At 40.2% G+C, this 54168-nt stretch overlaps 2 protein-coding genes across 4 annotated transcripts; both read right to left on the reverse strand.

Moving 5' to 3' along the window:
* Window positions 1–2493: 2493 nt before the first annotated feature.
* Window positions 2494–19319, reverse strand: LOC124155389. Of its 3 annotated transcripts, none has more exons than XM_046529167.1 (3): window positions 19067–19319; window positions 13717–13884; window positions 2494–2827 (listed from the first exon to the last, which is right to left on the reverse strand). In XM_046529167.1, the coding sequence occupies exons 1-3, from the start codon at window positions 19302–19304 to the stop codon at window positions 2769–2771; spliced, it is 465 nt and encodes a 154-aa protein (XP_046385123.1). In that variant the 5' UTR covers window positions 19305–19319; the 3' UTR covers window positions 2494–2768. The 3 variants fall into 3 exon arrangements, with proteins under 3 accessions (XP_046385123.1, XP_046385122.1, XP_046385121.1); XM_046529166.1 differs by having other exon boundaries at window positions 13717–13887; XM_046529165.1 differs by having other exon boundaries at window positions 13717–13890.
* Window positions 19320–22505: 3186 nt separating this feature from the next.
* LOC124154945 (extracellular protease inhibitor 10-like) lies at window positions 22506–34322 on the reverse strand. The gene is made up of 3 exons (XM_046528709.1): window positions 34207–34322; window positions 29871–30041; window positions 22506–22631 (listed from the first exon to the last, which is right to left on the reverse strand). The coding sequence occupies exons 1-3, from the start codon at window positions 34268–34270 to the stop codon at window positions 22588–22590; spliced, it is 279 nt and encodes a 92-aa protein (XP_046384665.1). The 5' UTR covers window positions 34271–34322; the 3' UTR covers window positions 22506–22587.
* Between the last annotated feature and the right edge of the window lie 19846 nt (window positions 34323–54168).

The raw sequence follows: 54168 nt of genomic DNA on the forward strand, positions 1-54168 counted from the left end.
TTTCATTTAATCGCGAAAAATAGATATCGTCATTTAAAAAACTAAATGCGTGAAATACGTACTCCAGGAGTAATAATCTTTCGATTTAGGCAATAAAAAAATAATAGGAAACCACCCTATTGTTGGCTATCGGTATTGGCCGTGTTACAGTCAGCAAATGGATCAAATTGATTTCATTTCCTCGGATTTTTGCAACTTCGTTTCATCAACAAAGTGTTCCCGAACATGATTGATAACAACAAAAATAGCAAATGGTAAAATTACGTGAGGGGGCAATTTTGGCGGATTAGAACGAGGATGCGAATCTCTTTAACTCAATGACTAAATTGATTTTTTTCGTTGCCTCTATATTTAAATTCACTGCCGTAAGTAGATCTTTATTTTGGTGGAATGCTCTTTTTGCCTGGGCAATTCAGCTGATAATAATTTCTTTCCTGCTTCCCCCATCGCTAGTTATCCTGCTTCTCAAAATAATAGAATTCATTCACCTCTTCCATTTTTTGTTTAAATATTTGCCCTCACTTCTTATCTTCTACCTCATGCTAATATCTTAGCTTTCTTTGTACGTATTTTCTGCTGATATACTTCTCATCATTACCAGAATCTTCTCCAAATCCTTCTTAGATTCTGCTATAACAGCCATACGTCGAATTTTTTTCCATGGGAGTTCACTCTCTTTCATTTCATTAAAGACCTTCTCGATGTAAACACTGAAAATTACGGGTGGTAAAGCACAGCCTTGTCTCACTCCTCTCCTAATTCTTGCTTCCTCACAACTGTGTCCTGATTTTATAGCCGTTACTTGATTTTTATATTAAAACTGCATAATTCTATTTAAATACTACATAATTGTATTTAATACTTACTGCATAGTGATAGATATAAAATACTGCATTGTTTATGATAGACCTCCTGAAGGCGCTAAGGGTCGGAACGCGTTGTGATATGCCAGTAACATATAATCTGTCACGGAACGCATTGGCTCCCTCCAGGGGCGCCACTAACAGTTAAGGCTCGGGGAGTTTTAGCCGTATGGGGTGTATTGCATACCCACCAGGATACGCGGGAGTTGCAAATGGCACTCCTCCAGAATTATTTTAAGATCAATGGTTCAAAATGGCGAGTTTTACGGCTTTCTGAGGGACATTTAATTAATCCTGACACTATTCTATAAGTAATACTAATTCGTTAAATAAAATGGATCAAGTTTAAAAGTTCTCTGAGCTCGGGGGGGGGGGGGGGTTATCCCCCAAAACCCCCCACGCTACGCCACTGTCCATGGTCTCCTGGACGTAGTACATGATTTCCCCCGTAATAGTATTTGCCGCGAATAGCGTCAAATGCCCCCCACAGCTGCGGGCCCCTTTCGACCGGATGCGGTCTCGTCGTGGTCGCCGCAGCGTGTCGCTCCCTCGTTTGTTTCCTCTCCGGATATTGGGCGCCATTCTCTCCCGACTGCGCACTTCCGGCCTTCAAGACGCACTTGCGACAGTCATGAGGTATTGGTTGGACGCGGAAATTCTGTGAAATGATAAAGTTTCGATATGGGGTAAACTTAGTGATGGGTGGTAAATGGAGATGCCTCATGTATTCTAATCTAAAGTGACATTTAGTCACCAATTATGACTTTCTTTTACGGAAAAAACTTATGAAAGCTCATGTAATTCAATGCTTTTTTCTTAGTGAGTGCGAGTGTACATAGAGTGTATTTTAAGTAACGATAATAAATTAATAACGCTAGGGCGTATTGCAAAAAGACAAGGATGAAAAGAAGTCAGAAGACTTCAACATCTATTAAAATGAAGACCACACGCCGATAATAAATTAAATTAAAGAAAATATTGAAAATATAGTAAGAGGACTTCAGTAGTTTCCAGAGTCTGCTCCTTCACCGCCAACATACACAATCCCTCAATCGATTGTTCCTCGCGCTCCCTGCAACTGAAAGACCGAGACATCCCCCAGAGCATGACTTCATCACCTTTCGAAATAAATAAACGGGGATTGCCCAGCCTCCCATAGGCCTCTTGCCCCAGCAGACTCATAATATCACCAATAAAACCCCTATTCCATTTTCAATCAACCCGTTATTCGCGACTTAATGCGACTTTTTTGTGGATCTAAAGGCCGTTGTACTCGGGGTACGGAATTGTGCAGGTTACTGCTGTGGCGGAGCGAGCTCAGATAAATTTTTATGTTTAATTCGTTTTACTTAATTGGGTTGATATTGCTAATAGAATGGTCAAAGGATTAATAAACTATCCCCCAGAAAGCAGTAAAATTCACCATTTTCATCCATTTATCTTAAAATTCAGCTGCAATTTATTAATCTCGCATATACCGATTTCCTACCATGTCTCAATATAATATCTTTATAAAATTTCTCCCTAATGACGTCGTAGTTGCTGATTGCAGCGCGCAACCGATCGCCAACCAACTTGCAATCCACTCCCACTGCCGAATACCTCACGGATAATGAACTTTATTCAGATATTCCTTTTCTAAGGTGTTAATAAATCATATTTAATGGGAAAAATATTCATTACATTTAAGAATTTGATACAAACAAGATGTGAGAAAGGCGTAAATCATACAATTTCCTTTACGTCAATTCTCCGTGGAGATTCTCATGGACAACAATTGCAGACGGGCGTCCGCGACGTGATTGGTTGTCCCGGAGTGACGTGGTCGTTGCCATGGCGACGGATTTTCCTCCGCGTCCGTCCACCATCCCGCGCAGTTGGCTGCTTTGGCGGCAAGGGGTCATTTCACCGTCCGCCTGACCGGCCGCTCTGCTCGCATTGTCCCTTGTGCACCACGACGTATTCTGGAAAGAGAGCGAGAGAGGTAGAGAGACTACTGGAGTGAGAAAAGAGAGAGGTCGCTTCAAGCAACTTCATTTCTCATTTTCTCCATGGCAACTCGCATGCCGTGACATGAAGCAAAAAAAACAAGCCTTGGATAGTAGTAAAGATAGTAGCGAGTCTTGGCTTTAGCAAATATGCATTGATACTTTTGAGAGCGACACGGAGAAAAATTATCTTAGAGCCTCACTAAGTATGTTTCTGAGTCGGACACAAGCGGTGAAATAAGAGAGATGTTTTGGCAAACGGATGGATCAAATCAACTCCAACGCGTACTTCATTTTTTTAACGGCTGGCGACTTTACAACCCACGCCTGATTTATGAGTTCCCCAATACGAGTTTGATGCTGTCGAAAATTCCAGATATCTGATTTTTCGTGGTGCCCTCATGTTGACTCATCATCCACTCAAAGAGTCTATTGAGTGAAACAGTCATTGGAGTGAAATTAAATAAAGTTCTAGCCCTGTGTCCACGAATAAACTTCGGTCCGATGACAGGATTTCAAAGCCGCAACCTACATATCGATGGCTAAGTCACGTAAGCAACACGTATCTCAAAATAGCACATTTTCAGGAGAGCAAGAGAAATGATTTATATTTTTAATTGTACATTGAAATTAAAAACCAAAAGTTCATAAAACTGAAATAGAAGCATTCATTTTCAAACAGAGAAATGTATTTGGCTTGTATTTTATTTTTTAATGTTATTACACTTTTTTTTAAGATACCTGTCTCAAACCGGCCGAATTTTAGATACGTGTTGTTAGAACTTAGCCATCGATATACATAATGCCCTGTAAGTCCCCTCCAGGGTGTTTAGCAGGGATTTAATCAATCACCTGAATGCAGCATGAAAGACGACCCCCTCATACACACCACACGGTCATAAAAATATTACGCATAATAGCAAAGAATACGTGCACATTCCTGCAAAGGTAAAACTTGCAAACGGTAGGTAATTTCTGGAGTAAATCCATGTAAGGATAGAACAATATGAGAATGAAAACTTGCGATGAGTCGACCTAGTGACTGAACAAAGAATCGTAGCGATTGCTGAAACATGATGCGTGTGCCTACAAATTCATTTTTTAGCTCAATGAGAATTTAACATAAAATTATCAATAAATATATGCAAAGCTAAGGTATTTCAAATTTTTTTGTGTGCCTATTCTGTTCTTATATATTTAAAAAAATTATATTATTGTGAAAAAACTCCATCGTAACATTTACTTATGTAAAAATATTGTATATCATTTTTTTTTATATTGCTCTCATGTTTTTATTCATAGCCCTCATGATAGTTTAAAATAAAGTGAAACGTTGGCCAACAACTTTTTTGCAACACATACATACATTTGACATATACTCCAAGAATTATTTTATCGTAACTTAAATGAGGTCAATATGAGAGGAAAAATGAGAATTTAACTACATTCGTTGCTTTTTATTAGCCATGAAGTGAATGCACGTACGGAACGTAATGGTGTTCCTACTTTCACTATAATGTTCTGCGATGCACTCATTGCGATAAACTGACTTAACCTTACTGAGATTTTAATTTACTTTGATAAATTTTTTCTCGAACTTACGGCAGTTCATTCTCCGATATCATGCGTGACACTTCAGAAAGCAATTTTTCTCGGAAGGTACTATATTCCACCACACCACGGCCGCTTGATATTGTGGAGATGTAGATTTTAATCGGATGCAACTAACTAACTAGTGTTCTGTGCTTGGCATCACGTTCGCCGTTGGATTTTCCGTAGAATAAATATATTCGTGGAGTGAGTGTGACATCCGTTGCCGGAAAACCCGAGCCACGGGAAACCATTATCAACCTGCATTGCCTATCGTGTTTGCTATTTGCAACTGACTCACTCGTAAAACGTTTTGCTGAATCCCTTGTTATCTCGAATTTCAATCCTATCTATTTCTAATGGACAGAGCTAGTCATTGGAATTCCCAGCCTTTGCGTTAATGATTCGTCATCACTAAAGCCTGAATCACACGATCATTTTTTTTCGTCGCGAAAGTTATCAGTGAGTATCAATAACTATCGCGATCACTAGGCGAAATGATCGTCGCCGGCAATTGTTTTTCGCGTTCGCGATCGCGATGAGGATTCCCATCGCTATTTTTCATCACTCGTACGGTCGCTTTTTCCGTCGCCAAAACCGTCCCTAAAACCCCTATCAGCCAATCTGAACGCATGACCGTATGGTGTGATTGCAGCGCAGCGTTTGACAATTGTGGGAACGGCATAAATAAACAAACACGCTATATAATTTCGTGACGTGGGTCCTATGACAACGAGCTGTGATATTGGAAATGATGCGAAAAGCGACGGCGGGAGTGACCGTGTGATTCAGAAAAATGATCACTGGAGCGATCGCTTTTCGCGACGGGAAAAGTGATCGCTCTAGTGATCACTTTTCACGACGAAAGAAAATGATCGTGTGATTCAGGCTTAACTGTGGCGAAACTATTGGGTGAAGGGTGGGAGCCTTAGTAATGTTAAAAATATTCTTATCACAGCTATCCTATTCCTTCTCGTTTGTATCTTTCCATTCCGTTGGGTAACGGAAAGACGATACGTATTTGGCGATGGAAGGATATTTGGTGAATTCGTGGATACGTGCTGGTACATTGGGGGCAGTCGCAATAATTTAGTGGTTTCTAAACAGCGTGGTCAATTTTTTCCGATTTCCAAATTTTCAGGGTAGCTCCGGAAGCACCAGCGTAAAATAATTGCGCATTCCAGCCTTCGCCGTAATTATGGCAGCCCGATTGTCCCAACAAAAGACGTCATTTCGGACCGATTTTGAACTAACGGGAAAGTCATTGTGAAATTTTGATTCGCGCGTTTTCGTAGTCATTTTTTTCGTGCGCTTTTAATCTGTGTTTTGCTAGCTAGCTACCGTGAGACATAAAATACACGGTATGCAAAATAACGGGGATATATATATATATATATATTCAATGTTTTGCAGAAATGCGATGCACCGTAGCACATAATATGAATGTTCAAAAACACAGTCACTAAACATAGACACACAAAAAAAGGAAAACACTCACACGAAAAATAAAACCGAAAGACTTTCGCGGTTGTAGCCGCTTCATCAGTCAAGGAGAGAATGAGAGGGGAGGAGTGTGTTGGAAAAAGGAGTGTGTTGGAAAAAGGGGAAAAGGTGGGGGGAAGAGGGGAGGGGTGTATTGGGGCGGGGCTACCTCAACAAGATACATTCAAACCAGGGTGCTTGTTGGCTTGGAAACGCCAAATGCATGCCAATTCGAGGGTGTGGAGATTGAGGGGCGAGTCAGTGGGTGACAGGGAGGCAATGATAGAAACTTTGAAACATAGATTGAAGATGGAATCATGCGATAAACAATGTGTGGGGACCGGGAGAGATGCGTGTGGAGACGACGGACAACAAGAGGCGCGGTGATTATTTATTCTGAGGTTGAGGGGGGTGGAGCATTGGCCTATATAAAAAGCGGGGCAGAAGTTGCATTGAAGGAGGTATATGATGTTGATGGAGGTACAGGTGGTGGAAGGAGATATCGGGAGGAATTTAAGTTTGGAGAGGAAAGAGGCTGGGGGTGGAGAGAAAATTTTACATGTTTTACATCTAGGACGGTTGCACGGCGAGGGTGGGGTAGTGGGGACTGAGTTCAATTTTTGAAGGGGGCGGGTGGGTTTGAAGATGGTGCTGAGGTTAGGTGGTCTCTTATACGTGATCCGTGGAAGAGAGGGGAAAATTTGTGAGGTGGATTTGTGGTTGGAGAGAATGGGGTACAAGTCCTTCAGGATGTCTTGTAAGGCATGAGCACCGGGGAAGTAAGTGGTGAGAAGGGATGGAGAGCAATTCTTTTCGGCACGGGGTTTATTGGACCTGTAGGGGTTTTTTCTAATTTTGTTAATTAACAGTTGTCTCTTCACTTAACTCTTCCGCCTCAGTTTCTTTCACTTCTTCCATCTCTAACACCAACATCACTTTCCTAGATGTGGACATTCTTCTTTCCGAAAATAACAAATTCAAGACATCTGTCCATATCAAAGCCACCAACAGACAACAATACCTCCACTATGACAGTTGCCACCCACCACATACCAAACGTTCTATCCCTTTTTCTCTCTCCGTCCGTGGTCACAAAATCTGCAACAACCCCGAAGACCTTGAGAAGTTCCTTTCCAATCTACACACTTCTCTTCTACGCCGCGGGTATCCCGATAAACTGACTCATTCCCATTTATAACTCGAGAACAGCTGTACCAATTTTATTAATATTTGTTTTTTTGGATTCGTCTCAGCCAAGCATAACAGAATAAGCATTGAAAAATAATAAAAGTTCCCTAAAAATAAATCTTACTCTTAGGGGTATTTTTTAGGAGTTTTTAAAATTGCAAAAGCTGTCAAGTCCGTGAAAATTAGATGATTTGTTTTGTCTTCGCCAATTTTATGACTGAGCTTCGTAAGAATTTTTTTTAATTATAGTTAAAAAGAATTGAATATAATATTAAAATCTTTCAGTTCGAGGTGAGTTTCGCCCGAGTGGAGTCGTCAACAAACACGTCACTACCGTGTGCGTAAACAAATCTGCAAACAATCGATGACAATCGGCCGTGTTCCTGTCGACAAATCGAGAAGATTCATTTTATTTTCTCGGAATATTTGGAATTTCGTTTCATCGAAAGATGAGCTCATCAACAAAGCGTTCCCGAACGTGAATGATAACCACAAAAATCATGAATAACCATTGAGCTAGCATTGCTAAGCCGCCATAAGAGCTGGAATGAGAACTTTTGGGCGGCTAAGACCGGAGATTTGGATACTTCATTATTCAGAATCAAATCATAGGTACTCCGCATTCACTCGAATCTATTGAAAGTCTAACAAAAGAAGTCACCAACTATTCGCCTGAATTTTTAAACTTCAAGAATGTGCCCGGCTTACCACCGTAAAATTTACTGCTATAGGTCGGCTCGGTGGTCATGATGCTTCGAAAGCTAAACCAACCAAAAATATGCAATGGAACGTGATTAAAAAAACTGATAATCAACGCGATTCACGAAACTATAATCAAAGAAAAATCCAAGGATGAGAATGTTCTCATTCAGAGGACTTCCATAATCCCAAAAGATATGCCATTTGAGTTCAAACGAATTAAATTTCCAATTCGTGTTGGATTCGCGGTGATGACAAACAAATCACGATGGGTGCTTTCCATTCATCGACTTACGTCGGCACAAGTCGACTTGCGTCGCGGTTTTCGTGTTCCATTCCGTGTGTGTCGCCGACTGTTGTGACACAAGTCAACAAACGATTACGCGCAGGAATTGGAGAGTTATATATTGCAGTTTCCGTGAGTTGACACTAGTCGACGCGTGAGTCGCATGAGTGGAAAGCACCCAATGGGAGTGTTCAGGAAACCCATGTTTTTCTCATGGGAACTGAGTCAAACCAATCTAAGGACTGCTGCCTTATGATGATTATAATGAAATAAATGCATGTAATATATTATTTAATAATGACAGCGCTGCATTTTTCAGGCACCAGGATTAATCAAGTGATAAAGATATTTGATTATATTGAATATAATTTTCCGTGTAGCTCTCAGTGTAGATGTCAGTCGCTTTGATTTTCATTGCCAATGGCAGAGTTAAACAATTCCCTCAGCAGGTTGTCGAAGAAAATATTTTGATTTAGTGATATTATATTTATTTAATCAGGGTAATTCGCTCAAGAGAAAGAGAATTCGCTATTCATTTGCGAGAGAAAACTTCTTTTTAGCTTTCGCGATTTCAAAAGTGACGTAAATACGAAGAAAGACATTGAACGAGACACTGAGTATTAGAAACAAAATAGCAACTGGATAAAAAAGTAAACAATAAATACGTTGACGAACGGAAGAGGAAAAATCTTGTTCGTGCATAGAATGTTGCGATAAACTGCAAGATCATGGATTCGAACAATGTAAGAACCGTACGACATTTTAGAACTATATCCTGCATGTTACTAAACTGTATTTTTCTCGAGCAGGTATGTGTGAAGAGCCGATTTAAATGTCTGCCTATCCTTACTCCTCGTTAGATTTGCAGGGAGGGTTTTTCTATTGCGGTGTAGTTTTGGAAAATGAGGAGAGATCGAGGGGCAAGTGTGTTGGCGCACTCCTATAGTTGAAGTGTTAGTGATTCGTGAGTGTGGTCATGTAAAGACCTTTGGGTTGGGAGAGGAATTCGCGTGTTTCAGCGGCGAGGGGCAGGCGTGATTATGGTGCGCACAAGTTGCTTCGGACGTTGAAAAGAGTCGACCCCGAGGGTCATCTCATCCATTCCGAGATAGGTTCCCTCCACACCTTCTCCTTATCTCTCCCTGCCCGCATTCTATGTAAATAAACACATGGAGAGCGAAGGCTTAGTCCGACGACACACTCATCGTCCTACATTTGCGTCTGCAAGTTCAATCCATGATGGAAGAATGTCCATTCCCATTAAATGGGCCATTCTCCAAAAAACACGTATGTTTGCCACTGGAAAAATAAAAAATTGTTTATATAAGGACCAAATTGTGTAATAACAGTTTGTCAATCATACGAGCTAGTGGCTTAAGTGGCAGAGGTCGTTTGTAATATTTACACTGTTATTTTTATTTTTACTGTAGTTTTTTCTACGGACATGATGTATGTATCCACGGACATGGCTAATGGGGATTATTATGTGTTTACTCACGAGAATTATCACGAGAAAAAGTTTGTTTTACTAGCCATTGGACAATCTGTAACAAGTAATAGTGTATCATGATGTCCGTTACCAAATGTCACGTCCGTAGACTGCAGAGTTCAGAGACATTATGTCCACGAATTTAATATTTACTTCCGTTTTGTCCTCGAACATGACGATTTCCTGTAAATTAAGTTATGGTTGGGACTGGCAATAGGTTAGGACGCTGTCCTTATTACAATGAACTTGTATCTTGTAGCCGTAAAAGACATCTCAATCGTAATTAATGAAAGGTGCAGAGTTGCTTCTTTTCACTTGTCGACGGACATGACGGATGATCTTGGCTCTTTCGACAAACCGACGATGACGACGACCTTTCCCAAATGACGATTTGCGTCTTTTAGGTAAAGTTCAAGTAAGAGAAACAATATTAATACTTCTTTACATTAAAAGTATAGAAATATTTTTACTTCTAAGATACGTAACTGCAGTATTCATTTTCTTTTCTACAACTCGGAAATTGAAATCTACCTTTCGCCCATTTGGAAAATCAAAGAATGGATAAAATTTAATTTTAAGAAGCTATTTGTAATGCAAAGATTTTGTTTTCTCTATAAAAAAAATTCAACGAAATGTGCCAATTAAATATTTTGCCATTTATGAGAAGAAGAACACCACCGTTTACATTATTTTTTTGCGTATTCTTCTTCAATGTTTCGACCCTAGAAGCTAAACGTTAACGTTTAATCAATGCTCATTATTGATTGTTGCAGTCGAATAAACAATGGGTGAAACAATATATGGTACGACCCTATGGAGCTTCGGTAGAATTTTATGCAAATGTTTGTATTTTCAGCATTCTAACTTTTTTGCACCGATAGTAGTCTTAGTTTACCCTTTTCCGTGTACAAAAGTCGATTTTTCAAATTCGCTCAAATTGTTCCAATACAATTTATTAGTAATTCCAACGAAATGCATTATAACCTCATGCATGACTTTAAATCCATGCAAATGAAATCTTTTGTATTCCTTCAATGCCCAATTTTTCAAGCACAGGTTTAATGGTTTATAGCGGATGTTATCTGTGTGAAATGTCTTCTATCGGTATTTTTTAAATTAATCTGCGTGTTTTATCATTTATATATACGCTTTTTGGTATTTTGAGCAACTTCACTTGTCAATGATCCATTTGTATTTTGGTCCATTTATATCAGCTCTTATGGTAATCGGCCGTATTGGCTCTTAGCTAAACGAGTTAAATAACATAATAGGACAAATTTTTGAAAGCTTCAAGGTCACATGGCACGTAGTGATAGATGACAGGGAGTGGAGAATTCAAAGCCGGCTGGTTTCCCTAATTACTTCATTTTCACTCAAACGAGAAATGAACAGAAGGTCGTGAAATGCATTTTTTCTCAATAACACTCGGAGGCTTGAATCAGATATTGATATTCTGTCGGATGTCCGAAATCGAACCCCATAAAAACGAACAAGCAAAGTCCTCTCCCTCGGGTAAGTCCCATATTAATTATCAATGGTATGACTCATTGAACGTTCGAATAAGGGAATGTTAACAACTATACGCATGATTTCATTTATTCGTGCAATAATTGTAATAAAGTAATGAGACATGGTTTAAGCGATCACAGCGGAGGTGAACCACATTCAATCGGACTCGAATCATCTGGAGATCTGTTCGATGAGTAGTATTATGTCTAGTCATCAGAGCAATGATTAGGCAATATATAGACAGTATCACCAGCAAAGATAAAACCATCCCATCTGCATGTAGATTCCTTAAGCATTCTGGAAATGGGGAGCTAGAATAGAACCGCGAAAAGAATTTGACGATATCAGCACATTTGAAATTTATATTCGATACCTCCACTGCAAACGTATTATGTCTCAATATTTTTTTACTGCATACCGTCCTTTAAGCAAGTAATGCTGCCGCAAATCCTCCCCCTTGTCAGCAAAATTACACAAGTGCCATTATCCCCACCCCACCCTCCCCAAGGTGTATTTACTATAAATGTAACAAGAGCACGTGCAGTCTATCCGGGCACTGTTAAACCAAACCGTAGAAGGAGACATCGATACCTCCATTGCATAAACGCTCAACAATCCGATACCTGCACTGCAAAAACGCTCGACAATCGCCCACCGAATCAAATCCGCTTACCTAGTAGCTCAGCAATACGAATCCGCTCAGCTGGCAGTAGCCGGAGCATAAAGGCTCACCTCCTATGCCAGCTGAGCGGATTCGTATTGCTGAGCTACTAGGTGAGCGGATTTGATTCGGTGGGCGATTGTCGAGCGTTTTTGCAGGCTAGTTACCTATTGAAATTGTTCCCCTGAAACAGCGCATACACAACATATATTACTGAGGCACTGGATAGGCCTTCATAGACAACATGTATTACTGAGGCATTTATTGTCAACTTTTTCAATACACAATTATTCCGTTTCTATGGACAAATACCTATGCGTTTTCTTTTTATCTCAAGTAAGCATTACTGTCCACCTTCGAAAACGGAAATTCTCAATTCGCAAAACTTGTACGAAGGGGATTAAAATTGTTGATTCCATGGACGTGTTACACGTCAGTGGTATTTCGTTCAGCACGGTTTGCAATTGACCGCGATGTGTAATTTTATGACAAGAATAAGCAGAATCGAACATCATTGGTGGTAAACCAGTGGATACTGACGAAGTCCAAGGCAAAATTCCTGAGAAATCAATTACAGTGCGTTCGAAAAAGTAATTTCTACACTTCACACAGATATAAGGAATTTTTGAATTTTTCTCCGAGAAGTTATGAATTAGATATTGAGGAATGAAATCAGGAATGAATCATTTGTGATAGGAATACAAACTTCCAGAGTTAGCTGAATTGTAAGAAATGTTGGGTAAGTAATTGATTCCTTTCATATATGTACAGAGGCATGATTAAGTGATAATCAATAAGTTATTTATTCTATGTCATATTTTCTGTGAAATTTACCTTCTTTCAAAATAATAAGTATAATGTAATATCTTTGAGCAATGGAGCCGTTTATTCTTACGAACGCGGATCTGTCGACCTGTCGATGGAAAGAAGAATTCTCAATACCGCTACTTGGACTCAATAATTGTATCAATATTCAAAAATATCTAGAATATATGTTTACTTTTTTGAAATATAAAGCATATAAAGATACCGCAAATAAGTGAGCCATCCGCGTGTACATCCATGTGCGAGGAAAATGACCTTTATCCGAAATAAAAAAGACTCCCACCGTGTGACGTCGACAGGTCGGGAAATAATCAACCCGGCTGGACACCCTAGAAAGTGTTATCCTTATCAGTGGCTTTGCTTTATTGTTGGATTACGCTCTCATGGAGGCCATCCCGCATAAGTGCCTCTTTGAACGCATTTTAATCTGCTTTCAAGACTGCCCGCAGAGCAGCGCTGAGTATAGAGCGATCCGTTTCTTCCCAATTTTTGCAATATATTGTTCCCAATCTCTCCCGAATTGCCTTAAAAATGCATGAATACGATTTATTTGGGCCGTTTTACACGTTGCACGTACTTGCACAATCTGACGTGTGTACGAAGGCGCAGTCAAAATTGCGTCGTGTGAAGCGGTGAATTGCTGGAACACATGCGAGAATGCGTGGACGTGAGATGGCAAAATAGCCCCTGTTCTAATTTCGTTCATGCATTCGCGCAATTCCACGCCGTTTTAGAAATTAACGCACTTCTGACCCGCGCAATTCCGTTCCCAGTGTAAAACGACCTTCACACTTATGACTGATAATACCGTCCTCAGTGGCGGCGGGTTAAAGTTCTCGTCTGCCAAACGGAAGGTCGACAGGGCATGGGTGCCTATGATCGTCCTATGTTGCTATTCGTTAGATTCTCTCGTCGCGAAGGCCTCAAATGCGCTGTTTTCGGGGCGGTGGGTACTAATAAATATTATTTCCTGATAATATAGCTAGTTATAGCTTTCTTCCCCGTGAGATTCGGGTCGCTATGCCATCAACGACGTCACATGTAAACGCGCTTCAAATGCGCGAAGGATGACAGCACGTCGAACGGATTGTTGTCGAATCCATGACTGTTGGGTGATTGTTGGCACGCACACTTACGTTTGTTGTCGGTGCAGTTGTAGCACTCGAGATGGCACTTGGAGGGGAAGGTCTCCCGGGGCCCGCGACCCTCCTGCGCGCACACTTGGTCTCCTTGGTTGGCGCATGCGCAGTTGCAGCGGCCGGAGCTGCCCACGCGCGTCGCTGGCGCGGCCAAGCACGTCGACACTGCTGCCACCAATCGGGAGGAACCAAAAACCAACATAAATCAACAATGGAACTCGACCTCTTGAACAGCGGAAAAATTAAGATCATTAATCACAGTTTCGAACTAACAAATGCGTTTTTTTATAAAAAAAAGTTTTGCATACTTAGATGCTTATCAAATCAAACCCTATTCAAGATTTCAAAAACACTTTCAATATCCTCCATAAATCACATTGACAATATGATCATAGAATAATTATATACTCCCCAATTAAATCGATCATGGAACAACAAGAAAATAAGATGACTCCGCAATAGTAGCGAGAGTTGCTCACTTAGATTGGCGGTAACTACCTACTTTAATCCTAGGTAAAATAATGACGAAAAACAGTGATATTTTTAACAATTCATGAAGTAAATAAATAACAATTGCATAAAACAAACGCTTGCTGTTACTTCACTAAAAAAAGTGGTACTATCAATAAAAATCCACAAAAACTCCGAATTATTAACTGTATTCCATAGCATGGAGAACAAACGTTGAACTTTTTCGTATAAATCGCGCACTCACTGTTTCATAGATTTTTATTGATTTTTGGCGAGCAATAAAAATTAAACAAAAAATTAAGACAGAAAATTAACTTCAGTTTTACATGCCCTGGACATTCTAAAATGATAATATAGTATTCCCGGTTCGAGATGAAAAAGTCGATAATTTGATTTTTGGCCAGATTTTTTCCATTTCAGCCCTAATTGCGAAATATGTGGAAATATAAATTCCAATTCAAATTTAAATATGCTCATAGTTTTTATTCCTGAAACATTTGGTAGCCTTTGTTTCCAATTATTACTCAAACTTTTCGATGGCTGAGTTCGAGCGCCGATCGAGAATAACAATTACAATGAGATATGGGGCTCTATTGTTAGACCATTGTAGTTTCAATAAAATTTTGAGAATCAGTGATGAATTTGTATCTTGCTGTATTTTACAACGTTTTTATAAACTTGATTTGTTGTTTGCCTTATTTTCTTGGTTAAATCTTTCAATTTTAACCCACTTTCCGATTAGCTATCAAGCTGAAATTTTCAGAGTAACTCAGAAATAGTTGACAGCGCAACATGCTAACAATTTTGTTATGATTGGAACACTCTGTCGATTTTTATTCAGAATTTAAAATTAAATATGGGGATTACTTTTAAAATAAATGGCCACCAAAATACAATGGCGGCAATGCGATCATTAAAGGAGATAGGTAGAAATGCCATAGCAACAAATTTGTGTATATCAATGTTTATTGAATAATTGATTGAAATAAAACTGAAAAACAAAAGAATTAGAAGTGAAATGGGAAAAGTAGAAAAGAAGGATGAGGTAAAACGAAAAAGGAAGAAAGATAAGTAACGAAATTTACATCGTAGTTTTTGAAAAGTCAAATTCTTCATGGCTCGTTTACATATGTACGAAGAATTTCAAGCAAAAATTGGTTTTGTACTTGTCTAATGTTTGTGTTTGTTCATATTTGTTGTTCATATCTATGTTCCCATCAGAGAAACACGCGATTATACTTACTTTCACTTTGCCCACTTCTCGAGCCTCCTTGAGAAAGAAATTTTGTAATTTTCATTATTTTTTTAAGCTTTTTAAAGAAACTTCGTGGTGGAGAATGGATGGGAATAAATTTAATCACTGCTAGTACTCTACAATTTATTATGAATGTTATTTAATTATACCACCACTATAAATCAGGCAATATAGTAGGTACCTATTTGATAATTTTTACTCAGTCACTTTTCTATCATTATTCACGCAATATGGCTAATTAATGAATAAGCTATGATTTTCCGCATGTTTGATGTTTCATTTTAACCTCCCATGGCTCCGATAATTGTGCTAATAGTTCAAATCCATGTTTGCATACTGGCTTGTGACTGCATGTATTCGGTTTATAGCGATTGGTATTGGCGTGGTCTGCGGAAAATCGTGCGTAAGCCGTTCGCACTCCTTTGTTTTGGTTGTGTAGCAACCGACCGGGTAAACAAGTTCTCGCCACGAGTGCGCGCCAAGCTAATAAATATGGACGTGTTATTATACAAGGGATATCCTCCTCCAACTTGCATAAAATGACGATTTCTTTACACTTTCCACGTGGTTATTTTCACATATACACAGCCTCGGCTTGGAGGACACTGTTTAAATGTCAAGGATGGCTGAGTTCGGGACGGTGCGGATTCAAATTAATTCCTTACCCAAAAATAGATACATTTTAAAAAAATTATAGAATGATTATGTCCGTTAAGAACGTGCTATTGTAGCTCTAACCTTAGAGTCCAAAAATTTATGCCGTTACAGGAATGAAAAAATAGTTAAACAACAGATGAGCGACGTTGGCTTCGCTTGAGCCATTACTTTTGAAAAACTGAGATTAAAAAAATTGTCCCGGTTAATGAGGGGCTTATTTCGTAACTCATTTACTTTAAATTACTAGCAGTTTTTGCGATAACTTCATAGGGAGTTAGCAATATTAGTGTCGCATAATTACCTTGGGAGATGATATCGAAATATTGAGAATATAGGCATTATTTAAATTGTCACTACATAAATAAAAGCAAAATCAAGAAAGTCGTTCTTGGTGCAAAAGTAGACTTTCGTCTCATAGTCTGTGTAGATGGGTTGAATATACTATTAGATTGAAAAAAGTCTTGGTTTTGCATCTGAAAGGTGGCATAAAAAAATGAAATATCTGGGAAACCGCTGAACCTGCATGATTGAATGATGTCTTTGAGATGCATTCAACCATAGCTAACAGTTGACGATTTTCGTAATTCCTAAAGCCAAATAACATGGGAATTATTATCTCCGAATGTGGTTTTTCGGTTGGCGAGGCAACCATCGCTAGGGGAGGAGGATGTGTTTCGACCGGTCCGAAGGCATGGTAAGTATTTAAGTAAGTCATAAAATAAAAATACTTTGTTCTATTCCACACTTTATTTTAAATAATACGATCCGTGTTTCTGCATATCATGCTATCATATCAGTTTGATGATATGCATGATAGCAGTTTTATGATAACATGAGATGCAGAAACCCGGGTCGTACTATTTAAAATAAAGTATTTTATTTTATGATGAAGCAGTTCCAACAAAGTAACGCCGGAGACCGTGTATAATGTATTTAAGTCGGATCTTGCCGAGTCATCTCTCTGCATTCGGCCGGCGTTTCGGAAGCCGAGTGATTATTATCATCGGAGCTGATGAATGAAGTAGGCCTGCTTCTATACTGTTTACGTTTAAGTCACGCGATTGGCCCGGAGTCAGCCAACCGAATTCTCCTTGTGGCCATTACTGAGTGAACACTTGAGGATGTTCCATGAAAGCCGGATCTCGATGGATTCCTTTTTTCAGTCTCTCCAGAATAACGCCTCACGGCGGAGAATCTTTACTCCGAAACGTCGACGGACGGATGGAGGGAGATAATCCGGCTCGGAGAGTATTATTTGATGGTTGAGCATTGGTCTATGATGAGACATAATTTAATCGCTGCTAGTTTACTACACATTTATTATGAATGCTATTTAATTACAACTCAACTATAAATCAGGCGATATAGTACGTATTTGATAATTTTAACTTAGTCAGTTTTCTATCATTACTCACGTAATATGGCTAATTAATGAATAAGCTGTAATTTGTTTAGCTTATTCATTTATATATAATTTCTATAGGCAAAATGATTTTCCAGAATGGACATAAACCGTAAGACATTAGCCGTAGGAAAATGGTCAGTGTTCGTTCTCATGTCTCACATCTAGCGAATCAGAGCGATTTAATCAGGGTGGAAAAACATCGGAACATGGCTCTCGGAACTTTAATCGCTATTTTAAGAATTTTCGAGTCTGATCTTAATCAGAGTCATTCAAACGAACTTGATCCGAATGCCCTTTAAAGTCGATTCATTCATTCATTCCCGGGATCGGTTGCGGAACACTTGTTTCGCATCTCGGTCGGGTCTGGCCTTTGAGATTAAAGTACGCCCTTACTCCACAAATATTTTAAAGGAGAGGATTCTCTATTCGGCCACTATGTGTTCCGCCCACTCAAATGGATTTACTAAAGTCGCCACTCGCGGCGCCAACGGCGGAGCGATTCGAATTTCGCGAAGAAATCATTTGAAAACAGGGATCTTAACCTGAGTAAAAATTCTTGATGCATACATTCTCGATACATACGACATAACTTCCAGATACTTAACTTCATCTGTTGCCTTCATGTTGACACAAATTATTATTATTATTATTTTTATTATTGAAACAGTTTTTGCCTAATTATAGGTCAAACTAAATATATTGTTTTCGCTAATTTTTCACTAAAAATTCGACTCTGCGTTGTGTCTCCACTAATAACAAACAGACCTATAATTAGGCCAAAACTGCTTTTTTAGGCCAAATTAGGCCAAAGGTCCGTTTGGTATCAGTGGAGACACAACGCAGAGTCGAGTTTTTTCAGTGATATAGTTTTCGACATTTATTTTCATTCTGAGCAACTGTATTTATCGGCAAAGTGTTCACGTAACAATAATAAAAGATTCTGTCACTAATGTCTTTTAGGCCACCAGACGACAAATGATGACCTTTTTATCTCTGTTATTTATCTCTGCTTCTGGAATACTATGTATCTCTGGCACGCTGAGTCACTCCTTTGAGTTTGTAAACAGTGGATTCGTTGCTATGGCAAAATACAGGTCCCACATATTGGTGAGGAGCGTGTGGTGGGTCATTGCGTCACACCACTCGTGAGTCGAAACGCGCATGCGCAACTGCAGACAATAAACTGATATATATTACGAATGGATGATGTAAATATATAGAATGTGACGTCAGTGTGTGGGGTTGGTGTTGAGGCCTCGGTGGTGAGCTATTTAAACGGCGTGTTTCTGTTAGCGTTCTGCATGGCGCTCCCGTCAACAGAGTGAAACATGTCGCAAGGAGGGCGTCGAGAGCAAAGGCGCACGAATATTTTAAGAGGTAAAATCTTGTACGAATAATAATACGAATAATAAAATAAGAACGAATTTCGCAGGGAACCGTTACACCGGATACGGAAACGGATTTATTTGTGAGTGCCTATTGTTGTCCCCAAAGATTTTTTGATTATCTGTTTCCATAACAATGCAACAAGCGTGAAGAAAAGACTGCGACTCACTCACCCATCAATACCAGCACGAAGAGGAGAAGCGGCGACGCAGTGGTTGCCATGACGACGGAGGCGGTGCGCTCGGAGCACGATCTAAGGACTCTGTGCTTCTGCAATTGTTGCGTCTCGCGTGTGTTGCGTCTCTGCTCTGGCGCTGCTGCCTCCCCTATTTCCCTGTCCTCACTGACACTCTGTCCTCGTGCTGCTCGTGCCGTTCGCAGCTCTGACCTTCCCACCTCGCCTCTTGCCATAAATCGGTGTTAAAGGTCAAAGCACGAAACATACGTCCGTTTGCTGCGCATGCGCAGCGACGATATCTGACGATTACTTCCCCTTTCAATTACATCCTCCCACAAAACGAAACTGAAGCAGCCCACAAACAAATGAATGCATCGATTTGGTGTTTATTTCCCTGACTCCAGAGAAAGTAATTCGCAATTTTCTTTCGCGTTCGTTTTCAACGGTTCCCACGAGTTGTCTTAAAGCCAATAATAATCAATTTTGAATGATATGTTAATTGAATATTGCTTCGAATTCACGATAAAGTGTTTTGGAAGAAGGGGAAATGCCTTTATGCCTATTTTAGTTTTCGGAAGATTGGTCAACAAGCACCAATTATAGAGAAATGTTGCTTATCTTGGGTTGTCAATGTCCCACCACACGGTATGTTTACTCCGCTGTGTGGTAGCCTAGTGCTTTAAGGTTGAGAGAGTGCTTGGCTAGTGATTGAGGGGAGGCGAGGGAGACTCATCGATTCAAATTTAAACTCGATCAAATTACATCTTCACCCCTTACGGATAGAATTTCAAATTTGTAAGAAATGAGTTTAAAAAGAAACCGCGATGTTTCGACCATGACCCAGAAGTTATTTTATGATCAATACATTAATTTGAATATTACGTACTCCTTTTATTACTTAAATAAGGCATTGCAACGTGGCCATTGACTGCATGGAAAATGTGGAGAGTGAATTCAGTTGAAATATTGCAGTGCCGTATTTAACTAATGTTGATAACTTCCACCACATCGCAACACATATCAAACGAGATATTCCTCGTATGTTCTTTGCTTATAATTTGCGACCAAGGGTGGCTCCATACCAGTGCTGTAGTTGGGGCGGTACGGCCCGGTACGGCGTACCCCCTAAAATCCAAACTCGTAATAAGCGTACCGGTTAAAATACCTTCGTGGCCGGATGTATAATACACGTTCAGCTATTGGAATTTTTGGTGAGTATCGCCGAAACTTTTTTTCCAACTACAGCACTGCTCTAAACCTTTACATGTTCTCGTTATGATAGAGTCGAATGAATAAACGGAGACCCCTGCCATCGACCACACATCCATCCAACAGTCACCCGTCGCCAACACAACCACCTTCCGCTTTTCTCCCAACATTTGCCAACATTTTCCTTTACCATGGATGAAATGCGCCATGAAATATAATTTGGTTTAGCCGGGACTCGAATCTGGATCTCCCGATTGCCGGGCAATTGCGCTACCAGTAAGGCCATCTTGTTTCTTTTAAGGCGAATCTCATATATGGTTTGTAGCACAAGGTGTTGGCGTCTCATGCCCGCACGTTTTGTATCACTCACGATACGACTTTCGTGCTTACGAAGACAACGCGTTGTCCTAGTGAAAAAAACATGCATCGTCGCTGTCTAATACATTTAAAGTAAATTTTATTAATTATACAAATAAAAATTAAGATTTTAGATAAAATTAGGTTTGTATTTTCAAATCGTTTATAGAAACATTCAGCGTGGATTGAACGCCATTTATAATTTTTCATTTGAATTATAACAGCAAACAACAGTACCTGAGGTAATGGAAATGAGTGGTTGTATTTTCTCTTGGCCGTATCCATTTCTTTCCCCGAGTTTACTCCAAAATTCCATTCCGATTACTATCAGCGTCAATGTTCATTACGAGAAATTAGTTAGTGATTAATTGCTTTGCTCAAATGTGGAATTCATATTATTTTTACCTCATGGCGATGGGGATTGCCATGAATTTCTTTTTACTGCACTCTATGACCTAAAAAGGGAGAAAAATCGATGAAATTCAAGGGAGGAAAAGTAGTTCCGGAGAAAAAACTATTCCCAAAACTATATTTATGCTCTCAGTCATTGTCAAATAGATTATTCATTTTATATTTACAAGTGCAATATCTTTGAGCGTAAATATTTCATTTCCTTCAATTCTTATTTTTTAAATTGATTTTGCCAACATGGGAATTGGATTCTGAATGATTGACTTTTATCACACCGAGATAAGCATGTCTTCCTACCTGATCCAATGGAAGGTGGGTAAATGCAGATGTGAAATATTCATGATTACTGCTGTGAGAATGGAATTCCATATTTATCTCCTGTCTTATAGGTATGGAGTCCTGCTATCGCAGGGTTCATAGCTCTCCATCCGAAGCGTCGTTCGAATGAATTCGCTCTTTCTTGCGACATTCGTGCGCCGTCGAGGGCGCGATATAACGAGGATTTGAATGGATCGGAATTGGGGCAAATGGAGTGACGTCATCTCCATCGAAGAGCCTCTCTCTTTCAACGAGGAAACTCATTCTTTGCGTTATATATTGTCAAGATGGGAATTGAATTCTAAATGATTGCCTTTTACCACACCGAGATAATGCCAATACAATGAGATACCTGATCCAATGGAAGGTGGGTAGTTGCAGAATTTTTTATGCAAACCGTTTTTCATTGGTATTTTTTTTTAACAAATTACTTGGCCTCAAAGTTGAACAAATTTTGCACAAATTGCCCTCATTGATTTTTTTTCGAAATTCAGCGCGTAAAAATTAATACCACACCTTCTGCAGTAATTCAATAGAAACAAAAATTTACAATATTGAATATAGTGTATAGAATAGTTCCTGAAGTAGAAGAATTGTATAGAATATAGCACTGAATTCTTTGAAGCTCTACCTAACTTTATTCTAATTCATCCAACTATGTTACTCAAATCGACTTTTATCCGTACTAATTTGAAGGGCGTTTTCAAGCATTAAAAACACTTTGCTGTAATTAAACCGTGATCTTAATCCTTTTTCTGCCGTTTGACGTCGGATATATCGATTCGAGTGTTCGACAAAAAAGAAGTGACCTTAGTCCCATTTCCCGCTCGCTTTAAGTATTCCTTTCAACCCTCAAAAAGCATTTCCCTTCGTCTATAATAAGCCACATTCTTTCATTACACTCCTTAGATAGTTTTTTTATTCGTGCAAAACCTTTTTTAAACGTGTTTTTCCGAAATGAAGTGTAACTTTTCAATTGCGAATAACTCAAAAATATTTTTTGCTAAAAAAACTCATATTAGTCTGTTGAATAAAATAATCATATTGTTGTATATTTTATTTATAATAATAACACAGTTAAATTCAATGAGAATGGTGAAATTAAAAAAATTAAATATGAATTGGCAATGTTCCTGAAATACGATGAAAACCATCGCAGGTGACGATTTGGGTTCTTGTTCCGTCCAACGCTTCTGCGCCTCTCTTCATTGGTGCGTTTGTTTACTGGCAGGGTCCGTTGGCAACCACGGTCAGCGTCGGCTTGCCTGCAACGTAAGAAGAAGGTGCCATTCGTAAGTTTACACTCATAAAAGAAGCAACAATAAAGCTATTGCGTTTTAATTTAGAATAGATTATGAATTGATTATATTTCGACGTCCTCGTCCACTAACAACATGCAACAATGCGCATATATATTTGAGCTCGATAACACGTTGCTTCTCATAGTAGTTCTATCATTATCAACAATAACAACAATTCTCCAATGAGGTTTTGCATTCTTGTTAAATTAAGACCCGTCATGGTTGAATGGATACTAAAAATCTTTCTTTGAAAAAATAAATACTGGGCTGTTTTTTTATTAATATCAGTAGGAATACTACTATTCCACAACCTCGCCTCAGGAACAAAGAAATATTTTTGGTGAATAGCAGGTGATGAATTAAATACTCAGGTGTCAACTGAGTGGTAATATTAGCCATGTTTTCCTCAGTAGGAAACAGCAGGTAGCCTGGTAGCTGATTTTGAAAAAGGCAAACATATATGAACCAAGCAAAAAATTTCTTCTAGTTTCGGCTTTCAGCCACAGTGACGCAGCGAGGGGGGGGGGTTTAGGGGTTAAACCCCCCCCCCCGAGCTCAGAGAAATATTTAAGTTTTACCCATTTTACTTAACTGTATTGATATTACCAATAGAATAGTGTAAGGATAAATAAAATATCCCTCAGAAAGCCGTAAAGCTCACCATTTTACACCGCTTATCTTAAAATTTCGCAATTTATTAATATATTCCATAACTCCACACACCCCGGCATTAGTTGCACCTAAACCCTCCCCCCAGCCGTAATTCCTGGCTGCGCCCCTGTTCAGCCATGTGAGCCTGGTAAAATTGGGGTGAATTTGGTCATCTTTATTGAGGATAAAGATAATCCGTACACTCATATACAGTACACGTTCTGGCTTAACATGAAGCCCAATAGTACCTAACATCACGGTACACAAGGCAGCAATAGTCAAAGCGAGGGAAAATGCGTGAGAAGATAAGTTGCTTACGTACATACAAGAGGTGTTTGTGAATTTTTAGATGAGTGAAGACGCATATTAACCTCATTGCTGATGTCTGGCACATGATTGTGCCAAGACAAGTTGCTTTCCATGGTTTAGTTGGGCCCTCTTCGCATCTATAGCGTTGAGGTGTTTTTCCCCTTCCCATCCCTTCCAATCCTTTCCCTACCCCAGAGGCGTCGTCGGGCTCCTATCGCGGCGGCGCCTCTTTCCTTTTTCCTTCCTCTCCTCCCTCTCCCCGGGTGATTGGGCGTATAAGTCTCCGACTTGGTTCCCGGCCCCGGTGTGTTGTATCCCTTAAGGACTCCCCTTGAGCCTTTAATCCATTTGTCCAACTCGACGCCCTGTCAAATGGCGTTTAGGATCAATTTTCCACACACCACGCGTAGGCGCGCATGCGCTCTCGAGACCTGAATCCACAATCACAGTGAGTGGCGGGCATTCCGAATGCACGAAGCTCCTCCACACTTTCGAATCGAATGAAATTAAATTGAATATTTGAATTGTGTAGAATGCATGCCTGATGTTTCGTTATTTATATGTACCGCAGAAATTGCATGAAATCAGTTATTGAAACATTATTCTAGTGAAAAAAACTGAGGCACGCCAGATATATCTATTATGTTAGAGGAAGGAGATGCTTATTTAGCGAAAATAAGAGGTCAAAATTTGTACTGCGTACCCTTACGTTTCAGCCCTTGTGCCATTCTCAAGTGCATTGCGATGTTGTCAGTTTCTGGACTGTATTTATTCTGTTTGGATGAGTTGGGAGTGGAAGGGGGCGTGGAATACGTCATTGGGCGGTGCGCTTGAGTGTGATTCCCGTGACTGTGTGATCGTTCGTTAGGGTGTTGCCTCCTCCGTCCAATGTCACGACAATTTCCTATCTTCACAGTGCATCGAGTCTTCGGCCTTTACTTATCCACTTGGACGATCTCCTTGCATTTATTTAAGAGGCTTCACGCACTGATTACACACATCAAGATATCCTCTGATTGCTTTGTCATTGTTCGAGCACTCGAACTTTAAAAGGATTATAATGTAAACAGTAGAGTGCGCATGGTGGCTGCGCAGTAGTCAAAATCCGAGGCTAGCATCCAAACGTCTGCATTAAATTAATAATAATAATATGTCTTTATTGATCGATATTGGGACTAGAAACCCTCTAACCCCCAAGAGAATCTTCCGTATAACCCCTCATCATACAATAAGTATTTGCAGAGGAATACAAAGTCAAGTCATTCTTGAAATTAAATGGAGTCATAGTAGCACATACGTGAGACCGAAGTATGTGTTTAAAAAAACAAAAAAAATGCATAATTGAACGAAGTCGCATTTTCCCAGTGAAAAAAGGTGTGAAAAAATGTGATGAAATGCTGAGGGTAGTAAAATTAGTCCTTATTGTAAATTACTGTAGAGAATATCCCCTTTATTTTTTATGAAAGTTATCAATGCTAAATAGAGTACCTGGAAAGAAAAAATTTAAATCCTCGGACTTAAAAGACCCGGCCCTCAGCAGTGCAGCCCCGCCTTGGATCCTCGTTTCCGCTGTTCGGTGGTGAGGTATAATGAGATTTTAATTTCCCCTCGTCTTCAAGCCTTGTGCTCTACTAAGTTCACATTTGAAATTCGTCACTGAGATATGCTGGTGTATTCGTTTGCAAAATTTGATTGATAAGGCTTTAAGCAGCAGGCGTGGTGAACTAGGTTTTCACCATCGGAGATTGTTAATTTAATTGGCAGTGTGATGTAATATATGTAAATTAAATATGGACGCAAGGCAGGCGTGGAAGGAGCGTTGAAGTTTAGTTGGCAGTATGACAGTTGATATGTCTAGAAGGCAGCATCAGCATAGTCAACAAGGGGAATAATTCAAGTCGAAACTAATTGCTTCTTTAGGAAGAGAGGAATTAGAGGAAATAATGACTTCACATGTCTTAGTTATATAAGATGACCATGAAAGACATTCATAATTGATCAATTATAGATTACGAACCTCTTCGTCACGATTTTTATTACAGCTTCTATCGAAGATCGCGAAAGAGAACTACGGGCATTGTGCCAACTCTTAAGATGATAACCATGCGTAAACGTTTTCAATTTTTTTACAAAATAATCAATCCCAACAATGACCAAGCTCATACTTTGCATTCCTCAACAATAATTACTGGTAAAAAAGATAGATTTTTATGTATTTCCTCTATTAGTTTACATGAGTATAAAATGTAAAAATTTTCGAAGTTAATTGTTCGTTTACTCGTATTTGCGGAGTATTTCATAAACATTCGTAGTTTTTATGCCCTAAAATGACCACTTTTGATCAAGTAAACTACTTTTAAAGCACCCATCTATTACTAAGATGTGCATTAAGTGCAGTATGGCAGTGTTGGCACTACTGAGAGGGAACAAACGCCGTCCGTTGGTCCGCGCTTCGAATTCGAAAATAACGGTCCGTCAGATTCGCAGGGGACGAGAGCGCAAAAGATTGAGATCTGTGAATATTCCTCAGCTGAGGCTTCGGGACTAATTAATAGACCTAAAATCTATGGAAGAAAGCAGTTATCTGTATTTAAAGGTATTGTTTGCGGATGTGTACTGCTTCGGCAAATGAAGGCATTGTATCTGGTGTAGCATGATTGGCCAATGTGCAGGTCATTAGTCTACCAATCAAATATGACCCGGTTCCGAGTTTCCATTGTTTCCATGGAGTTCATTGATTTGGTCAGCGTTTTACAATCGATCATTATCGAGATGAGCGAGTCATGTGCTTTTATCAGTGAATGCGCTACAGACGGTTGCATTCCATTTTTAGATATCAATCTTTCCTTAAGACCGCCCGCTTTCGAAGAGTAACACAGATAGGCTGACTGAGTTATTTGACACGACTGTCATTTCTATCACGCACGTGATGTCGATATTGCACGTGCGCAAACATATACACCGATGGTCTTGGTAACATATGCACCAATGTCCCCATTGGTCTGAACTGGAAACAATGGAGTAGTGGTCGCCATGCATGGTCGCTATGCACTGTGGGAGCATTTGAAGTCGGGCTGAAAACGTCCGGGCCCTCCGAACATGGCCGACTCGCGTGATACAAAGTCCACGCACTAAATTTTTAGCACCGCAAACAATCTAAAAGCCTTTTCATGGATTGACCTACAAAAAGACATTTTATATTTTCAATCAGAAATATTTAGTACATTGTAAAATTGAATACTGACTGATTGTAAGCAAAAATTAGTATTGGGCGGAATTAGTTCTGTCGTAGTTAAAATGACATTCGGTGTTTCGCATGGAAGCGTGAGCGGACCCTTTTTTGTTCGTACTTTATAATTAATTACCTCATATTCCGATTCAGCAGTGACATACGCTTATTTTATGACGTCGCTGGCATCTATTTGGAATTCGTGAAGACTTTGAAATCCCGTCATCGGAGCTTCTTAACAACGTCCACGCGTGCGCTGGGACGAGAACCAAATCGAGCGAATTCACGACGGCGCATTTCCTGCGCAGGACGACCAACTGATCTGGTGTAGGCACATGCCGTGGATTGAGTTAACTTAAACGCATCACGTGAAGGCTAGCATCTGTAAGTCACGATATAATCTCAAACTATCGAGGGGAATACTTTGTTTGTGGCAGTTCTGGTGGAATTAACTCTGTTGTAGTTAAAGTAACGAGTGAAGTAAGTTTTAGCGCATTCCTGACTTATTCTACAACAAGACGGTTTATCGGGTCCTACGACAGGACGGGAAGCCCAAATGGACGAAATGATTCGGTGGACCACCCGAGAAAACTTTTTGAAAAAGTTACACTTGGTGACCCTCGAGAAAGTTTAAGGGTATCATGCGAGCCGTGGTGGAACTGAATGAATTAAATGAAGTCGTCTTCATCAGGTCTATTAGATACTAGTAAGTTTCCCATTCCTCCCCTGGTATGGCACTCGGCTGAGCCGGAGCTTTGCGCCGCATATATATCCAATAATGCTTTCATATCGCTTTATTTTATCATTATTCTGCTTGATTATGCTAAATAATCCGCTACTGATCTGTCGGCATTAATGCGAAAAGCGAAAGGCTGCATATAGCGTGTCAAAGCAAACAGCTATTAATAGTATAAAGCGTCTATGACACCTATTGGCAAGAAAAGTGTAAAACCACTTCCTCTGAGCTTGTCAGATCCATTGCCCCCGAAGGAAGGTTATAAGGCTTAACAGTATGCTAATGAACAATAATTACGAATAATCTAAGTGTGATAGGCATTGTTTATGTTAATGTTTACCCTTCATCAATAATATTAGAAACTGATCAACAATCGTTGCTCTCAACAATCAAAGCAAATATCCTCCTGGAGTACATAGATGCATATGGCGCAAAGCAGTTATTCGTGTTTTTCGTTTCACCAATTTTAAAAATCTAAAAAAATTAGGATTTTACTTTAGGGTAGGGGTAACAATATATTTTTTCGGCGTGTCCATTGTTTCTTAAAAATTTTAATGCAATTTTGAAAATTTCACTTTCAATTGTAAAATCATTTTCTTGATTTTAAAAAAAACTGGAGATATGGCTAAAAAACTAAAAATCGTGTTTCAATTTTTTTTGGGGTTATTGTCCATTGTTAAGGCCTGAAATTTTGGGGAAACACATAATTTTGGATGCACATTAACTGTATATTTTTTATTTTTCAAAATATCTGGGGCACTTTTCACCATCTTAAGCTGCTAGACCAGTTATAAATAATAAAGTAATATAAACTCTGGTCACTCGTGGTACCTTCTTCATCGAAAACTAACATTTCTGGAGCAAAACATCACGCGTGGAAATATTTTATTCGAGAGAAACTTCATTTCAAAAATACGGGAGTGGTGGTGGAGTTCTTGGAATTTGGCGAATCACTTTGAATTTGCACTCTTCTTATCACTCGAGAGGGTTCTTGTGATGTCACCGTGGCAACGGAGTCGAGTGTGAGTCAGAATCAATACTTAAGTGACGCTGTGAAATACAGCCCTTAGTGGGAAGCCGAATAACCAAAGAACCAAGAAAGAAATAGTTTAATAGCACAGTCAAAGAGGGCATTCTACGAACAGAAGAATCATCTTACTACTGAGAGTCCAAGCATAGAAGTAAGGAAACGATTCATCAGATGCTACATATGGAGCATGTTTCTCTATGAGAGCGAGGCTTGGACGTTGACAGCAGCAGAGAAGTTAAGAGTGGAAGCATTCGAAATGTGGTGCTGCCGAAGAATGATGAAGATGAAATGGATCGACCGTGTATGTAACGAGGAAGTGCTAAGAAGAGAGGGAGAAAAGAGAAGCCTCCTAAAAACCTTACGCAGAAGACGGGACCACTTAGTTGGCCACATTTTGAGTCATGATGGTCTGATGAAGACAATCGTTGAAGGACAGGTGGAAGGGAAGAATGGCTAGGGACGGCCTCGAATAACTCACATAGGTCGGGCTATTACAGAAGTAAAAGAGAAGAAATACGTCGCTATGAAAAGGCGATCGGATAGGAGAGAGGAATGGAGAGCTGCGTATAACCGATCTCACGACACCTTAGTTGACTGATGATGAGAATTTAATTGACCTAATGATGGCGATATGCGTAGAACTGCTTTGCGAACATAGGAATGTAATAAGAAGGAGATATTACGAAAAGTTGTATTTAATTTTTTCCTCAAGGAAGCCCACTAGGCCCCAATTTGTTCATCATTGTCCTCCCGCCAGCCACACGCCTGTTGTGCCTCGTTCAGATTACGATTGTTCCAGCAATCGTTTAAACTATCGTGCATTCAAACAACAATGGTTAAAACCTGTGCTGCCCTCCAGTGCTGAAATCTAAAGCGAACGAGAAATTGACTGTTGGCAAGGCTGTTAAGGTATGAGGGGTTTAGATATTACCGTGTTCAACGTGTATTTAACGTATAATTCTTCTTCCGCCCATATTCTTCCGTTCTTGGACAACTCCATGAAAAAAATAGACCGATGGCAGCTTCACGAACTTTTCGTCTTTCTTTGTCGCTTCCTCTTCCGGTTTCGCAGCGCCTAACCATCGTAAAGTGGCTTCCTTCGGAACTACGTGTAGGTACTATTGTCCAAACATGCATTCACACAGCTAGTTCTGCCAACTATCGTCAGGAAGGTCGCTAAGACAATCGTAATATGAACGGGACATTGGCAAGGGCGTCCGTAGTGGGTTATAGTACGCTTATACGCACCGGCGTTCCTCATTTGGCAGTTGTGCACTTCGAGCAGGCACTGGTTGTCGAACGACTTTGTGCCGGCGCCGTCGGAGGCGCAGATGGGCGCGTAGAGGAGCGGACACATGGGCCGACACCTCTCGCCCGTCGTCTGTGGAGCGGCTTCTGACGAGGACACCGCAACCATCACTGCATACAGAGGGAGAGAGAGAGAGAGAGAGAGAGAGAGAGAGAGAGAGAGAGAGAGAGAGAGAGATATTAACAGGGACTGATTATCATAGATGTGAGTCGTTCATAATCGATTCGTTCAAAATGATCGAATCGCATGACGACTCAAATTACTGCATACAAGTCGATCGTCAAAATACCCCGCTTTTATTTATCCTCCAATTAGCATTACGATTCACTTCTGCGTTTATATTTTCAATTCGTTTTTCCCCCGAACATTAAAAGACTTCAATAAATGCTAGGCGGGAATTAGTTGGAGTATTTCCTTTCTAATTGAAATCGGCTGCTGTCCTAACACCCCCCGCCCTACACCCATAGGCGGATCCAGGGGGGGGGCACGGGGGCACGTGCCCCCCCCAGACCCTAAAAATATGCTAGATTTTTAATACGGTCCCATTATCATTTCGTTCGTTTTGTATTACGAGATATCCTTGTGCCCCCCCCTGAACAAAATCCTGGATACGGCCTTGCTTGTGCCCCTCCCAGAAAGAAATCCTGGATCCGCCCCTGCCTACACCTATTGTGGCGGCTTGCGAGGTAGTGCGTGGAAGTAGATGAACAACCGCCGATCATGTCGCTCACTAGGACATGAAATCGATTTTACGGAAGTTCCATCGGCAAGCGCCGGAGGTACCACTTACGCAAAAAATTAGCAGCGCGTCTTCTCTTTAACGTTTGCGCCGCCACGTGACAAATCTCCAATTGCAGAGCACGCAGACACGAAATAAAGAAATTAAAAACCCGTTAAAACTTGATTATGACTTGATGTTCGTAACACGTAGTACCTACTTTCAAAAATAATCCTGTGGAAAAGTGCCATCTCCTTGTTCTTTCAATACTAACCGTTAATACCAATAAAGGAGAAGAAATATAAGGCAAAAGTTTTAGCGTAGCAGCGGAAAAATGAGAAGAGCCGATAGAGACAACTCAGAGGCACCGAATTTTCACGCACAGCGAAACATCAGCATCCGAAATTCACGAACCCATTCTTAACTGCGTGTTATTCCATTTTAAGGTTTCTTGGATAGTTAAATTTCACTTATACCAATACTTTTTTTTAAACATGACGTGACCAAAGTTTCGATGAGTAGCTATCATTATTAGGCGTTAATTATTATGCATTTATCTTATTATCGTAACCTAGTTACTTCACGGAGGAGGAGATGAATTTTTAAAATGACGCCAGAATAGGAGAAAAGGATGGGTGAAGATATTTGTTAATGAGAGTGTTGTCCTGGCTCTCAATAATTTTTAAAATTTGCAACTGCTCTCTAGAGTCAAAATCTTCGCGGCGGTCGTTGCATAATTTTAAAATATTCGTCTTAAAATCACTCTCATAGCAGTTGCATATGAATCCGAGCATCGATTTCACTATGGAGGTAGAGAGAAATAATAGGAATGCTGGATAGGACCATCGAAGTCTTCGTCCATCGAAAAGAAAATGGCAAACTGAGTAACAGTGTCTACCGGAAACCCACACATTCGGATCTGTGCTACCCGCAATGGCCTTATTAATCGCCATCACCCATATTTTACACGGAGCTATCCTTTCCACTCTGATACATCGTGCGAGAGAAATTTCCGACGTTGAGTGTCTCCCTACGGAATCGGACCATCGCAAGAATACCATCCGCCAGAATGGTTACGGTGATCTCTTTGATCTTCGAAATGTCCTCTGAAACTGAACAAAGATCGGATTTAAAGGTGGACCAACCAAAACCGACAGCCCTATGTTTCCACGATATCGGGAAAAATTTCTACGGTTTTTGAGGAGGTTTGTATAACATCGAAACCATCCATCGACCTATGCCGAGTTTAAGAGACCGCCTCGCTTGTGTAAAAGATCCGATTGGCCTTGCGAATCCTGGAGTTTATAAAATCCCTTGTGAGTGTGGCGATGTCTACGTGGGGGAGACTGGGCGAACTATATCTACTCATCTCAAAGAGCATCAGAGGCATTTCCGACTTGGTCAACCGGGAAAAACCGCTAGAGTCGAGCTTAGGCTGAGTGAAGACGTTAAAACAACGTGGGCTGAACCCTAGGTTTCATGGCGATCCAACCAATTTTGGGATCGTTTAACTAAAGAAGCGATAGAAATAAGACTGGAAAATAAAAATGTCAACGGGGACACCGGCTATTCGATCAATAGCTCTTGGAATCAAACTCTGAAAATAATTATGATTGCCAGAGCTAAGACTTCGCTGGTCCATTAGGCGGTCCCAAAAAAAACATTTTTTTAAATTTCAAAATCGTCAATCGGATTTCGATGACCCTCGGGTATACATGGATAGGCAAAAAAATTCGAAATATTTTAAATAATTAGTTAGCGAGAGGCGCCTAAATACCACCACTCTCTATTTGTCACACGATTTCGCGAAAACTGTCAAAATTAGGGTAATCAGGGTATGTTATGACTCGTAGGGCTAAAATTTCGACGGTTTTTGCGTATCTTCCAACAGTCAGGCTTTGCGGCCCGCGGATCCTGGCGCCAAGAGTGGCGCTAAGCGATGCGGCTCGCGCGACGCGGCGCAACAGACGGCTGAGGCCGTCCCCCTGCCTTCCCCCTCCTTCTTTCCGGTTATCTATCAATCTGAACTTTCAGAATAACTCATAAACAGGAGACAATTCAATATTCTAACACTTTTATTATGATTGTTACTGTATCTCGATTGTTATTCAGAATTTCCGCACCGCACCGCACCGGAGTTTTCTTTTATACGTTCTTCTAAGCTCCCAGCCAATGGGCTGTCTTCTCAGCGAATCAGGAACGTAAAATTAAATATTGAGATTAGTTCGAAAAATGGCCACCAAATTCCGATGGCAGCGCTGCCTTCATTTACAGGAACGAGAATTATTGTCATAACAAAAGAATTGTTTTCATTAAAGTTCATCGAAAAATCAATTGGACAAAAAATTACTGGAGAAAGAGGTAAACTAAAAAGAGGAAACATTTAGGGGAGGAAATTTACAATTAATTTTTTGAAAAGTCATTCTCCCTGGCTAGTGCACGAATAAACAATTCCACACTGAAATATTTGTGGTTTTAGTCATTATAAACTCGATATTAGCTTTTTTTCGCAATTTTAACTTTCAATTAGTGAAACCAAACTAGCGTACATACATTTCGCTTGGCACTATCCAAATTAAGCAGGTGAATGTAAGTAATGCGTATTTCTCTAGATATTCAAGAGCCTTTCTAGCCTCACCGAAATTTTTCATATTTACCATGCAATATTTTATTAGTCAAATTCTTCCTTATTTGTTTACATATAAACAATTACACGCTGAAAAATTTGTTGTTATAATCCTTTTAATCTTGATATTCTCTTTAATTTCGAAATTATAACTTAGTAAAACTATATTACCGCATGCATTTCGCTGACTTCTATCTAAATTAGGCAGCTGAAATCATAAATAATATGTAATTCTCCAGACATTTATTATTCAAGAGGGATTCTACTCTTGCCGAAATTTGACTATCAAAAATCGATTTTTCTTCTCAATGACTCCATTTTAGGCAGTTGAGACTAGATAAATATGAACAACTTAAAGAGTTACATAAAAGTCCTTCATTCATGTTGTTTTACTAAGTTTCAAGAAAGAAATTTGAGAGTAAAAGTATATTTCATATATATCTAAAAAATAAAATAATAATACAAAATAAAAATAAATTTTTATAAAAAACCTTTTTCATCGCGAACTAAAAAGAATACAGTAAAATTCCAATGAGCCTAACAGTCTCTCAATATATTATTATTCACGTGCTGAAATAAACTTTGGGTGCATGTTCCACTATAATATTAAATTTATATTTAACGTCAATTAAAATGTAATTCATTAATTGTAGTTCACAGTATTTCGTAGTTTCATTACGTTATGATGTTAAGTATGAATTGAGTGCTATAGTGGAACATGCGTACAACGTTTATCGTTGTATATGCATTTATTATTTATTATAATAATTATTGTGTTGTTTATGAATTATTATAAATATTTATTAAGGGCCAGACTCAAAGATTATTTATAGTATTCTTTTCAGTTCGCAATAAAAACTTTGCTTATTTAAAAAATTACTTTTCTTTTGCATTCTTATAATTATAATGCAATATCTCGCGTTGGACTCACCGCTGAGAACCACCAGCAACGCCATTCCTCTGGCGGCAACCCTCGCAAATACGTTGTTCGTCATTTTGGCTGCTTCTCTGTCTGTCTGTATCGAAACACTGCACTGCTTTGGCCACGGCGCTGATGTTCACCTGAATATATCGATCCATATCACGCAATCCTTATCGCTTATCTCGATCTTCTCTCATTGTTGACACAAGTTGAAGGTTTTTTATTGATCCTGCAGTATATCACTCGTACGCTATTTACACGAGGAGGACAATTTTTGTGAGTCGGCTCACGTGGGTCTTCATCCATTCTTCCGAAATGAGGAATTGAACGGATTGACCTCCTAAATGGGACACTCTTGCAACCGTGACATAGCCGCGTCACAGCAAACGTCGGAATACTGGAAAGCAATGCAATTCGCCAAGATACTTACGGCTGGGAACCTACTCACATATCGATCACGAATGACCGACGCTCACTTCGAATGCGAGTGACCGCAATTATCGACGACCGCCGCGCCGTCGATCGCAATCGATCACGGAACGACTTCGCACGCGAGCGATCGAAAAAGATTGTGTCGTTCGTCGGAGTGATCCGTTCATAAATCGATCACGCGATCGTGGTATTATGTGAAAGAGGTGTGCTTTTTACAGCGCCATCCATTGGTAAAGTGGGCAATCTCTCTGTTGTAATACTCGTGGCTTAAGAGGCCGCCGCGAGTCGATATGATGGCGCGTGACTATTCACAACGACGAGAGAGAGAGATGAAGAGAGGCTATAAATGTAATCGCCCCATCTTACGTTCGGTGATGAAAGAAACACGATGATTCGATAGTCTGACGCGTCCCTTCTTCCCTAACGACCGATCGCGTTTTGTTTACAGTGAAGACGCATTTGACGCGTTTCTCCACAATGGCGAACATGCATGAAATTTGTTCATCATGCTAGTTAGTATCATTGAATGGAAAATTTTCTCGTTAGTCCAAATATGTAAGCCAAAACTCTCCTAGTACTCCTCAAACGTTAATAAATGCTAATTAAATAATGCTCGAATATCGCTTGAAGTCACGTGACCTGAAACGCTTTCTGACGTCATCGCACGGTACACCATTCACTTCGCTGAGAGAGAGGAGTGGTAGAGCCTTGAATGCAAGATATCGAAGTAAAAGTCATCGAAGCTTTGTAGTACTTCTTCAAAGGACAAATTGACTTAAGAGGGATTTAAGAAAGCACAATATCTCAGTTTACTTTTGGTCGACTTCCTAATGGCGGTTTATTTTCTGAAAAATAGTGATTGCTTCGTCACTTGCGCGATGCGGGAGTAAAATAAGGCAGGTAAATAATTATGCGATTGATGAAAAATATTTTACGAACGTTTTTAATTATTTATTTACTATCCATTAAGATTTAATACATCCATTGCTAGCTGAAAATCTATCTTATGTATTTACTTAGTTACCTACCATGCGGAACTTAGATAGTTTTCCCTAATCCGCCGGAGTTGAGATCCTGATGATCGTGAAAAGGTAAAAAAGTATTTGATAGACACAGAAATAAGTTTCAAATACTATGTACGCTGTACTTACACAAGTTCCTGTTTTTAACAGAAACCCACTCCAGGAACGAGTTTTCGTTGACATGCAGCGAACTTTAAGGGCATCACAGCAACAAATACTTAAATTAGTTTACCTTACCAAAAGCCACATATTATTTTAAGATTCACATTAAACAGTAGCGCCGCGTGTACCCGCATCCATTCACAGCGTGCGCCCTCATTATACGATTGAAGAAGCTGTTTGAGGCATTCCGAGAACCACGGATATTACAATGATAAATGATTCTCAGATCGGCCGCTGTGTGTTGTCAGTCAAAAACATTTAAATGGAAGTCACCACTCTCGGCGCTGTCGGGCAGAGTGATCCGAATTTCACGGAGAAATCTACAACCGAGGCTACTGACCGAAATTTAAATGCATTTGATTGAAGGTGATTCATGAAATATATGAATTTTCAATGCTCTTTCCCTTCGATTCGATTGCAAATGCTTCATTCCGAGTAAAGTGACTTCTTCATTTCGAAGGGACGGTCTGTGTCGTCTCCTCTCTGCTAAGTGCGCTTGCTCAGAACTTTCAAAATTCTCGTGATCAATTTTTTACTCAAATTCCTGCCAGTTGAATGACTCTTGATAACGGTGACAAAAGAAAAAATTGTTTACTAATAGAACTGAGCGGTAATTTATTTGGGCCGTGGCACAGTTGCGAGGATTGTCAACAGAATTTTGTGTGATATTGCGCCACAAAATGGCGGAAGTCACTCGATAATTCAGGCCAAACATTCAGTAGAGATCCCTGAAAATACGGGTATAAATTGCGGGCACGAGTTCACCGTAGGGTACATAATTAAGCATTTCATTTGTGTGATTTTTAATGCCGCGCTTTAAATCCGTTGGCTATCGGCATAAGGTTCCACGAAGCTGAGCTTTTGCTCATTGAAGGGTTTTAGGGAGGAACGTTGGAAAGGTGAAAGTGTCGCCGGCAACGGCTTTTGAGCATTGGAAGAAGCAAACGGGGCGATTCATTTCTCAACCTACGCAATGCAAACTTTGTTCCCTAAAGATTTCTTTTTTCACCTCGGTTGCTGGACGTGCGTCATATACATATATACGGCCAACACTAATTTTTATACGCATTCATTTCAGGAAGCGCCACACGTTGTCCACTAATCACTATCGCACTGGAAATCATTCTATACTCATTTACTCGATAATGTATGTCACGTGGAGTATGTCGCATATCAAGCCGTGTATATAACCTACGAATTTAATATAGGATAGGGGCAGTGGCCCCGACTCCATGGGGCAAGAGGGGGTCCGAGCCCCCTTAAAAATTTGTTATGTAAGGGAGGAAAAAAATGTGTCAGGCTTGTCAATTTTCCCCGGAGTGTCCAGTTACGAGGGTTCTAATGTTGATCATATGACTCTTCTAAAATGCTTTAAATACTTTAAAACTCAATATTTAATAGGGCCACCAATGCTAGATAAGTCGAAGGGTAGGAGCCAGACGGAAGGTAGTCCACGTGATGGTGTCACGTGAAAAACACTGTTGGAATGGAAGTGGGAAACCCTACCAACTATCTCTTCCCTGAAAGCATGGAGTACAACCAAATGAGCCTCGGAATCTCATCGCCCGGGACCCGTCCGCAAAGGGCGGGTGTCGGTCACGGCAGCGAGGTCGGCAAGGACCTCGGGGTCGTCAACATGCGAAATCCTTGCAGAGACTTATCATCATCAGCAGCAGCAGCATCAATGAAGAGAGAAGAAAAGAAGACCAAGAAGATGGAGAAGAAGAAGTCGGCTATAAATGTAGGGACGTGGAATGTGAGGACTATGATGAGGGCGGGGAAGTTAGGAAATATCAAAAGGGAAATGGATAAAGGGAGGATAGATATCTTAGGATTATGCGAGGTGAGGTGGAGGGATGGGGGGGACTATTGGAGTGATGGTTATAGGGTTATCTACAGTGGAGGGGAGGAAAGCCAGCGAGGGGTAGCTTTAGTATTAAACGGGAAGAGGGGTTAGCGTGTGGTAGGTATAGACCAGGTAAGCGATAGGATTCTGGTGGTGGAAATTGAGGCGCGGCCCACCAACCTTGTGGTAATTAAATTTTCAACATTTCCAATATCAATCATAGGGAGTAAAATGTAGATGAGGTGTATGAACAGCTCGAGGAAATAATTAGAGAAACTCCGGGTAAGAAAAATCTGGTAGTGATGGGGGACTGGAACGCCTCAGTCGGGGAAGGGAGGGATGGATACGAAATAGGAGATTTTGGACTAGGAATGCGAAACGAGAGAAAGCAGCAGAATTTTGCAGGCGAAACAAATTATTCATCACAAACACGTGGTTCAATCATCATAAAGGCTGAAGGTACACATGGAAAGTCCAGGGGATGTGGGGAGATATCAAATAGATAATATTATGGTAAAACAGAGGTTTAGGAATAGTGTGAAAAACTCACGCAGCTTCCCTGCAGCGGATGCGGATTCGGACCACAATCTAGTGCTCATGAAATGAAACGTAAGATTCAAAAGACAGACTAAGTTGTAATACAATGGAATGTGGAAGCTCTGAAGGGAATGATGAGGAGAGAATATCGGGAACAAGTGTAAAATAGTGTCCGGGAGATTGGAAGTACACAGACTGTAGAGGAAGGGTGAGATAATATTAAAACGGGAGTAGCCAATGCGGCGGAGAAATCAATTGGCTACGATTACAGTAGGAGAATAAAAAAGCCGTGGATTACGGAGGAAATGGAAAAAGAAGTAGAAGAGGAAAAACGTGGACACAGAGCAGGGTAAAAGGATGTATAGAGAGCTAAATAATCGATTACGGCGTGAAACTAAGAGGGCAAGGGTGGCTTGGTGGAAAAGGCAGTGTGATGAAATGGAAAAGTTTCAGAAGGAAAGAGAAGTAGGCGCGTTGTGCTCCAAACGTAGTATGCGGCTTTAGTGGATGCGTTATACAAGCGTTACGAGGAGAATGGGATGAGGATAAACTAAAAGAAGACCAAGGTGATGCGGTTTTGTAAAGCACCGTGAGAGAGGAATGTGGGACTGAAGATAAATGTGGGTGGTGAAAAACTTGCGCAGGTTGAGCAGTTCAACTATTTTGGCTGCACGTTAGAGGAAAACGGATAACGGATACAGGACTAAGGACATCTGAACGATAATTGTATTGGCAAAGGAGGCGTTCATGGACAGGAACGAATTCATGAGAAGATTTAAAGATTTGAGTTCAGGTTAGTGAAGAGTTTGATCTGGAGTGTAGCGCTCTACGGTGCGGACACGTGGACATTGAGGAAAGAAGAGGAGAGAAGATTGGAGGCATTCGAGATGTGGGAATGGAGAAGAATGGAGAAGGTGAAATGGACAGAGAGGAGAAGGAACGAAGAAGTGCTGGACATGGTGGGTGAGTAGAGGCAACTTTTTAGATGAGATACGGAGGAGACAGAAGGTATGGATGGAGGGAGTACTTAGCGGGCAGGGGATGTTATAAAAAGTGTTAGAGGGTGGAATATTAGGTAAACGATGGAGGGGAAGGAAAAGAATAGGATTTTTAAATGTAGGATGAAAGGGAGAAGGCCTTACAGGGAGTTGAAGAAGGCAGTGCTGGAAGGAAAGGAAGGCTCCCAGATTGTTTCTTAAGTACTCCATGGAAACCTACCTTAATCGGTAGAATTCTATAATAATTATAATAATTGAGCGATAGCTCAAGCGACAGGTTTTCAGGGACTAGAGAGCGATTGCTTTTTTATCCTTTATTTCCATCTTCCTTGTTTACAACTGTCATTCAATTAAATGCCGAGTGTTGCGTCACGATCGCTGTTAGCTGCCGTGCGTTCTGATTGGCTGAAATACAGATGGTACCGGCTATGGTTTTAGCGGGGGACTCGACGTGCCGATTAATGAAAAAAGGGATATTAACCCCATCCCTGGAGTAATCTCGGAAAACGATTCGAATGAAAAGGGTCATTTTCCGCTATCATTGGAGCGATCACTCGGAAGGGACGGAAAAAGTGATTGTGGCTTACTATATTCGAATGGCGGTTTTTATCGCTTTAATTCGTCGCAGAGATTCGTTGAAAAAACAACTTAAAATCTTAAACACATGCCATTCAATCGACTAGGTATCCGTTTCTCATCTACCAACTTGCGTGATGGTTTGCAGCAAAGAATGTCCCATTGAACGATTCATTTGAAGATCCAACGGCTCTCATTTCGTGGTCATTTTCATTCTGGCCGTTATTTCTGCGCCTTTGGCAGTCACTTATTATCGACCCACCAAACAATGCCCGGTTCAATCTGTGACGTCGTCTTAAAATGTAAGCCCAAATATGGAAATCAAGAACAACCCCCACTCTCTCCATCCAAACTGTCTGTTTCTCCCCCGCACTAGACGCAAGCGCTCACTTGGCATTTCTCTCTCCTTCTTTTTAGTTTGTCAAATTAGAAATAGATAACCATCGCCTTTTCCGGATTTAATCTTTCTTTCGCGTGTACCACAGCTGTGTTTTGAGTTTTCTCCGTGCACTCCGCTTAATGATTCGATGAATTGTCCCAGGTATGTATTATTTCTAACAGCATATGGTAGTACAATTTGTTAGTATACGTGATGTTTTTGGACCTTGTGGTGTGAATGAGGGAGTCCAATTGCATGCTGCATGCTGGTGATTGATCACCCCCTGCCAAACACCCTAGAGGTGGCTCGTAGGGTATTATATAGATGTAGAAGTCTCTTGGCCGTTGCTCTTCACTTTCCCTGTCAGCGAATGTGTGTAAGCAATCTCTCCAGTCTCTTATTCTCTCTTTCTCTGCAACTATTCCGACTAGGAGTCCTTTGTTCGTATCCAGTCACTGCTACAAAAAGGCTACTGGAAGACCTCAACTGTAGCCGGGTCGCTGTTCCCATCTATAGTCGCCTCCAAGTCATTCTGATTCATCCTGTCGTCGTCCATCCCTTTCGGTGAAACCCTTTTTCCTCAAAACGTTCTTCTCTTTGCTCTTCCCCTCCTCCTCTTCTCCCCCTCTGCATTCCAAATTCCGCATTATCTCCCCCAAACACTCATCACGCCCTCTTTAAACATATACGAACCTTCCCTCCCACACCCTCCTTGAAATCTCAGCAATCACTCCTGCCCAGGGTCGCAGCTATGAATTAAGGCTGGGGGGAGGAGTTTACGTGCAACTAATACCGAGGTGTGTGGGGGTATGGAATACCCACCAGGATAAGCGGTAGGTGCTACATTAATAAATTGCGGAATTTTAAGATAAATGGTTCAAAATGGTGAGTTTTACGGCTTTCTTATAGGGATATTTTATTAATCCTTACACTATTCTTTCAGTAATATCAATCCAATTAAGTAAAATGGATTAAACTAAAAAATTCTCCGGGCTCTGGGGGGGGGTTTATCCCTCAAAACCCCCTCTCGCTGCGCCACTGCTCCTGCCATCCCCCCGTTTCGTCGTCTTATTCCTATCTCTTCTTGTTTTCCACATCATCCATCTCAGTATTCTCATCTCTGCCGTATCCATTTTCTTTTCGTGGACTTTCTTTGCATTTATGACAGAAGTGGTCGCACAGCGGTTTTACACACATTTCCCGTGGATCTTTTCCCAGTCCTGCGACCACACAACACCCCTGATCCTTTTTCGTCCAGTTCCCAACTTCGATTTCTGCTGTTCTTTTCCGTCAATGATCTCTCTCTAGTGTCGGGAGTTGAAAGTGGGTTTCGATGCGATGGGAAGGAATTCTTTTTTTCAGTTTTGGTGGACTTCAAAGCGCGATTCCACCCAATGCGGCGACTCCGCCCCAACAATAAATTCCCTGCATTGGGAAGTTGGGACTGATTCCCTCCGAGATGCAGTGTTCCTATTACTCCTGTATCGTGTACCTGGATCTCGCCTGAGGCTACGGTGTTATAAGGTCGATGCACTCATCAGACGAATGGATATCCGCTGGAGGCGTATCAAACTGTCTGAGAATCGTTGCTCTTGTATCGGCTTAGCTTTCCGCCGATTACATCTTGTGCTCTTTGGGCTGAGTGTTTACGTAAATATTCGTGATGCGCATTCGTGAAAAATGTAAGGCGTGTTGGATAGTCGAGGCGATGAGGGCTGTTTCATTAGAGGATATGGGAATTCGTTTTTCCCCCGAACCATAATGGACTTTAATAAACGCTTGTCCCAACTTCGTTAGAGCATTTCTTTTTTTTAAGCTGTAAACGGCTGGTGTCCTAACACCCCCTGCCACACGCCTTTTAGGCGGCTTGCGGGGTATTATGTAGATTAACGCATAGTCACACTTCTCCCCCACCTCTTCTTCGGAGATTCGGTGACAAGGATATCAACCTTTACATAAAATCAGCCATTACACAACATTTGGGCATCCAAGGGATCATCTGCTACACAAAGTCCTTATAGAGCTGTGCGTAAAACAATTGAAGAAATCTTCGCTTAAAGCATGACGATCCGAAGTGAGAGATGACGACATTAGAAACGTATTAGGCTGGGAGCCGCTAGAGACTCGGAAGCTGCGAGCTAGAATTAGATCGATTGAGCAATTGAGAATAGATTTCTCTCTGAGCGACGAGGAAAACATCTTATTGGAGCCACAATACATTTCCAGATCCGACGGAATGGATGAATCAAGAGAGATTTTTTGCCCAACTGATATGTGTGGGAATTAATTCGTTTTTCCCCCGCACCATAAAGGACTTTGCGGACACGCGGAAATTTGTCAGAACATTTCCTTTATATATTTAATGTTTGGCGTGCTAACACCAACCGCCACAAGCCTATTAAGGGGGCTTGCGGTGTAGTATGTAGATGTATAATCACGCTGGAATGGATATCGATTACACTCGATTTCTCGAAGAAATCAGATTAAAAGATTGCTTCTACGAGATAAAGTGAACTATTAAGAGTAATTAAAGAAAACGCTTAAAGCAAAACTTTTGACATTGGATACTGCATACATTTTAAAAATAAAATTAGAAATGGTGGGATGGTTTTGTAAGCGTGAGACTGGAACAAAAAGTGCTGCCCACTTTCCCTATGCAAGCGAATTTCCCTCGCTTCGCGTTCGGCGTCCAAAAAAGTGGGGGAGGTAGAGTTCCAGCCTTTATTACACATCTCATGTCAGAGAGTAAGGTTTAAATGTCCCATTGTTCCCAGAGCCATCTGTGGCGCGAACGACAAACTAGTTAATTCCTTGTGTGAATCTCCGCGAGGAAGTCGTTGTGAGTATCGTTTCACAGAGGACTCTGCTCTTTGGCGGAAGTGCTGCCCTCAAATTCCCTCGGCGGTCTTCCTCAACTTCTTGAGACGCGAAATCACGGATTTAGCGCTCGATAATACGAATCACGCATCAGCGAAGTTCAGCGGAAGTTTGATCAGTTGTTTTTTTAGAATCGGGTGTTGCCTATCCTCCAGGCGGTAGAGGAAAGTCGGTGAAGGGTAGAAGCGAAGTATATGTGTTCATGTTATCAATTAAAGCACTCTTAAAAATATGCCATGACGAAAATAAAAGCTGTGCTTGAATGAGTAAAATTATTAATTATATAGTTGTTCAAGGAATATAATTATAATTAAATCATTCTGCGTATAATCAACTGCGGAATTAGTAATTTTAATAAATTCGAACGCTGTAAAAAGATGACGTTCATCACGATTTTTTCGTCTCTTGGAAGTAAAGTATTTCTTTTACATATTTGCTTATTATTATTCATATTGGCATCTGCTACATGGCTATCCGAATATGAAACTACTTCCTCAGAATAGTGCGATAACTGAGTGTTGCCTAACCTGGTGGAATGACTGTAATTATTTCGAGATTAATAATAATAATATAATTAATAATCAATGTACACAAAAAGAAGACTAGTTGAGCACATAACTTTCTATTTTACGTATTTGTTATTTCCTGTAAGTGGTAAACTTTATCCATTATGTTATTGAAAATTGTTTTTTAACGTAGCTTCTTATTGCTGCGGTAGCCTCGGATTTCTTCAAAATTGACGATTTATTTAATGCGAACTCCTACGGGACACACAACAAACGTGACAGATAACTATGGCGACGGAATTAATAAACAGGCTTCATCAGTAGGCTATTTCTACTCTCCAGAAATCCTCTTCATGATTTCGCCAAATAATAAAGTAAGGATTTTAAATGAACTATTCCATATGAACGACATTCCATTGAAATTGTAATGAATGCACGCGTGATTCGCATTTTTATTAATAATGAAATGTTAGCATTGTTGAGTCGTTGGAATGTACTTGGAAGTGCGATGTCCCAGAGGTTACTTACTCGGCTTGAGTGCGATATTTCAGTATGAAAAAATTTCAACCGCTTTTTCATGCTATTCTTGATTTCATCCCAAAAATTGAGAGTTTAATAATAATTCACAATTAAAAGGTGAACTATGCTTCGATGACGACCTTCTCTTTGTATCGCCTCTCGAAATAAAGCATTATAATGTCAATTTAAGACGCGTCGCGTATTTTGAAATTCGGCCTCCAGTCGGCGGCTTTTATCGCGAAATCCTATAGAAGATTAGGTAAGTCACGGAATGGAAGCGATGCCGAGCCAATGCAGGGCGTCACCTATTTCGACATGGAGGTGATTCGATTCTACGGCGGAATTGAGGCAAAGAGATAAGGCGATTGGCCTAGATGCGTGCCAAGGATCGCCGAAAAAGCCTCCAAGTCTTCTACATCCTCCGACATCGCCTATCGACACTTCAAATTGAAGTGGGGGGGGCCTTAAAACTCAGCCGGATTTCAAAGCAAGAAATCAGCAGCAGATGAAAGGAGCTAGCACGAAATAACCATCTCTTCCTCATTCAGGGACAATCCCGCCTCAAGTTCAGAACAAGGAAATGAAACTTACGTAATATTTTTTGTTTGTGACAAGTGACAACAAGCTCATAAGACTATAAGAATTGAGATCTATGGCTTCAAAATGCTATATGGAATGAAAATACTCAGTCGGCCGAATAAAATTATACGACCAAAATATAATTATACCGACGGCCAATTGAGTTTTTCCATTCTGTATTTGAACAAAACGAATGTTTAATGGTTATATTTTTGTTGAATTATATTTAATTTCGGGCAGCAATGTCCCATAATTTCATAGTTTTGATGGCATAATGTATTGTTAACGCATTAATAAATTAAACTTACTATATTGAGCTTCCAAAGTTTACCACCATTCATTGATTTCGTTAAAAACTAAAAGGAGTGGGTTTAAATCATGTTTTTTCCAACTCGTAAGTTTCCAGTAAACATATTTAAAGCCACAAGATGAGCGAAGACACTTGAATTCGTTCACCTTGTTTCCTTGTTCTCCTGCAATCTTCATTGTTTGCTCCACACACGTATTGAAGGGTTCCGGTGACACGACGCTCCCTTGTGGGACCCCTTTGACTCTTTTGGCCTCTGTTTATGTCATGTTTCCTGCAATCGGCTCAGAAACAGGGGTAGCCAAAACTTGGTGGTTGCCGAATGCGAAGAACTTCAGTGAGTGGAGGGAAAGTGGATGTGGGAAACAAAAAACCTTTTAAATTGAAAAATGATTAAAATTCGATTTAAATAAAAGTGATTATTTAGGAGCCAATACTGTCGTTTTGTACCATAGCGATTTATCATTCAAGTCGCAACATCATCCACATTATTAGAAGAAAAAGGAAATAAGTTTCACAGTTATGCGTTGTAATTAAACGGAGCGCATTTATTAAGGTCCTTATCAAGATGGCCAAAAGCGCAATCTCTTGGCATCATTTCGGGTATCAATCAACATTCCATTGTTTTGAGTTCGTTGGAGAAATGGAGAAATCGGGAGTTTTATTATTATTCGTGGTTACTATGGAAACGAAGGTTCCGCTATATCCAAAGACTAAATATATGTTTCATTGTTCGCTCGCTCGTAGATTGTGTTAATGTGGCCTCATACGATCATATTTATATAGTAATTAAGCTCCTATCAAAACAACATAGCGTGTCTAAATATTTCTCAGACCTTTAACAGAAATAACCAGCTGCATCAATAGTGAAATGGATTTTGGAGAATATCAGTGGACATCACTGCCTTCACTACTCTTAGTAGGTACAATACATTTTGTTATTTAATGCCATGTTTTTTTCCACATTAATCTCAGTTAACCTGACTTCAGTCCATTTCTAAGATTGTTATTCCCTTCATTTCTCAATCCATTTCCTTCACTTCCTCAAAGCACCTTTCCCTACAGTCCCTCGCTTCCATCTCTTCAACTTAGGATTTCTACATTCATATAGAGTTATTTCAAATGAATGACCCAACTCAAGACTCATATCTGGGTTAATTGAGATAAAATGCATTAGCAACAATTATTGTTGTCTTTACCTTTTCACTGAGAAACGTTAAGTCAACAAACTGAACCTCCGTGACAACTAGTGATGGGCCAAATCGGTCGTTTCAGTGATGTCGATCACCGATCACCCTTCACTTGAGTGAGTCGATCCTATCGAATGGTCGATCGTCGGTCGCAAGAGTGATATACCTGCGTCTGCCATGAACGACGTCGTTCACGACCGGTATCAATCATGACCGATGTCATTCGCGACCGATAATATTCAAAGCGCCAAATTACGCGGGACCTTATTGCGAAGAATAAACATTTTAAAAAACAGTTCTTATGCTCTTTTCTCATCCTATGCTCAAATGGCTTTCTGGAAAACTTATTGATTGGGAAAACATCATCTGAACCTACTCTCTGTAGTTTTAAACGAAATAAATAAATAATGTCAAATGTTTAGACGGACAATAATTTAAATTAATTCGTTAATAAAAATAAGATAATAAATACCTGATATATGAAATGATAAGACATTGTAACCCATAATAATGCATAATTCAACGAAAATATTATCATAACTCATTCAATTTGAGCGATTACGCTTGTCACAAATCATAGATATTACAATAAATAACAAAATTAATTTTAAAACCCACGTTTTTATTCGTGCTAATAACGTCACCACGCTGCCTTGGTCCAAGGTCCCTCGCTTAAATTTTACGGATGGAAGACTACATGTTCCAAGCCAAAAACGTGGGGCGCGTTCGCTTTACATCGAACACTAGACTGAAAGACACTTCCTCTCCTGCTCCTCTGCTTTCTTTGCATTCTTCATCATCTTCCTCCTCATCTCCTCTAGGGTCTTCTTATGTTAGAGGCACTTCACCATAGTTTAAATCCCCCTTCGTTAATAATTAACTCGACTATCTATGGCACATCCACCCACAGGTTGCCCATTCCGTGTGATCCATCCACACTCCCCATCCTTCTCCCATTTCCACTCGGCTACACCATTCTCGCCCCATTTGACTTTCATCAATCGCCTGCACCACCACCTCTGGAAACCTTCCACTCTTCTCTGATTAGTTTTGTCCACATGCTTCTGATCCCTTAAATGCCCCCGCGAATATTTCATCGTCTCCTGTCTTATGTACCTCGATAAGAGTGGCACTAATATTTTTTCATGATTGCTCCTTTAGATTGGACGCTTATTGACTGTCGTGCTTATGCAGTCTCAGGTAATGGTGTCGCCAACGTAGATGCATGATTCCACTTGCTGCATTTCTATCTCTCTCCTTATATCTTTAGCCTCTAGTATCTTTCTCCCTCCATAACAAGTGTGTCTTGGATTTTTCTCTTTAAATATCTTTAATTGTTAGCCAAGAGCATACGGATCATCTATCAATTTTATTTGACTGTGGAATAGAGATGGGTCAAAAAGAACCGAACTGCTAAAACAAACTGTTCACTAAAATGAACCGGTTCGAAAATGAACCGTTCTCTAAAACACCCTGTTCACTGTTCATGTCGGCACTGCACAATTGCGGCGTACTCGGTACAGTAGGTATGATCATCAAGAGGCATTTTGAACTGCAGCTTACTCGAGCAAGTGCGTTGTGGGTACAACAGATGGCGGTTACGAGGGAGGCCATCCAAGGCCGCCGAAGTGCGTCGTAGACGACCGAGCCCCTCCCCTTCTTTCTCTACTATTCCCCTCCGTCGACGAAAACGAACAGGATAGCCACTGAACGGTTCCTTCTAACTAATATTTGAACTGATATTTAAAATATTAGTTCTTTCGAACCGTTCGAAATAACTAATATTTGAACTGATATTTAAAATATCAGATCTTTCTAACCGTACGAAATATTAGATCAAATATTAGTTTCCTCGGGGCGTTCAGTTGGGATATCGCGTTCATTTTGATTTCGTATTTTGAACATTTGTGGATTTGTTGATGCATCTCCAAAAATATTGTTTAAAACGCGATTCATGAACTTAGGAAACGATGGAACTCATGATTGTGGAACATTTTTTTCGGTCCCTTTACGAAGATGATCTTTGGACTTAGTTTTTGGCGCCTACGATGAAATTTTAATTTTTTAAGTGCGCTGTATTGCGCAATGTGAATGCATCTCCAAAAATGTTGTTTAAAACGCGATTCATGAACTTAAGAAACAACTAGTCTTTGGACTTAGTTTTTTCAGGTGCATCATCTAACTAGGAGTTTAATCGTTCCTTAAGTTCATGAATCGCGTTTTAAACAATATTTTTGGAGATGCATCCACATTTCACATCACATCGCCCTTAATAAATTTCATCGTAGGCGCCAAAAACTAAGTCTATAACTAAAAAAGAGTATATGATGACAATATAAAATGTGTACATTGTATCCACTATTTATGTTTTTCTTAGGTTGGTCGTACAGATATTTACTTTTAACTGGTTTAATCTATATTTTACCCTGCGTCGCTTAAGAGTTCTTGTGTTCACAGTGTGGAATGCGATGTCAAAATTCCGACACGACAAATGCTAAGAGACCAATTTGAATGTGAACAATACTCGTGACTCTTATTTTTCCGTCGCGTCACTTCGCCTGCTTGTCGAGCAATTCGCGGCGAAAAATTGGCGTCCCCTTTCGCAGCTAATTCGATGACGTCACGCACTCGTGCCTTCGAAGCGTGTCTCCGCTACTCCTCGTCCTTGTGCATCGGCTTCGCGTGGTTCGTTTTCGTCTGCTCCCTTTTGAACGATTCCTTCCCTCAATTAAAAGTTCTCCCTGAACGAGTACATCACCCAGGAATCTAATGTCGTCACCAAATTACGAAAAATGGGCAGTGGAAACATTCTCGTCCCCTTATTTTTAATGTCATGAAAGAATGGCCGATTGGGGAAGAGGAGAGTTTTTTAGCCGTGACTTATTAATCGCCCTGCCCTGCAACGAATTTTCGTAAAGAATATTCAGATCGAAGTGAACGCGAGCCCTTTCTTCAATTGCGTCACGTGAGCCCTGTAGATCTTATTCGTATACCACCGTTACAGCGTTGTCATCATCATCTTTTTTCTCTTTGCTTCCTTCTCCTTCCGCACTATTCATTATTTTCTCCGCGCACACATTGAAGAGTTACGGTGGTATGACGGATCCTTGCGGGACCCCTTTGTTACCTTCGGCCTCTGTATATTTCATATTTCTTGCGCATGCGTATTGTGCCCGCGTCATTTGATTCTTCCATCCTCGAATATCACAATAGAGACGATTCTCCAGTCGGACTCGAGATGCATCCTCACGCACCGCGCATTTAAATGGATTTATTCGCAAAAGTCGCCACTCGCGACGCTGGTGGGCGGCGCGATCCGAAGTCAACGCAGAAGTACGCTGTATTTCGGAATGCTAACCACAAGTATATATTCTCGATGGTGTGATCTGTCATATTCACAACTTTTCATTGCCATTCATGTCGATTGCAAATACTCTGCTCCAAATATTGAGGATAAACGGATCGCTTTGCACTTATCGCCGCTCTGCGGACATTTTTATTCAGGGGAACCCTGGGCGGAACGGGGTAGGCGATTTTTAAGTGCGAAAAAAAGCGGCAATGACTATAACTAGTCCTGATTGGAGTTGCTTTACTTATAAGCAACACTAATCTGGAGTACATATATAGTTATTGCCGCTTGCGCAGCACCTTTTTTAGCACTTTAAAAAATCGCTTACCCCGTTCCGCCCCGCCACCCAGTTCCGCCTATTTAAGTAATTTTTTTACATACTGCCGTGACGCAAATTTATAGTGAAAAGTTTTAACAATAACATGAATTACTGTCGGCGTCAAAATGATGTCCGCTGTACTTTGCAAATTAATATCTAGACTTCTAAATATACGCAAAAGCCATTTTATTATTCTACATTAATTTTTGCAAATTATTGTGGAAGATGAACGTTGTGGACGTAGTATTTTTCCCTAGGTTGAGTTACAAAGTTCACGAAGTTGACAAAACGGCTAATTTTATGGTGTGCGGAGTCACATAATGCACTCGCGTGTCTACAGTTTTGAAGTTTTCATATAACAAAAAATAAATATGAATTGAGAATAAAATTAGCTTTAAAGTGACACATTATTCATTAGTATAGCATGCACTGAAGTCCAGATATATATTTGCAAAGTACAGCGGCACATCATTTTGACGCCGACAGTAGACACAATACAATATAAAAACAAACAAATAATTAACCATTAGAGAAAGGAAAACATTGAATTGGAAAAGACAGAATGGACAGAGCTTGCGCGGTGAATTTCTTGCATTAAAAGTGAAAAGGATGGATGGAAGGAGGGAGTTAAGAAGGGAGGATTTAGAGGCGATATAAAGGTGAGCGCTTGGTCAGGGAGATTCTGGGAATAACAGGCAAATGGAGTAGGGAGAGCGAACCAGTGGGTATTCTAAAATTCAAGAGAGAGATAGAGGGGGGAGTTGAGGGCAGTCTGAAGTCGAGTATAAGATATTGCGCAGAAAGTTGAAGTTCGTTTTAAGTCTGAGATTCTGCACAAGGAAAGAGAAGACAATACAGCATCAGAGGACATGTTGCGTAAGTGAGGGACTCTATGCCTAACTATTTTGGCAAAGAAGTGGGGGATGCAATCGAGGTATTTTAGGTTAGCCGGGGCTGAAATGGACCGAATCGGAGAGCAACACAAAACTATGGGAAGGACAATCGTTGAGAAATGGGAGTGGAGTGCAATAGGATCCTTAATTTCTGTGAAGCGGTAAAGAATGCCTAACAGAGACATGGCTTTCTTTTTTTACAGTCTGAATGTGGTCGGAGTAGTTTAGTTTGGGTTAAAATTAGTTTAAAACCCATTACTTAGTACCCTTTTTTTCAAAAAATTTCCCCCCCTGGTTTTGGACCCCCCGAACGAAGTTCCTGGCTACGCCACACGGCTGGAGTCTCCTGTATCCAATCCCCTTGCTTCTTCTTCTTCCGTTGCAGTCATACTCAATCTGATCATCTATAACCACACTATATTATACACTATATATAATATATATATATATATATAGTATACAAATAAATTCACAGGTAAGGAAAGAAAGGGATAGGAACATGGAATAGAAAAAGGATATTTTCTCAGTTGAGTGACTCGTGGGTTTTAAGATAACAACGTAGTGATCCATTGTATTGAATAATTGCGAAATGCGATTGCGAAAAAAAACGAGATAAGGAAGGATATGCGCGATTAACGATTATATTGCGACGTTTTAGAGGTAAATGATTCGACGCTTTTAAAATCCTCAAAAAGATAACAAGATAACCATCCTACGCCTAACATTGTGATTGAGTATCCGACAGTTTTGCCTGATTTAATCTATGTTCGAGATACTTATGAGAACTTTCTCCGTTTCCAGGTTTTCAACGCGTTTATTTAACAGCTCTCCTTCACTCGAGTTCACGAAAAGGTATGTCGAGCGCACTTTGTTCGAGTGACTACTTTCGACGATTTCCATTCTGCAGCTGAGTCGGAATTCGCGACGTAAAACTCCTGCTGTGCCTTATTAGTAAATTGTAAGACGCTCACCACCCGTGAAAAATGGACAGCTGAAATCACACCTAGTGGTCCGAGTCATTGATTCCGAAATTGCAACAAGTCAATAAATGCATTTTTCTTTGGAAGATACGCCTTAAATCCAATAGAGATCAAGTCGTGGTTCAGCTGTGGCGCCGACAGTGTACCGTTTAGTTTACCGTGCATGATCTGCCCGTTATACTGATCCAAGACTACTTTTCCATCATACATTATAATGGAACACATTTTAGGTGGCAAAAGATTTCTCAAAAGTAGAGTTGCTCTAACACTCCGTGTATTTACGTTAAAACCTGTGGTTGCATGCTCAGAAAAAAAACAATAGTTTTTTGTTTAGCCAATTCAGTAACAAAATGTCACAAATAATATTCTTTCTAATAGTAAAATTTAAAGGACATCAAATACGTCAGAAGTTTGTTCAAATGACTTGGACCACTTTGCTTTTCTCTCGTTCATATAATAATTAGGTGTAGTGTTGGGTTTCCGTCTTCGCCATCGCGGGGGTCGACAGATAAAGCGTACGTACGAACGTATTATGGGACGTAGACGGACCAAAGCAAAACGGAACCCAAAATCCAATCGCGTCTGATCCTACATTGGGCGACCTGGCCGAAGTTCCCATTCTCCAGTTAAGAGGCGCGGCTCCTCTTCAACTCAGGCGAATATTCAAGAAGGCCATTCGGTCCAGATCTTTCGCCGTCTGCTCCCGCGCGGAAACGTCCACCCCTTCATTGTTGTGGAGTGTGCCCTGGGAACAAACAAAGGGAATGACGCAGCAAATGTGCGATGGACCAATTCATGTGAAATTGAAGAAAAAGGCAGCAATCGAGCGAGAGCAATGCATACTGAATTAAGAAGACTAATGCTAACATACAGAAGCACAGATTGCTCGGAACATCCGTGCTATCCAATGCTAAAATCTTATTACTAATCGGAAAAAGCAAATTGCTGCGGTAATGTCCAAATGTCGGTCCACTGCAGAAAAAAGGTTGTAAACGTACAATCAGCAGGAAAAGCTCAGTTGGGAGAAAGTTAGGCTGAAGATCTAATTAAAGACGCTAACTGCTTCGTCATGCAAGCGGACTAGCAAATCTCTAAAATGATCTGACGTGACAGAATAGCGACAAAAACATGAGATATTATCAAGAATTGCTTGGAATGTCGCGGAAACAAAATCGCTGATGTGATTTCTGTGCTGCCCATCATGTTTGAACATGCCAGAATACTTTTATTCTGAGATAAGCGTAAATGAATGACGATATTTATTGTTCTGTGGTAACGCCATTCGTTCTAAGAACAACTAGATTAAGTTATACCTCAGTCGAAATAATATGGCAATAGTAAATGCATATAAATAAATGAATGTAATTTTAAAAATATGCGTATCACAGCATGGATGTTGACAGGTTATTTAAAAAGTTTCTTGCTCCAATGAGTAAAGACAAGCATTTGTTGATATGATTCGTTCATAATATAATCATAAACTTTAATTTTAGACATTACTTTAGCACAATTAAATTAATACTCGTTGACACTGCGTTCCATGACCTTATGGCATTAACTATAAAGTGCATTATATAAACATTACTTACGTGATTTGGATATGACGCCTATAATTAATTTTTCACATTCACTTTGAGGTCTCTTAGAAAACATATTTAGTAGATAAGTTGGCTTAATTGGCAATGCCAGACCTTGCCCAAGCAAGAAAAGACTAGTGAGTGAAGGGTATCTGTTATGATGTGATTTGGCACAATTGATATACTGCTTCGAAATAGAGATGGCACTTTTCCACGTATTTATTTGGTTGTATGTACAGTTTGTACTTGATAATGACCTAACGGTTGGAATGCGTCGTACTTTACATAAACCTGTGGAAAATTGCCATCTCCATTTTCTTTTAATACTTTTAACATGATTAATGTTAGAAAATTAACGAGCTTTTCCATTTTATTTCTGTGTAACATTGTTTTGGTATCCAAGTTCCCACTCCATTACGGAAAACGAAGCTGCCCATGCGTAGCATAGCAACCAAGTCCAAACAATCATTATGCGAATATCGTGTGATTTAGGCAAAGAACGTTTCGAACGTTCCATTTTTTTGTCCTTGACCTGTCCTGTACATATCCGCCGCCATCCTCTCATTCGTATTGAGGTCAAGCACTGATCGGTGAGTCCGGCCTAAGGCGACCTTTCAATTTTTCCCTTCAACACTTTCAGCCCGAAGGTAAAATTTTTAACTTTGCCGTAATCCGTAAATTTTTTTCGTCATTTAGGATTTGAAGTGTTACAGTTTATCAAAAAAGATCGAAATAAGTCGTTATACTAAATATATTTTTATTACTTGAGGAATTTCTTGCCGTCATCTATTGATGACGCTCGCATCTGACGGAGGGAAAATGCTGCGTCGCTCACGGTGATTTCACGTGAATCAACCGGGGCAACTTTTTGAAATCTTTTTTTTTTTTTTTTTTTTTTAACTATTTCCATATTATACATTTTG

Source organism: Ischnura elegans, chromosome 3 (assembly GCF_921293095.1).
Source record: "Ischnura elegans chromosome 3, ioIscEleg1.1, whole genome shotgun sequence".
Classification (NCBI taxonomy): Eukaryota; Metazoa; Arthropoda; class Insecta; order Odonata; family Coenagrionidae; genus Ischnura; species Ischnura elegans.

Excerpts from the sequence above, each read along its gene's own strand:
- LOC124155389 (XM_046529165.1), bottom strand. The coding sequence starts at position 19,304 with ATGGCAAGAGGCGAGGTGGGAAGGTCAGAGCTGCGAACGGCACGAGCA. Across the intron at positions 13,891-19,066 it reads CTTCGTGCTGGTATTGATGG|CAGCAGTGTCGACGTGCTTG; the intron begins GTGAGTGAGTCG and ends CCCGATTGGTGG. Across the intron at positions 2,828-13,716 it reads CAACTGCACCGACAACAAAC|AATACGTCGTGGTGCACAAG; the intron begins GTAAGTGTGCGT and ends CTCTCTTTCCAG.
- LOC124154945 (XM_046528709.1), bottom strand. The coding sequence starts at position 34,270 with ATGACGAACAACGTATTTGCGAGGGTTGCCGCCAGAGGAATGGCGTTG. Across the intron at positions 30,042-34,206 it reads GTTGCTGGTGGTTCTCAGCG|TGATGGTTGCGGTGTCCTCG; the intron begins GTGAGTCCAACG and ends CTCTGTATGCAG. Across the intron at positions 22,632-29,870 it reads CTGCCAAATGAGGAACGCCG|GCAAGCCGACGCTGACCGTG; the intron begins GTGCGTATAAGC and ends CTTACGTTGCAG.